Here is a 72,089-nt window from a genome sequence, read left to right on the forward strand (position 1 = left end):
GGGTGTTACTTATCACCCAGCATTAGATTGGAGCCTTCATATGAAGAACAATGCGTTTAAAGGAGAACGCGCTCTAGGCCGGCTGACAAGAATCGCCAATAAAAAGTTTGGGATGCGCCGCGACACGTTATTGCTACTATACAAAGCCAACGTAAGACCCATACTTGAATTTGGTTGCATTCTGTTCTCTGTTAGCGCAAGCTGCAAGATTCAACCCTTAATCTTACTGGAAAGGCGCGCTCTCCGCCTGTGCCTTGGTCTCCCAAAATCAGTTTCAAACGCCCTGCTTTATCTGGAAGCCCGTATCCCTGATCTAACTTCCCGTTTTCAAATACTCATGGTGCGAACTTTCCTCAGGTCGATGGGCCCAGTGACTGATGTCAGTACTCCTATTTTTGTGTCTCAGCGGCCTTATTCTTTTCTCATCATCGGCCACAGTATCAAATGCCACAAATTGTGTTCATGCAGAACCTTTTAACACCGATTGGTGTTGATCTCAGTTCTTTGCAGTGGGTTGATGACACGCCGGCAGCAGTGGAATTCCATTTCGACCACATCTTCCCATCTCATGCGAAACACATGCCAGCAAACATTTTAAACTGTATTCTCTCGGATCACATAGAGAAATACCCCATCATACGGTGCTTGCTACCGATGCCTCCGTAAAGTGCCAAAAAGCTGCAGTTGGCATCTTTTCGCAGGATTTGGCATGGAGTTATTCTGTCCGCATCCCAGATTATATTCCTATATTCTTTGCGGAATTTTTGGCTCTTGGAATGGCCCTTCACGAAATTCCATGCCATGTGTCTCATGTTATTATTCTCGCTGATTGTTTGTCAGTGTTAGTCTCCCTTGACACTTCACAAGAAGATTTTTTGAGCCGTATCCTGCGATTTTTAGTCCCATGCACTTTGAAGGTGGTCCGTTTTGTCTGGGTCCCTGGCCATGCAGGTATTCATTCAAATGAGGTGGCTGATTACTTAGCAAGGTCGGCTCTTGACGGGTCAGTGACACATCCCGTCCCGAATTTCAGCCTGCTGGCGATTTCCAGGTTTCAGCGGTTCCTACATATATCAGCCAGGTTACGAGATCCCTTACTAAATACCACTGACTATCAGCACTTAGCATATAATTGGAACGTCCGTTCGTGTAAATCCAGGCTGTGTGAGGTTACAATGACGCGGTTGCGGTGCAGGATTCGAAGTTTGAATTTATATCTATGCAGGTGTGGGTTGACACCGACGAACCTATGTGACGCATGTGGGAAAGTTGAATCTTTAGCCCATTTTCTCCTCTACTGCCCAAAGTTCGCACTTCAGAGAAAGATTTACCTGGAGGTTCCTCTCTTTAGGTTAGGGCTCCCTTATCTTTGCCAGTATTGTTATCGTTTGGGGCGAACGCCAAGGGATTTGCATTGGGTTCTATTTGTGAGTTTCTCCACGATTACATAATTGCAACTGGTAGGTTGATGTGCTAATTCATTTAAAGTTCTACGAGCTCTTATTTTTTCACCAAAATGCTGTCTGTTATTTAACTGTGAATATTGTTCTCTTGTTTTTATTCATTGATTTTTCAAAATTCACGATTGGTGCTAAATTTTTGTCATCATCTTCCATGGAAGCTTCTTTGTTTATTCAACTATACCTTGGTCAATCCCCCCGCGTGGGTATGTGCCATATACCTGGGGTGAAGAAGAAGAAGGTGCCGCTAACTCCGCTCTTCAGTCTCACACAGCGCTGACTGTTTGACACAGCCTCTTACCGTTGACAACATCTGAGGTGAGAAAAACGCCTATTCCCATTATTTGGGATTTTAGTGTTCCGTGTCTCACGCAATCAAAGGGCGAGGATGCCTTTCTACATTTTGCATAGTGTCGACTGTGGTCTGCTGTTAACTTCTCGATTTCCGTAGGATGCTTCCAAATTCTAAGGTTCCTTCTATGACCCTACTTTCTCAGTTTTTCTCACAGTCCACAAAGTGTGTGTTTCTTTTTTATAAGGGAGACTAAAACAACTTTCTACACTTACAGTGTACCAGGTCATTCTTAGCGTTGATCCTTAACATAAAGTACTGAAGGCCTTGTAATGTGGGCGGGCAAGGCCTTAACTTTTCATAACGTTAGTTTGCTCCAGGTTAAGTGAGCGGAAAACTTTCACCTATATCTTGATTACCTAGAATTCCATAGCCGCGCGATTAAGGGCCATGAGGGGGACAGCGTGAGGCTTGGCTTTGTTCAGGAAACACTGCTTTCGTCTCGAGCGCACCTCGATTCAACGTCTCTCTGTAAAGATCCCCCGCATTGAAGAACGTAATTCACGTATCGGTGACGTCCTTAATGCGCAGCGACACCATCTACTGCTTTAGCCGACCGTGTGTGGCTATCACAATAATCACAACAAAAAAAAGCCACCCTGTGGCTGCGCCGCCACGCTGTCACGTGGTTGGTCACGTGGTGAGGAGCAGCTGCCGGCTGCGCGGCGCCGTGGCTGATCACGTGGTTCGTAACGTGGATGGTCACGTGACCAAGTTCCACTCGGCCAGCTGTTGCTATCGCATCACTCCAGGTTTAACCAGAGCTAAACCACCGCCATTTTTTTTGAAGATTATTTCATGTTCTTCTAAGTATATAGGCCCCGCGCGATGGCTCAGTGGTTATGGCGCTCGGCTGCTGAGCCGAAGAAAGCGGGTTCGATCCTGGCCGCGATGCTCGAATTTCTATGGAGGTGAAATTCTAGAGGCCCGTGTAGTGTGCGATGTCAGTGCACGTTAACGAGCCCCAAGTGGTCGAAATTATCCGGAGCCCTTCACTACGGTGTCCGTCATAGTCTGAGTCGCTTTGGGATGTGAAAAACCCCATAAACTAAACCAATCTTCTATGTATGTTGTGGTTTGCAAATGTATGACATTTTATAGTAGTTTGCAGGCGGTACTAGTTACGGAAATGGGACGGTAGTTAAGTGGTGGTGAGCGGTCGCCAGATTTAAAAATTAATGTGACCTTGACTGTCCGCAAATCAATAGGAATTAGGCCTGATGACAATGACTGCGAAAAAGAGCGCACAAGATTCCCTAAATGCTTTGTGGCCTATTTTTTAAGCAATTTGTTGTTAAAACCAACAGGATGAGATGCAGATGATACGATTACTAGGCAGTTACACGTTACTTAACTCTCTAACAATTATCTTAACCATGACCTGAATGATGTGCTTATGCCTAAAAAAGAAATGATTGTTTTATATAGAAACATCCTGTGTAGTGTTGGCGTTTTCTTCCGGCATGGAATCCAACACAGTTGCTTGTTTGTGGCAGGCGGCAACGCGATGCAACTTCTTTGGTGGGAATGAAGTAGAGTGTCGTACCGGATGTTACTTCAGCAAAATTTGCTCAGCTACATGTAGCCAACCTCTCTGCTACCACGTCCAAGGTAACCTGGCATTGGACGGGTTGCGCACGGTGGTTCAAATTATTCATTCAGATTTTTCTTTAAAAAGCCGCGAAAGATAATATAGTTTGATTTAATGCGAAGCCGGATATTATGTGTGTAAAAGAGTGCAATGAAGACTAAAGATTGCCTATAATTAAGTGAATAACTTTTTTATTTTTAATTTTAGCGTGCAGGTTTGTATTGCGGCAATAAAGGCCGTCAAAATGAAAGGCGAGCACAGTTTTGGAAAATCTAGTCGCTGAGGTTGCCCAAGCGTTCTTAAAGCTTGTGTTATTTGCCATTTATAAGATTTGTACTTTTTCCTCACTAGTTAGTACGAAATATTTTTTAGGCACATTACACCCCCGTTGTTTTACACCTTTTTATGAAATCCTCCCCAAAACACTTTTCTATACCTTGAGTTGGGTGCACAATAGCCTTAGATGCTTATGCGCCACTAAGCCCAACACAACGCAAGATAACACAGTTTTTGAAATTCCAGAATCGTCCTCACTCTTCGGGATATCGGCTGTGGTTTAGCTGTGGTTAAACCTGAGGTGATGCGATAGCTACAGCTGGCAGAGTGGAACTTGGTCACGTGACCAACCACGCGACGAACCACTTGATCAGCCACCGCGCCGCGTCATCGGTAGCTGGTAGCGCCGCGGGCACAGGGTGGCAGCGCCGCCACCGCCACGGCGCCGCCACGCTGAAGGCGAGAAATGCTACCGTAATGTATCTATCGCTATAAAATGAAGAAGACAAATAAATGAAGTGAATAAAAGTGAACTATGCAGAAAACTGCTCTCCCTGCATGGCACATTACGCAGATATGGTAACTCTGTGACTTCACGTGTTATGAACGGAACACCTGCGTTTCTTATGTTCTCGTGCTCGGATCCAGTCTTTCCGGACTTTAAAGTAATTCCAGTGCAGCCTCAACAGAATGTGCTAGCTCTCCAATGTTAGTGGCGTTCTCTTGCGCTTACACTTTCCCATGAACATTGTGATTCAAGCTGTGGAATCATCGGTTAGGGCTACCTGCAAAGGAATGTGCAGTCTAGCGCGACTTGAAGGTTACCGCATTTGTTCCGACTGAAACAGACCAAGAAATGTTTCCTGGCGTGGCGTGACTGTGACTTAGTCCTCAACACACACGACGGTGCAGGATAGAGGAATCCTTCGGCTAGCTAAACTCGCGTTCTTTGCTGCTTTCTTACGAAAATAAACTGCGCTAGCGCAATTTCGTCTGGACAGGTTAAGCGTTCGACTTCACCAATAATTCTATGTGCATTTTCTTTGACAAGTACTGTCTAGTGCGGTGATAAAAGTAGGTGAGGGAAGTTGAGAGGTGGTAGATTATGAAAGAGAAGTTCAGGGTGCCGGGAAAAGCCGCTTGTTATTGTCTTATGGGAATTACGAGAAAGGCAAGCAGACAAAGTAAGTTAGAGAGGGATAGAAACGTCTGCCTCGTTCCCGCTATAGGTGCCAAGGGGGTCTCGAAGATGTGCGTGCGATACGGACACAAGCGCAAAAATGACGCAAGTTTGTCAATGCGCTGATTAATCACAAATGATAGCGAGAGGGACGGCTCGAAGGGAGGATATATGCTTATGCCGGTTAGATATGAGGTGCCACGCTGTCAGTATCGCGAAGAGCTTACAGCGCTAGCCGTTTCGATTCACTTGTTTTAAACAAGGCAGCACACCATAGCGGGGCAGAGGGGACCAGTGGCGGTAATCCTGCAATTAATGTTACGCGGCACTTTATTGGCCGCTGCACTTCACGGCGGACGTATGGTGCGCTGGATAAGCGCTCTGTGTAGTGGTAGAACCTGGTCACTTTCTTCAGTCATTCCTCAGGCTGGGTGACATCGTCGTACATACGCCATGGTAGAGTTCTTATCGCGATGCGGCAATTTAGTTCTTAAATCTTTCGGGTGGTTCTTCTGCTGTCTGCCCGGTTGTTCGCTTCTTTCTGGGAGGATCAGTACGTGATCGTAGTGTACTCTTTGTCTGAGGGCATTATTTCATATATTCAGGTTTTCCTCACGATCTTCTGTAGCATACCAACATTAGACATCCGACAAAATGTCTGGATAGGACATTTGCGTTCTTCTGACGGGTCAACGTTGTCAGGGCTGGCAGCAAAGAAAATCGGTGACGGCATGCACTTATAGAGGCTGCACACTACTAAAACTACTGGCTTGTATAAAACTAACGAAGATTCGCGCTGAATACAGGACGACCACAGTGGGTTACAACTTTGCTGCGAAAACAATACTGTCACCCCGTGGTAAAGACAGAACCGCAGCTTTCTCTCATGATAGCAAAGCAGTCGCCGTTCTCATTATCAAACTCAAACAGTACGCCGTGAACTCCGCAAGACCTCTCTGTTGTGTCATAGTTATGCTATAAACGACGTCCTTTTTGTTTGTTTCGCCGATATATATAAAAAACTTCTATTTATTTCTGAATCGCTTTCAATCCTTTTTCTCTTCGTGAACTAAGAAAGACTATTGCTGCCTATTTCTTGCCGTTCTTAGGAGACGCCACACGTAGCGTTCATCAAGATGATGAGCAGTGGCTCAACGCCGTACGCACTGTCTATATCAGGTAAGCGAGGAAGAAGGCTTACATTGGCTGCATGCGTACTTGCCTCACATAGGCAGCAATGATCGATGGTAGCCCTCTTGATACACCGGCGAGAGACTAATGTAACCTTAACGCATTCAAAATGGCTATCACTTATTTGAATTAGTTTCATTCGCTTTCAGAATCGAGCTACAACCAGCTTTTGGAGTGTAAGTAGGAGCGTTTGAGCTCTCTTCAACATTCCTCTATTTTTTAGTGTTTCTGCTCCCACCACCACGCGCGCCATCGTTTATCAATTCTTTCTGAAGCAGTTATATACGCTGGGCACTAAAGATCGGATAAGTGATCGTTCAAATAAATGCATGGGCGCAGAAGAGAGAACCAGCATGCTTTTATGCATAGCAGTCCAGAACCAGAACTGCGCTGCCACGGGATGCCTAGGCTAGAGTCAAGCCTTTCTTAAAAAGGTATTCTGTCGAGTGGCATCTCACTTTGTTTTCCTTGTATTTCAGCCAATAAGCTTCAGTAAGTACACTGACAGAATGCTTCACATCGAGCCATCAGCTGTGCAAATTTTCCTGAGCAAAGCGGGCTATTTACGGGGTTGGTTACGCCCTCACACCGCCTAACTTTATGGGTCATCGTCCGCTTTAACAGTAAATACTGGGGCTTTGAGAATGTGGCATATGGCACCGAGTAGTAATGCTGTTCTTTGCATGGCGACCGAGGAAGGGCCTTCCCACAGCAGCAAAAAAAGACAGTGGTCACTGCGCCATAGAGTATTCTTGATTTTTAGAGCCAAACAATAACTGTGTCTTTAACCAGAGATTCTTGTAGCAAATCTTACTTGACTGATAAAGCGAAGAAAGTTTTTCTCATGCATATAGCAACCCTGTAAGTAACCTCTCCTCATAACATACCTTATCAGTCGAAGCATTAGATAAACGTGCTCGAAATAGCTTTGTGTAACATCAGACACTGTAGCTTTATCTCTTAGCGATTCGTGTCTCGAGTTGAACATGCCTAACCTGCGCTTTGGAGCAAAACACTACTTGTTAAATTGCGTGTTCATGAAAAGCATTTCGACGCTTTACTGTGTACAGGCAAACGTAATATAAAAGATATGAAAAGGTGGTCGTTGTGAGTGACGCGACTGCCGCTCTGTGGTGTGAAAAGAAGTAGCTTGTGCTAGATAAACAGTGTTCAAATCCAGAAAACTTCACCAATCTGTCAATGTTTTTTGTAGCCGCCGGCCTTGTGTGGTAGTACCATGGTGTCCTTCACTACCACGGCTGGGCGCCGAGAACCAGACCTTGAAAGAGAGATGAAAGAGAGATTCTCGTCATATGAAAAGGTTTCCAATTTGGTAACGTTTCGAAGATTATGTCTTAGTTTTTAATACGCTGTGGTCTATCTTTGCTTGTATTCCAGTTTCTAATTCATTAAACTTTGAAGTACGTCCGTAGGAGATTAGCAATGAGGTAGTTTGAGACACTCGAACGTGCAGATCGTCGAGTCCGCTAAAGGGAAGCACTTCTTCCCTGCATTTCGCTTCCTTCTGAACAGCTCTTCCAATCAATCGTGGAGCATAACATGAAGCCAGCTTAAACGATCAATTCGAACAACCTCGCAGGGTCGCTGACTTCCAGGTGAAGGTGAGGGGCATCATATACTGCTCCTTCTTGGTCCTCGCTGCCGGAGCTCTTGTCTTCATCTTCGCTGCGACGATGGGGATTGGTGAGAAGGAATCACCTGTACCAGCAACGCTATATACGTGAAGTTGTCCGCAGAGTCCTACACAAAACTGCCCTAACAAGGGGGTGCAGTTATTACTGTTCATCAAAAGGGGACACCGGTATGCTTCGTTGATGTCATTTACGAATATGATCTCGTTCGTCTCATGATAGCGCTGGGCAGCAGTTTTCGGCAGCCAATTATGGGGTTTGTAATGAATCTATTGCAGTGAGGAGGTGCACCCTAATAGAGTGTCAGAAGTGAAATGTTGCAATATTAGTGCCCCCCTCCTACCTCGTCATGCTGTGCAGCTGACATACCGTAATGGCCAAAAGTAGCCAGGCCATGTGGTTTGTTTATTTTAGGCTGAATAGATCATTTTCGGCGTTTCATAAACGCTAATTCTGTATAGCTTAACATAACCCTTATTCTCAATTTTCTGGACCTATTGGCCTTAAGGGATGCCGTATACGGCTGAGCGTGTCACTTGTGCTGGCCGGCTGTCTAATATCAGTGTGCGTTAAAGAGTCTCTGGTAATGGAAAGTAGTGTGTAGTCTCATTACAACCTCTCATAACTCAGGTGCAGCTTCAACGTAACTTACGCCAGATAAGTGTTTGATTAGTAGGATATTGTCGTTTCGGGCCATGCAGATAACAAATCTGGTGACGGCGGAAACGTCGAGGTCATCGGGAGCAAAGGAATCGGCAGTGATGCTTTGGCGTCCGCTGGAGGCAAACCGCAAGGACGAGATGTACCGATCGCTCGGACGTCCTCTAGGCCGGCGACATTTTGTAAGTGAAGGCACTTTTTCTGATAGGTCTATGAAACAAAGGAGGTTTGAACCCTCTTTATGATTAGAGCTGGCAGCGCGAAGAACCTCTGGGCTGGCCTCTAAAAGAAAACCGCCGTCTAACAGTTGATTCTATATTGTTCTTAATAATAATAATAATAATAATAATAATAATAATAATAATAATAATAATAATAATAATAATAATAATAATAATAATAATAATAATAATAATAATAATAATAATAATAATAATAATAATAATAATTTATTCACTTGAATACCATAGTTCACGATGGGGACACGCAAAATCCACGAAAGAGCTTGCAGGGCGTTGTCCGGCAGCAACAACCTCTCTTTTAGAATGCAGCATTTGTGCAAAAAGAAAAAAAAGAAAAGAAAGAAGGAAAAGAAAAGAAAAAGTTTCGCATTTTTCGGAATTTTTCGCAATCTAACTGTTTTGACGTTAGGCATCTTAACATCACTTTTCCAAAAAATATCTAATTAAAGCAGTTTGTGTAAACAGGGTGTCGAAAGAAGGCAATACCAAGGAAAGAAATACACTTTGTGATTTATTTGGTGTGGAATATAAAGCACTTTTAGCCATGTTCTGAGGAGATGGTTTATCCTGTTTTTCCATGTAGTAGAACAGCCTATCCCAAACTCTGGGCTATTAGACGCCTAATTGCAAAATGGAAGTTAAGTAGTTAGAGCGTACAACATGCATGAGGGCCCTCTAAGCTTCTTGCTGAGGTAAGCCATGTGAGTATTCCAGGATAAATCACTGTCTAGGTATACACCAAGATATTTTAAAACTGGCGCAAAGGTAAGGGGATAACAAAAAAACAAACTTTGGTGCATCTTTTCGTGACCAGTTTCTGCGGGTTCCTAAAGCAGACTAGGGACGCTCAGAAAATGCGCATTCTGCTTATGAGCCCGTTGTGATCTTGGAGCGTTGCTACGATCAAGCGGAGCTATAACATCAGTTTGTGCACCTTTGACTGGATGTCCCAACTTGGATAGCTTCGCGTTGTCTGGCACTCAAGACAAGCCAAGGTTTCATGAGCCCACCCCCACTCGACGGAAAATCTATTAGCGAGGGACCGAAACCCGCCTGTCAATCCCATTGTGACCTTTTTTGTTTAAGGCGGGGTCAAATATTCATTTTTTAGGCATCATGTCCAACATTCTCGGACAAACATTTTTAAAATTAGAGAATTGTAAGACACTGCTATGAAAATATTGAAGGTAATGATCCATTATTCTGATAAGCAGCAGAATCTTTCTCTTAAAGTTTTTCCATCGATCGTATTAACAGTTAAGACTGCCTTAAAAAGCCAATGGGGAAAGCTTTTGACGATAGCAAAAAAGTTAATAGAAAAAAATACAAGGCTGCCTTCCGTTTATCAGCGGATATATTGATTACTATAGTGAAATCTTATATTATATGATAAAAAATGCGCTCATGAGCAGTTCTTCGCTCAAAAATGCTTTTGTTCGGAATTGTTGGGCATGTCCCAAAGAAGCCGTGGATCAGTCCAGGCAAACTTGTATCCGTTGTATCGCCGGTGCGTACTCGGCGGCACAGGGGTTCGAACCCCCACCTGCCACACGCGAGGCGGCACTAATGACAAAGTAAGGTTTCATGAAGCCACCACGGACGTCTTGAGCAGGCCTACTTGCCCAGTCCCGGCATCATAAGAGGCGCAGCCTCAAGTACTGACAACCATGCGTACCATCCACTGCGAATGGGTTGCAAGAAAACAGTAAGTTTTGAGACTCTAATTAAGGCAGAAAATGGTGCCAGGATGGATAGTGAGAGTGCAGCTTGTTCATGAATGGCACCTCTATGGAACCAAAGTCGGCCTGGAATTGTGAACGACATAATGCGTCGCACATCACCTGTTTGTAGATTATCATTCGGAATGTTTGTCGTCAGCCTTTTTTTGTTTTGCACAAAATCATTAATAGAGAGTCAATTTTCTCAAACAACGCATTGGTCGACGTCCACAGACATACACGGAAGCAGCGAAATGGCGGATTAGTGGCACGGCGTTCAGGCATGCCAACCAGCCTTCCTAAATCTCAAAATACGCAACGTACAAAAGCCAACTTTGTGTCACTATATCAGATTGCTGCTTCTCAGCTATTTAGGGGTGTGCCCAAACAGCATAGGCGCCAACAAGCTTTCTTTACTGCCCCATGTTTTCTGAGCTTTCGCATTTTAACCGACACGCTTTTAGCGACGGCTAAGTCAAATGATTTATATTTTTTTTATCCGCAGGGCCACACATGTTTTCTTGTCGAAACAGATCCTGCGAACTGTTCTTTTCTGTTGATTGCTGCAGCGAATTTCCAGAAGTGGCGTCTCGCTAAGTGAACTTCTAGCCCTGTGTTAAATAGGCCGGCAAACGCGGCCGGGTTTGCTTCACAAGCGCGGACATGGCACCTGCATTCCATTGTGATACTCAACCCCTATGGACGAGATTGCTAAAGCATAGTGGCAATGAAGCCGAATCTTCACTTAATCAGGAAGGAATCAGCTTTGCTTTTGCAGCTTTCTACTTGAAGAGCGTAGAAAAAAACGGCCCGTGTGCCTCTTAGGACCTGGCGAGAGCGTGCTATGCAGTGGAGTGGCAGTACGGGCCAACAATCACCGGCGGTGATGACTTTCAACTTAAACATTTTTTTAATCGCCTCGAACAAAAAAAAAAAAGGCTGCGGCGTAACTGCTTAGCCGACTTAGTCATATTAGCTATGCATTGAGCCCCATTTAGTAGCTTTACCTTGTCCACATCAGTATGTGATTGGGATGCAAATCAGTACATTTCTCAGAGACCCAACGAAATGTTTAATATTGGGCCCGATCATCACGCATGCTTTTTGAAAAAAGAAATGGCAAAAGCTGTACTTTGGGTAAAGTACAAAAGTGAAAGTAAATCAATTTTTTGGCGGGCCTCTATTGCGCAGCAGCAAAAATTTGAAAGAAAAAAGTTTTTTTTGTAATCTACTTTCTCACTCGCAACAAAATTCAGAGGGCTATCAAGTGATCAGAATATTTTTCGAGAAGTTCTGTAAACGGTGCTATAAAGAATCACGAAATTTCTGGCTAGCGGTACTAGCAGGTATCCGCTTTGCTGCGACGGTGGCAGCTTTTTTCTGACTCATGATTGATGTTTGCTCACAACTCGGTGGACAGGTTGTGTTGTCACAACATAACGTGACCCCCCTCAACCAATCAGGGTGGTCCACCATGTCAAGTTGTGATGACGTCACACGTTCACGCGCCCTCTCGATTAATTAGAGAAATTTTCGTGATAACGGGCATCGGCGCGGTTTTGTAGTGACAAGTCTAGTGATGTCGAATTATTAATAATAAGTTATGCGCTTGTCTCCACTGTCTTGAAGTTGACACAATGCGTGCTAAAATCTGCAGGGCCGGAGAAATAACTCGCGGCTTCTTGTTTCTTCGGCACAATGCGCTTGACACTGTCGGTGCCATTTCCAGACACTACACGTCGAAAGAAGGTGTGCCGTACCTCGGCGACAACATCCCCCGGTCCGGACGGCGGTCGGGTTGCGGCAGAGCTCATCAACGCTTCCCTCGATTGGAACCACGCTCCCTGCGACGATTTTTACCGATTTGTGTGCAGCAGGGTGACAGGCGCTGGCGCCGTTTCGAACGTGAGTCAGTTCTTCCACTGCCTCTCACATCGATCGCTCAAACTAATTGAATGCGCCCTATAAAATTACCCACGCAAGTAAAGTGATAGCATCGCAATTTTATTCCGATATTATCCTCATTTTACACTGATTATATTCAAATTATATTCATTGTAAGGTGGGGGCTTATTGAAAAGAGCTGGGAGGACAGGAGCAGCGGCGAGAACAGCCCGAAGGGAACCAGGTCGGGCACAGACACACTCGTGGCGAAAGCAATACGGCTGACGCGCAGGGCCATCTTCGTTGCCACGAGTCATCTGCGGTGTCTTTCTCTTCTTCTTTACAATCACCCCCTGGAAGAAAAGGAGCCATCCTGGCGACTTACGGCGACTGTAAGATGGAGGGGTTGTAGTAAGGCTTGAGACGACGGATGTGAACTGTCTCGCGGCCGCGGCGGCGGAGATCGGGAGATGGCGTGAGGGGTTCGACGGCCTAATTAACAGGAGATGTTTGCTCCAGGACACGGTAGCGGCCGTGATACTAGGCGAGAAATTTCGAGCACAGTCCAGAAGTACTTGACGGTATCCAGAGCCACACAAGCATATCAGGAGAGAAGTTCGATATGGTGTGAGCGTTATTGTCTTGGCGGAATTTCGGGCGGTACTGTGCGTCAGTCGTGAGTGACCGGGCGATTTGGCGACAATCTTCTGCGTGTAGCGCTCCTTCGGAAACAAGGGTATATTCGGAGGCGTCAGGTTGGTAAGGCAGAATGGTGTCTATGGTAGCAGATGGATGACGGCCGTAAAAAGAAAGAAGGGAGAGAAGCCAGTAGTAGACTGCTGGGCGGTGTTGTAGGCGAAAGTCACATAAGGGAGGATGAGATCCCAATTCGAGTGGTTGGATGCGACGTACATAGAGAGCATGTCCCCGAGGGTGCGGTTAAATTGCTCGGTGAGGCCGCTGGTCTGCGTATGATAGGCGGAGGTGGTTCGATGTATTATGTTGCACTGGCAGAGCAAGGTTTTGACGACCCCGGACGAAAAGGCGCGTCCGCGCTCGCTAAGCAGTTCACGAGGTGCACCCTAACGAAGGACGAAACGCTACGAAAGGAAGGTGGCAACGTCTATCGCTGTCGCAGGCGGAAGGGCGGTGGCTTCGGCATACCGCGTCAGATGATCAACCGCAACGATAGCCCAAATGGTTGCCGGCCACAGTGTACGGAAGCGGGCTGTAGAAATCAATGCCGATACGGTCGAAAGGGCGTGGTGGGCAAGGGAGTGGCTGCAACTCTCCAGCAGAACGATGAGGAGATGGCTTGCGACATTGACAGGCGAGGCAGGCGCGTACGTATTTAAGTACGAAGGTGTACATGCCGCGCCAGTAATAGCGCAGCCGGATGCGGGTGTATGTCTTGAAAACTCCCGCGTGACCGGATTGTGGGTCAGCATGGAAATAGGCGCATATGTTTGTGCGCAGGTGGCGAGGAATAACGAGTAACCACTTGCGGCCGTCGGTGCTATAGTTCCGGCGATAGAGGAGGTTATCGCGAATCTCGAAGTGGGAAGCATGGCGGCGGAGAGCACGGGATGGAGAAGCTGCCGTGGGGTTGGAGAGAAAGTCGAGAAGAGAAGCGATCCAGGGGTCAGTACGTTGCGCTGAGGGCATGTCGCTGATGTGAAGGAACGACGGGGAGCCGTCAGAGGTGGAAAGGCTGGCGATCTCGGCTGGAAGTGGGCAGCGGGACAGGGCATCAGCGTCTTGATGCTTGCGGCCGGAACGATAGACCACGCGGATGTCATATTCTTGCAGACGAAGAGCCCACCTGGCAAGGCGGCCGGATGGGCCTTTCAAAGACGAAAGCCAACAAAGCGCATGATGGTCCGTCACAACGTCAAAAGAGCGGCCATAGAGGTACGGGCGGAATTTGGCAAGGGCCCATACGATGGCCAAACACTCTTTTTCGCTTACGGAGTAATTAGTTTCAGCCTTTGTAAGTGTGCGGCTTGCGTAGGAAACAACGTACTAATCAAAACCACGGATTCGCGGGGCGAGTACGGCGCCGAGGCCGACACCACTGGCGTCCGTGTGGACCTCGGTAGGAGCGGTCGAGTCGGAATGGCGCCGTATGGGGTGCGCTGTGAGGAGGTGGCGCAAGGTGTTATAGGCGTCATCGCACGCCGGAGACAACATAGATAAGTCGGAACTGCCAGACAGTTGTGTTAAAGGTCCAGCAATCGAAGCAATGTTGTGAATAAAGCTCCGAAAGTAAGAGCACAGACCTAAGAAGCTCCGCAGGTCTTCGATGGAAGTAGGTTTGAGAAAGGCAGCGACCGCGCGAAGTTTGGCTGGGCCGGGACAAACGCCTTGCTTAGAGACAACGTGTCCTAAAATTGTCTATTGATGCGCAGCAAAACGGCATTTCTTCAAGTTGAGCTGCAGGCCAGCGTCAGAGAGGCACGTCAAAACGTGCTTGAGACAGATGGGTTTCAAAGTCGGGGGAAAAAACGACAATGTCGCCGAGGTAGCATAGACACATTTTCCACTTGAGTCCACGAAAAATGGTGTCCATCATCATTTCGAAGGTTGCAGGGGCATTACAAAGGCCGAATGGCATCCCAGTAAATTCATACAATTCGTTGGGGGTCAAAAAAATAGTTTTGGGACGATCGACCGTTTCCATGGGGACCCGGCCGCCAGTATCCAGGACGTAAATCGAGGGAGGAAAAGAGCTCCGCCTCTTGCAAACAGTCCAGAGCGTCGTCTATGCGTGGGAGCGGATAGACATCCTTGCGCGTTATCTTATTAAGGCGGCGGTAATCTACACAGAAGCGTATGGAGCCATTTTTGTTTTTCACAAGGACAAGAGGCGATGCCCAAGGGCTACTTGAGGGCTGAATGACGCCGTTTTGAAGCATTTGGTCGACTTGCTCTGTAATAGTCTGGCGCTCGGTTAGAGACACACGACAAGGGCGCTGCTGCAGCGGCGCGTGGGCATCAGTGTCGATGCGATGAGTGACGGTGGAAGTTTGGCTCAAGGAAGTCTGGTGAGCGTCGAAGGAAGGGCAATATTGATTAAGGAGAGTGAGAAGCTGTGTTTTTTGCGGCGGGGGAAGATCGGCGTCGATGGAGCGCAAGAACATTTCGGTAGAAGAGGGTTCTGGCGTAGAAGCAGGAGGGCTGAGCGCGTTCATGGCGAGGAGCGGTGTATCGTCGGTCTCCTCGCGGATGAGCAGAGATTCGATGGGCTGCACACTGCCGAGGCATTCACCAAGGCGCAGAGCAGTAGGGCAGGAAAATGGGTGAGAGACCAAAAACATCGAGAGGCCAGCGGACACAGTCAGTACGGCGTATGGCAGATGGAGATACTTGCGGTGTAGAAAAGTATGGCCTGGAGGAAAGAGGACAGTGTCGTCACCGATAGAGTCGCGCGACAGGTGTCCAAGAACGGAAGAGCACGGGGGAATGTCGATGTCTTCGGCGGCAAGGGCTTTAACACAGGCAACGGAAGGATTAGCATCCAGCAAAGGAAGGGGCAGAGAAGAGAACGCGACTTACGCTCGAGCACAGTCGGTGATAGCTTCATGGCCGGATACGAAATCCCAGCCCAGAATAACAGCATGGGAACAGGAAGGCAGCACGACGAATTCTGCCGTGTAGAGGGAGTCCTGAATAACAACTCGAGCGGTACACGCTGCGGACGGTTTGATGTGCTCAGCGGTGGCCGTAAGCAGCGACAGTCCAGCAATCAGCTTGTTTGCCTTCTTCAACGAAAGACAAAACTTTCCGTCCATAACAGAAATCGCAACACCGGTGTCCACAAGGGCCAAGAGAGAAATGCCCTCGACAGAAATTTCGATCAGATTAGCAGGGGATATGCGAGGCCTTGGAAAGTTCGACGGGGACGCAGTTCTCACCTCAGGAACTGCGGCACCTAGTCTTCCTCCTGAGTTGTATTGGGGCGACGTCGCATAGGAGAAGCGGAGAGGCGCCTCGGTGAACGTGAACGGCGTCTAGAAAGGGTCGAACGGTCAGGAGAAAAAGGACGACTGGACGGCGGCTCAGCAGATCCGGAGTACTGACTCGTGGAAGGCCAGTACGCGGGAACTGGAGGAGGTGGCGCTTAGACTGGGAGACGGCGGCGGCAAAGCCGGGCCACATGACCAGACAATCAGCAATTGTAGCAGATATAGGCCGGTTGTCGATGGTGCGCCAGGGGATGCTGACTCGCGGAGCCGGCCGAAGAGAAGGAGCCACCGCTCGCGCAGGTATTGGAGGCAAAGAATTGGTACGCGGTCGAGGTCTGGCGACGACGTCCGCGTATGTCAGCGGAGCGGCTATAGGGGGCGGCGGATGGGCAACGACGTCCGCGTATGTCAGTGGAGCGGCGACAGGTGGTGGCGGATGGGCGGGTGGAAGAGCCTCGGCAACCTGCTCTTGGATGGCGTGTCCAAGAGCTGGAGCCAAATATGGAGCTCGCTCTGTAGGGCTCGGCAGAAGAGAAAAGCTGACGCGCCGCTTCTCCCCGAACAAAGTCTTTGATTTGTTGCAGCAGCGATGAGGTGTCAGGTGCTGGCGTCAGTCCAGCAAGCGACTCAACCTGTCGGGGGTGCTGTCCAGTCAGGAGCCTCTGCTTCCGCAGCTCCTCGAAGCTTTGGCGGAGGGTGACGGCTTCAACAACGGTGCGCAAGTCACGCGCTAACATCATCTGAAAGGCGTCGTCGTCAACACCCTTCAAAATGTGTTTAATCTTGTCAGCTTCGGACATGTTGAGGTTGACACGCTTGCATAGGTCAATGACATCTTCGATGTAACTGGTGAAGCTTTCGCCGACCTGCTGAGAGCGTTCGCGCAAGCATTGTTCGGCGCGGAGTTTCCGGACAGCAGGACGACCAAGCACTTCGGAGAAGGTTGTCTTTAAAGCAGACCAAGTTCCGATGTCCACCTCGTGGTTTTGATACCGCAGGTTAGCCACGCCGGTGAGATAAAAATTACGTTATTTAGTTTTGTCGCATCGTCCCATTTGTTGTAAAGGCTCACCCTCTCGTAAGACGTGAGCCAATCTTCGACATCCTGCTCATCGGTCCTACTGAAGATGGCCGGGTCCCGTTGGCGTAGGGAGCCAGCGCAGGTAACAGCTGGGCCCACTTGCATAATTTGATGTTGAACGTCATTAGGCATCGCAGGTGGCGGGAGAGTACGGTTGTGCAATTCCAGGGCTGCTACCCAGTGCCTCCACCAAATGTAGTGAGGGGGGGGGGCGGTTATTGAAAAGAGCCGGGAGGACGGGAGCAGTGGCGAGAACATTCCGAGGGCAGCCAGGTCGGGCACAGACACTCGTGGCGATAGCAATACGGCTGACGCGCAGGGCCATCTTCGTTTTCACCAGTCATCTGCTTTGTCTTCTTCTTTACATCATATTTTATTCCAAATCCATTCTATTCTTCTGTACCTGGTGCAGTTTTTTGTACTAACACTGACTATTACTGGTTAACATTTCTTATCTTCCTGACTTTGATAACGTTACACCGTTAGGGCCACTCGTGAGTTGTGTAACGCCGCCACTTATTGTGTTACGCCTGGTTGTTTCATGTCGATGAGCCATCTAATGTTTTGGAGTCAATAATTGCCTTCTCTAATCCTGAATTCGCCATATCGTTTGTGTTGGCCAAGAACGATAAAAAAATAATCCTAAGTGCCCCGACTTGTACTCGAGCTCACGCCGGCGTGAACCCAGCAGCGTGCTCGATCGACGCCTCACTCCCGTCGGGAATTTGCCACAAGATCGAAAGCATTCTAACAGGTATTTTAACTCATGAATCGCACCTGTTGAAAAATACTTGGCCAGAGTGAATAACACTGCGCAAAAAAAAACTGTCTAACAAATAAAAGTGGTTCGTGCAGTATCGAACGCTTCCTGTCCAGGACACACCGTGCCACTTTATGAAAAACGCAGAATTATTAGGGTGCACAACTTAAGCACATATACACTACTATGCTGCTATAAAATAGCTATTCGTAGCGTTCGTTTTTCGAGCACACTACGGCCAACAGGGAATTCAGAATGCGTTACTAGCTGCACTAAACCATCTTGACTACCTGCATATTGACTTAGCAAATTTAACAAAAAGAGTTTTTTTCACGCAATAACGAAAAAAAAAACAAATCTGGTTTGTGTGAATAAGTTTTTTTTTTCATGCACCAAGATTCTATAATTTCCTTTTGGGAGGTAGTTCGATCAAATGCCCTTTTTCCTTGGTTTGTGTCTAACAAAGAATATACTAGCGCAAAGAACACAGGAGACAACAAAGTAACACATACGACAAGTACACTGTTGTGTCCTGTGTTCTTTGCGCTAGTATATTCTTTGTTAGAAATAAACCAACTCGCCCAGACAAGATGTTTAATTGATTTGTGTGTATACCCCCGGTTCGTTTGTCGTCTTATCAGCCTCTGGTGCACTTCCCCATTTCATGCTTGTTGCGATAGAGGTTGTCACCTTTAGATCATTTCATTTTCATGCTCTTAATTCCTTCTTTCTGCATAAAATATATGAACTTCATAGCTGCGCAGCGATTTCACTTTAACAGTATTGCTGTTTTCTTCCATATGTTTATATATATGTTTCCATATTTTATGTTTTATGTTTATATATTTGCATATGTTTATATCATATTCTTCATATTTTAGGACGTTTTCCTGTATTGTATGCGCATTTTATTTTCATTCGATTGACTAAGATATGGCTGGTGCGATAACTGATACATGTACCATCGTCAGCACGCTTAACGCGAACGCTCCGCAGCGTGGCCTGGACCTGGTTGTACTGACGCCAGCGCCGCGAAGTGCTGGGCGCTGTTGCCGAGGTAATGTCTCGCTATTTTCGAGGCGGCTTACGATAGCTGGAGCGCAGCTCGATTTGACTGGTCAGATTGTCTTTCGCTTGTGTCAGGCTGGCGGGCGAATGCCCTCACTGTCGCCATATTTCCCTCGTGGCTGCGGTATCCCGTGGGCCCAGAAAGTACGTTGCGGTTTCCTATTTCGACAAAGCGGCGTGGCATGCGACAGTTCGCGCGCCTTTCGAGGTTGTACTCAAAGCTGCCGCTTGAAAGAAGGGACGATTTGAAAAAGCAGAGCGAACGTGGGTTTGTGGTGGTTGTAAAGGTTGGACAACATATCTGCAAATCCGGTGGCATCGTTGTGCAGGTTCTTCATTTCTTATATCCTCCGACAGCGCGCACCGGAGAGTTCTCGCGGGTTAGTGTCTGTCTTCCTGTTTCGTTCACACTGCACTGGAGAGCCAGTGCAGAAGCGTAAGAGCTGGGCGTGTCCTGAGCAAGAAAGACACGTGGATGCAATTCAAACTAAGATTTTAATGTCTAGTTATTAGCGAGTAGTGCTAAGTGACATTCTGGCGGATAAGAATTACTGGCTTTTTAGGCAACTAGAAAGACGCTGACCATAAATACAATAAATCGAAAGGTAGCGACACATACACAGGTGGCGACACATACCGCACTGACGCGAAAGGCAAGGCGATCATTAAATATCAACGTTGTATGCCACCCCCCGCAACCGGTACGATCATCCTGTGCGTACGCGTGCTCGGCGGCTGTTGTGCAGCATGGGTTGATGGTTCTTAATTTAATACGCAGCAAACGTTTCCCAAATTTCACCGGAAGCTCCCTATTGATTGGCAACGGCCGGTTAATATGGTTCCGGTGAACGCAGGGCAGCCCAACGCATCGGTGACTATGGAGTAGAAAAGCCGAGCTATGCCGCGCAAACGCGCATAGCATCCGGTCGAAGGCGATTCACAGTGCGACTAGCTGGCGGAATCTATACGCGTCCTCGTACTGCGATGAGCCCTTATACGCTCCTTCTGCTAGGCATTTCAGGCTGCCATCATACTCTTGACGACACAATATTTTCCTTATAAACTGTTCAAGAAGAACAGTTGAGGGACTCTTCAGTACGTCATTGGATGCAAAAAAAAAACTTGCTTGAAAAGCAGAGCCTGATACACGTCAGCGATGAAGGCCCTCCGTAGTTGTTACCGGTAGACAGTTCCACAAAACCTTGCTGGCAAGACATCTTTCAATATGCCATGACCATGTCGAGGATTCTTGGAGGATGTAAATATTCGAATATTATAAGGTACTGTTATCCAAATATAAATATAGAATGCTATGATCCATTCTTCTGATGTGTAACAAAATGTTTCTTGTAAAGTTTTTCCATCGCTCGCATATAGCAGTTAAGAATCAAAAACTTTAATAGCAAAAAAAAATGCAATCCTGCCGATGTGAAATATGCGGAAGTATTGAATGTTATAGTTAAAATATATGAAAAAATTGAGTTCACGAACTCTTGAATACCGACTTTTGTGTGGGCTAGTTAGTTTTTCTTTTTAAATATGTTTTTTTTTGTACAGAATTGCTTGGTGCGAACTTCGCTTTGAGAAACGGAAATGGTTTCTACCCTATAAAAAGAAACCTATATTTCAAATTTTTCGGCGGACCTTATTTTTATTCCCTTGCTTTTGCCCCTGTCAGAGCGCTTACTAAACCTGGCCTTCTGCGTCGCCATAGATAAAACGACCGGATGCACTGGTAAAAAAAAGATACCTGATGAAAATTCTCGATGGCGTTGTCAAGAAAACCTTCTCGGGATCGGGCTCACTGAAAAGTAATTTCTTTGCCGGATCATAAAAATCTGCGTCCACAAATTTCTCCTTTTCAGGCTTTTGAATCTAAGACCTGCTCGTCTATGCACGCAATCTAAAACACGCCTATTTCTTCCGGCAGTTGGCTTCGGATACACGCAGTGCCATCTTAGACATGCTAGCCACCATCGATGTGCCACCAAGCGGTCAAAAGGCCACGGAGAAGGCGGCCGGGTTGTTCTGGGCGTGCATCCGTCACGGGTCCGACGATGAGAGCTCCGAGGTGAGGGACTATTTATATGGCCGAAACATACTACTGAATTTCTTCAGAAATACATGTGCTGGCAGATTTGGCAGGAGAAGAGTGCGAAATGACCTGAACTTAGTTTTAGATTAGGTTAGGGTCATTTGCCAGTCTGAATACCAGGTATTTAATGCGTTATCTGATTGCAGCGCCTGGTGGTCAGTGTGGGTTGTAATTTTAGGGTAAATAACGCAATCATAGGTGAACAGTCTCACTGGGGATGACATGCAGGTAGGCAGACAATTAATGTAGAAAACTTTCTCCACCTCAAGTTATTGATCAATTCGCTATCGGTCTACCCTATACTAGCCTTCCCGGTTAGCTCAGTTGGTAGAGCGACTGCTGCGGTGAAGCGATGGTCCCGGGTTCGAGCCCCTGACCAGGACGAACTTTTCTTTAACTACGAAGTTTCTGAGAAAGCTGTGTGGCTTTCCTTTGTAGCCGTATGGCTGCGCTCGGGTGGATGTCAATGAGTAATTACTCCCTTATTACAAAGAGAAAAGGACCATGCAGCATGTTTACTTGTGGAGTGCCGGACGTAACTGGAATAAAAAGGGGTTCTAGTTATTATTATTTGCGAATCGGGTACGAAATGAGATGAAATCTTTCATCCGTGCAATGACTTGTGCGTGATTGTTAAGACCCTTTAGTTTCTGTAGCAACCTGTGGTGCGGAACGCGGTCAAGAGCGTTTGAAAAAATCTAACAAGGTGGAATCAATCAATGAAAGCAGGTCATTAGTAAATCCAGCTAGCTTCCCATCGCATGAATATCGCTTGCGAAAGCTGTGCTGATGTCTGAAGATTATTTCATGTTCTAAGTACGTAGGCCGCCGCGGTGGCTCAGTGGTTATGGTGCTCGGCTGCTGAACCGAAAGAAGCGGGTTCGATTCCGGCCAGCGGTGCTCGAATTTCGATGGAGGAGAAATTCTAGATGCCCGTGCACTGTGCGATGTCGGTGCACGTTAAAGAACCCTAAGTGGTCGAAATTGCAGAGCCCTTTACTACGGCAACCCTAGTAGTCTGAGTCGCTTTGGGACGTGAAAAACCCCATAAACCAAACGAATCTTCTATGTATGTTGTGGTTTGCGAATGAATGTATGACATTTTGTAGTAGTTTGCAGAAGGTTCTAGTTACGGAAATGGGACGGTAGTTAAGTGGTGATGAGCGGTCGCCAGATTTAAAAGTTACTGTGACCTTGACTGTCCGCAAATCAAAAGGAATTAGGCCTGATAACAATGACTGCGAGAAAGAACGCACAAGATTCCCGAAATGCTTTGTGACCTATTTTTAAGCAACTTGTTGTTGAAACCAACAGGATGAGATGCAGATGATACGATTACTAGGGAGTATATGTTACTGAACTCTCTAACAATTATCTTAATGATGACCTGAATGATGTGCTTGTGCCTAAAAATTGAAATAGTTGTTATATAAAGAGACATCCTGTGTAGTGTTGGCGTTTTCTTCCGGCATGGAATTCAACACAGTTGCTTTTTTGTAGAAGGTGAGAACACGACGCAACTTCTTTGGTGAGAATGAAGTAGAGTGTCGTACCGGATGTTAATTCAGCAAAATTTGCTCAGCTACATGTAGCCAACCTCTCTGCTACCACGTCCAAAGTAACTTGGCATTGGACAGGTTGCATAGGGTGGTTCAAATTATTTAATTCAGATTTTTCTTTAAACAGCCGTGAAAGACATATTTATGTGAAAGAGCGTAATGAAAAGACTAATAATTGCCTAAAATTAACTCAATAAGTTTTTATTTTCAATTTTAGGGTACAAATTTATATTGCGGCAATAAAGGCCGCGAAATCAAAGGCGAGCACAGTTTTTGAACTAACGTTACCCAAACTTTCGTAAAGCTTGTGCCATTTGCCATTTCTAAGATTTGCACTTTTTCCTCACTGGTTAGCACGAAATAATTCCTATAGGCTCTTTACACCAACGTTGTTTTACACCTTTTTATGAAATCCTGCACAAAGCAATTTTCTACACCTTGAGTTCGGCGCACTGTAACCTTAGATGCTTATGCGCCACTAAACCCAACCCAACACAACACAAGGCAACACAATTTTCAAAATTCTAGAATCGTCATCACTCTTCGAGACAACGAACGTGAAAGAAAAAGAACACTTTTGAGAACTCTTCAAGCTGGCTTTCTCACGTTGTATATTGATAAAATGGATGTTATTTAATTGAATGAAATGCAGACGAAGTTTACGTCTGCTAGTCCGCAGATGATGTCGACGTGGTCGCCATTGCTATTAGACATGCAGCACCGCTATTTTACGATAATGTAGCGAGGTAAAGCCAACTTAACGAGCTCTAAAACACCTATTTTCTACGCTGCATATCCCGAAGCACGAGGCTGATTCAGAAATTTTATATACTGAGTTTGCCTTTTATGTCGAAGGCCTTCAATTTCTGAAAATAATCTTGTGCCGTAAAACCAATATTAAAAATTGATTAGTAAATTTTATGCAATGCTGCAAAGGCGGCTAGTTGGTTTTTCACCCTTGAGGTGTTATAGTGGCCTGTGGTTTAGGGCGGTTTTATAGTTGTCTGTAGGCGATGTCTGTTGTTGCACCTTATATACACAAGGCATCGCATCAGCTTAACAGGATTGCAGCGAAGCATGAAACACTCGTTTTTTCAGCCCTTTAAAAGCTAATTTCAATGAGCAGAAAAGTTAACTTAGGGAATAGAAAGAAGAGAGTCAGCATGAGGAACCGAAGTTCATGAAACGTGATAGTGCGTTGGATACAACACCCCCTTCTCTTGGGGCAAAAGATACGAGTGTCACACCGAAAGATGCATAACATAACAATGGGAGAGCACCGAGGAAACTGCAACAATATCAACCACCCCAGTAATCTCGCGAAGCATGCAACTCATTGCAAAAAATGATTGCCAAGATTCTGGGACACCACTATAATCGGGCTGGTCATAGCCCGGACTGAAAGATTAATCTTCGAAGTATACGCAATGGCCCCAGCCTGTTCCACGGTAGCGCTGACGCAGAGTGAGATTGCATTGTTGACAAGCAGCGCGATGGGAAGCGGTGATTCACGGGTTTCGGTGTCATGAATTGCACTTCTCATCTTGTTTTGTTTTTCATTCGTTTTATATATTTGTTTTTTGTTATGTGCACGTATAAAAAGAGCAGCACCGCTAATAAACATATGAAAGCTCACGCATGTTACCTGTCCTGTCTTCCCGTTCTTTGTATTAAGCCCTCGTGTTTAAGTACCGCGCGGCAACAACTTAAAGCTTATTTCAGTTAACACTCTTCTTTTAGTTGCACTCTATGACGTAAACAATGCCCGCCATGCCTTATAATCACCCTGCACAGGCTGCACAGCTGTATCTTTCACGGCTTCTCATAAAAAAACCGTATCTAATATATTGAAACACCCTGTATGTGGTACTTGCCTGCGCCGTCGCAGGTTCAGGCTTGGACGCATTAAATGAGACCGGCTTCAGGAAGCTGTCCGTCCTTATTTCCTCAGATCGAGCTAAAATTTTTTTGCTACAAAACGCGGAGCATTTCAGGCTTTGAATAAAATATCCCATACATTTAACAGAACGCTTGAAAGCTTCAAATTGGGAAAGAAGAGATGCGGGTGTCTTCCTAAGCATTAATATAGTGACGCCATTCTTTCCCGCATCTGCGTGCATAAGCTAATGCTTGCGTAGATGGGAATCTAGAGATAACTTGTTTGTATACCAACCGAATGTCTGCGCGCATCTGCTGCTTTACGCACAGGTTGAATCACTGAAAGGTTTCCTCTCCAAGCTTGGCCTCGACGTATCCAACATGACTTCAGACCCAAACTTCGACATCCCGGACCGGATCACGCAGTTGTCTCTCGAATACGGCTTCCCAACTCTCGTCAAGTTTGGCTACTTCATGAGTCCTGGATCCTCTAAAAAAGTCTTGGACGTAAGTTTTCTTATGTCCTCTGATATATTGATAGAAGAAGGGGCGCGATTCAAAATAGGCCATTCAATCTTCGACTGGTACGAACCCTCCAGCGCTCTTAAAAAACAGTGAGGTCGGATGCAAGTGACTGTAAGAAACAACTCTAAAGGATATAAAGGAGATGTACGTTCATGAGTAGGCGCTGTAGGATAATAAAAAGGGTCCCTTTCGGTAGGGAGAGCGTATAAAAGTTTGTGGAAACCTGTTTCCCCCTCCATTTCGACGCGGCCTATCTTCATCGTAGGCAGTCAGGAGAACTCCGGTTGGGCAAGGAGGGAAGTCTCCCTCATGGGGGAAAGAGAACGGCGACGGGAGCGCCACCTCGTAGGTTATGGCCGATTCACACGACGGTCCGTTAACCCGCGGCCCGCGCATCACGTGTTAATTCGCCACTAAAAACTGGCCTGCGATCCGATGACGTCAAGCGGATGCGACGGACCAAAAAAGCAGACGACGCGCTGGGTGTACCACTGTTGCCAGATTATTTTAAAGCGTTTGGCAACGCTGGTCAAACTGGTTTATCTTCCTGACCCATGGCTGCGATTTAATGGTGCAAGTGCGGCCCTTTGTCAAATTCTTCAATGGCCTGGGCCGTCTTGCTAGCCCAGTCGATCAATTTGTCATGGTTGCGAATGAAGTGCAGCTTGTCAAAACAGCGCGCCAGCTCAACGCCACTCAGCGAAATGCGGCAGCCGAAATACTGGCAAGAGCGGTGGTTGCCAGAGCTGGCGCGCGCATCTTCGCGGGCCGCCGCTAATTCCCGCGAGGGGAGAGACACTTGAACTTAGAGTCTCTTCGGCATCCGGCCAGCGTTACAAGCGGTTGGAGCTGCACGCTTTCGTCACCTTCCGCGGCAGGCGCACGGGGATCCATTGTTCCTTGCCACTGGACCTCTGGTTCCAGGCAGCGAAATAGCGCAGCAAACGCGCGTTCTGGTCGCCTTCCCCAGCAAATGCTAGGGAATGGCTTTGCCCCAAGAATGCGGCGCGCACGGGAAAACCCGGCCGCCATTGTCGGCGCATACAAATGTTCGCCGCCGATACTTTCCAAGTCGTGCCCCTGCACCGGCCGGTAAGTCGGAAGTCCTTCATACGTTGCCTTCTACTTCCGAGGAATGCCTCGTTGATGTTTTGTAGCTAGCTGGCCCGCTCTGTGTATTAATCGCAAGTGTAATAAATAGCATATGAGTGCTCACGCTGTGCCGCCCCTTCCCTTTGTCTCTCGAGCACGAACCCCATCCGCGGTTAGCGAGCAGGAACGCTGCATCCGCGGAGTAGGAGTGCGGCAGGGGCGGAAGGCTGGTCCGCCCCGTATTTCTACAAGTTACCTATATATAGAGCGCAACAAAAACCAACTCATGCACTACTGCGCACTGTTGAATGAGGTTATGAGGACAATGTCCAATTTAGTTCATCATGGCGGTTTTGATAAAGGCTGATTAGACTTGAATTGAACATTATGATTGCAGTCGCTAACATAACATTGGGGCAAACTTTACCACTGGCTGCAGTCGCAGGGGGAATTTGTGCCTGTAGGCGAGGAACTTTGATATCCATCTCGAAATGCGTTTTTTAAACGCAGTAGTGACGGAAGGGTGCAGGGGGGCAATGGGAAGTAATGATATGATATCTGATTTTGGTGGCGCCCCCATGACCTCTAGGAAAATGCCTAATTGATACTGTCACGTGCTGCGCATGGGCTCTGAGGAATAAAGAAGACGTGCGGCGGCTGGAAGTAGAAGAGAAAGTCAAGTGTCCTGCCGCCGGCGCACCAGGCTCCTCTCGACCTGCCTTGTAAATATTATTTGTAAATAGAACCTGTAACAGTGTGGTGGAGGTGCTGGGTCGATCACCACGGATCCCTCTCGCAACCGCTGCAGCCGAAGAATCGCTGGATTGCCACCGTTGCCCGTGCAAATGCCCAAGGAAGCCGACGCACGTCCGACCGGCGCCGCAACGCCCGCTTGGCAGCACTACCGTGAGCCGCGGACGTTTTCCGGGAAGGCTGGCGAAGACGTGGATGATTGGCTCACCAATTACAAGCGGGTGAGCAAATACAACGGCTGGGATGCCACTCTTCAGCTGGCCAATGTCGTCTTCTTTCTCGATGGCACCGCGCTAACTTGGTTCGAAAACCATGAGGCATCAATAACAAGTTGGGACCGCTTCATGGAAGAGCTCCGCAGCTGCTTCGGGGATACTGTTGCCAAACGAAAATGCGCTGAGCAGTCTTTGCTTCAGAGAGCGCAAGTGCCTGGAGAGACCTGCACGGCTTACATAGAAGAGGTCTTGAAGCTGTGCAAAGTCGTTAATCCCAGTATGTCCGACGAAGATCGCGTTGTTCATCTCCTCAAGGGCATCGCAGAGGACGTCTACAGCTTTCTTATTAGTAAAGAAAATTAAGACTCGCCCACGGATATCATCAAGAACTGCCGCACCTTTGAAGCTCTAAAACTGCGTCGAATCACTCCCAAGTTCGGTCGCCTGCCTAACGTCACCACCGTCGCCAGCGTGGATTTCCACGAGCCTGTGAATGCGGCGACTCTCCCTGACGTCATTCGTCAAATCGTGCGTGACGAACTCTCCCGGCATCAAGATCTTGCGCGCCGCAGTGAGGTCCCGTATGGGAGCTGTTCTCTTCAGGCGGCTCCCGCCTACCGCTCCTCCCCTTGGAGTTTGTCTGCCCAGGCCCCTACCAGTGCTACTCGCATTGATTACAGCGACGCTCCCCCCAGTGCTACTCGCATTGATTACAGCGACGCTCCCCGGATCACCCGCCCCGGCCCCAGGGCGCCAGCTCATCTGCAACGCCACCTGCGGCAGCCGGAGTACGATGGTCGTTTCGACACTGGCTACGAGGAGTGTTATCCCGAGTGCCCCCCCGACCCACCACTTTGTTACCGCTGTGGTATGATCGGTCACATCTCTAGATTCTGCCGTCGCCGGGGCCAGTTTTCCCGCTCCCAGCGCCAATGGTCGAACCCTCGCCTGAGTTTCAATGCGCCTGTTCATGACCGTGTCTTCACATCGTCTCAGCGCCCATCCAGTTACGCGCCACCACGGAACGACTCCCCTGCCTCTGACCGAAGTCTGACTCCACCTCCGCACCGCTCTCGCCGCTCGCCTTCCCCCCAACGTCGTTCCTCACCGTCCCCGGGAAACTAGCGTGTGCGGCCGATGGAGGTGCGGTCGCCGGATCATCGATAGTGCCAATTCCTCTGCCCATTGTTATGTTAAGGAACCGCCTTGAAGTTTTAGTGGACGGTATTTGCGTCATGGCCTTAGTGGACACTGGTGCCACGGTGTCAGTAATGAGTTCAACTTTCAAGAACCGTCTGGGTCGTAAAATAATGTTCCCTTGGGATCGTGCTGTTATATTCCGGGGTGTAGGGGGAGAATCATTGGTTCCGATTGGTATTTGTTTTGTGAATGTAGTGATCGCTGGCCACATGTTCCGAACTGAATTCACGGTGCTCCCTCGTTCTACGCATGACATCATCCTCGGTATTGACTTTTTGCACCAGTGCGGCGCTACTCTCGACTTCCGCAGTGGTGGCATATCGTTAAGTCCTGGCCTTCGGTCAGCTCTCATAGAAGACTCGACAGTGGTTGCCCAAGTGTTTTCTGTCTCTGAAGATACCGTCGTTCCAGCAATGTCTGCCATATTCGTTCCCGTTGTGTCCTCGAGCACGATTTCTGATGCCTTCGATGCTGTGGTGGAACCTTGCTCCCTTAACTGTGCAAAGAAAAGTGTGCTAGTACCACGCAGCGTCGTCCATGTGACCAAGGGCCATGCCACTCTTTGGACTGTCAATCATTCCAACGAACCTGCAGTATTGCCATGTGGTTTAAAACTTGCTGGCTTTGAAGAACGTTTTTCTGTACCAGTTGCCGCGATCACTGACAACGTGTCTCGTCCAACTAGACGCCGCGATCTGAGCGACTCTCAATTCCTAGCCATGGTCAACAAATCCCTACCCACTAGCGACCGCCAGGTACTAGTGGCCGTTCTTATGAAGCATGCGGACGTGTTTGACTTTGCTCGCGACCAACCACCGCCGATTCCAGCTTCCCGTACCCATCACATGATCAATACTGGATCTGCACAGCCGATTCGCCAGAAGCCATACCGCGTCTCGCCTTCCGAACGTCAGATAATCGATGAACAAGTCCGTGACATGTTGCACCGCGGCATCATTCAGGAATCTTCAAGCCCGTGGGCTGCTCCAGTGATCCTTGTCAAAAAGAAAGATGGCACTTGGCGATTTTGTGTCGACTACCGCCGGCTTAACACTGTCACAAAGAAGGAGGTTTACCCGCTCCCGCGCGTTGATGATGCCATTGACTGCCTCCACTCAGCCTCCTACTTTTCCTCGGTGAATCTACGGTCCGGGTACTGGCAGATCCCGATGCACCCGCAAGACAAAGAGAAGACAGCATTCGTGACACCTGACGGGTTGTATGAATTTAATGTTATGCCTTTCGGCCTTTGCAACGCTCCTGCCACTTATGAACGATTTATGGATACGCTTTTACGTGGCCTGAAGTGGCAAGTTTGCATGTGTTATCTGGACGATGTTGTTATTTTTGGTAGGACCTTCGCCGAAGATAACAGCCGCTTAGCCATTGTCCTAGACTGCATAGAGAGAGCGGGCCTCGTGCTGAACTCGAAGAAGTGTCGCTTCGGTGAACACCAAATTACTGTGCTTGGTCATCTCGTTTACAAGGATGGCCTCAGACCCGACCCGCAGAAGGTTGAAGCTGTAAGCAGTGTCAAAGAACCCAAATCAGTGAAAGAGCTCAGGAGTTTCCTAGGACTTTGCTCATATTTTCGGCGTTTCGTTCCCAAGTTTTCTGATTTAGCCTACCCGCTTACAAGTCTCCTGCAGAAAGACACCCCTTTCCACTGGACTCCCGAATGCGACTCCGCGTTCCGGCAGCTCAAGTTTCTCCTCACCTCGCGGCCAATATTGCGTCATTTCTGCCCGACAGCACCGACTGAACTCCACACTGATGCCAGCGGCATCGGCGTGGGTGCTGTGCTTATCCAACGCCATGAGGGCAATCAACACGTTGTCGCTTATGCAAGTCGCACCCTCAGCAAGTCGGAACGCAATTACACTGTAACAGAGCAAGAGTGTCTCGCCGTTGTTTTCGGCGTACAACGGTTTCGTTCGTACCTTTATGGACGTGCTTTTACAGTCGTCACAGACCATCACTCTCTGTGCTGGCTGGTCAATCTACGCGACCCCTGCGGTCGGTTGGCCCGCTGGGCGTTACGCCTCCAAGAGTTTAACTTCAAAGTGTCTTACAAAAGTGGCCGCCAACACGCCGACGCAGATTGCCTCTCGCGGCTGCCGCTCCCGGTTACTACTTCCGATGATGAAAACTTCGATGACTATCTCGCTGCCGTTTCCCAAGAGTTTCCAGATCTTGGCACTTTCCAGATGGAACAACGCAAGGATCAGCACTTGGCGCCGCTTTTTGCCGAAGCCCGTGACCCGACATCCGCAAGCCCTTTCTGCGTTCGCGACGGTTTACTCTACAGAACGAATTACTCGCCTGGTGGTGCGCGCTTTCTCCTCGTCGTTCCGGCTGCTCTGTACTCCTCTGTTCTGCAGGCAATGCACGATGACGTCACGGCTGGGCACTTGGGGTTTGCCAGGACCCTTAACCGCATCAAAGAACGTTTTTACTGACCAAAAATGCGTCACATGGTTCAGCGCTACGTGGCCACCTGCGTGCAGTGTCAGCGGTTCAAGCTTCCCACGACTTCTCCGCCTGGACGCCTGCATACTTTGCCACCTCCAAGCACGCCATATGAACAAGTTGGACTCGATCTGCTCGGCCCGTTTCCCCGCTCGTCCAACGGTAACCGCTGGATTATAGTGTGCGTTGATCACGACACCCGTTACTGTGAGACCGCCGCCCTACCTTGCGCCACCGCTGCTGAGGTCTCGCTCTTCCTTCTTCGTGCTGTCATCCTCCGGCATGGACCTCCTCGAGTTGTTATCAGTGACCGCGGTCGCCAGTTTACGGCAGACGTTGTGGAAGAGCTTCTGCGTCTTAGTTCATGCCATTTTCGCCACTCGACGCCGTACCCCCCCCCAGACTAATGGACTGGTTGAACGTACCAATCGGACACTCACGACCATGCTGGCCATGTATGTCGATTCCCGCCATAAGAACTGGGACGACGTGCTCCCCTTCATTACATACGCCTATAACACGTCGAGGCATGAAATAACTGGTTACAGCCCATTCTTCCTTCTTTATGCCCGTCCGCCTCGAAGCTCCCTCGACAGCATCTTACCTTTCTCTCTCGACACCGAGCCTTCTATTGCCAACACTCTATGTCGCGCTGAAGAAGCCCGTCGGATTGCCCGGATACGCACCTTGGCATCACAGCATCGCTCTAAGCAGCGTTATGACCGCCGGCGCAAGGATGTCTCCTACCTGCCCGGTGACGTTGTATGGTTGTGGACGCCCCTACGCAAGCGTGGCTTATCAGAAAACCTGCTATCCCACTACACAGGCCCGTTCATCGTTGTTGCTCGCCTCAATGACCTCAACTATGTCATCTCTCCCCAATCAACGCAAGGATGCCGCTCAAGGACAACCCAGGTCGTGCATGTCGCACGGCTGAAGCCATTCCACTCTCGGGACCCCGATTGATTGACTGGCCCAGAGGGCTTCGTCTGCGAACGGGGAAATGTCACGTGCTGCGCATGGGCTTTGAGGAATAAAGAAGACGTGCGGCGGCTGGAAGTAGAAGAGAAAGTCAAGTGTCCTGCCACCGGTGCACCAGGCTCCTCTCGACCTGCCTTGTAAATATTATTTGTAAATAGAACCTGTAACAATACGAAAGAAGATGGTTTACACGACTTGCATACAAGCTATAGTCCCTGATGTTCGAGAAACTCGATGTATTCTGGTTATTAGGTAGTTTATTTATCTTACCGATGTAGGTTGTGCTTCGTTAAGCTATAGCGCGGCAAGATGTTAGAGGAACTGTAGTGGTATAAATGGGTTGTACTTGGGCCGAAGTCAAGCTGTCGTAGAATACAACATAAAAAAATAGCAGTTGATAACACTGGGCCACAGTCCGCGTCATAGTATATTACTCCGCCAGCCAGTCACAAATAAACGAAATCAACTTTTTAGCGTTTTAATTTATTAAACGAGGCAGGAGTCAAAATTCTGGAGTTCTTTCTTTTGCTTAGCTTGTTTAGGTGACAAGAGAAGTTTTAGCAACGCACTACTTTCTTGTTGTGGAGGAATTCTGTGCTCCGTTCTTGAATGCGGGCGCAACATCACCGCAGACTTAAGTTGTGTCTGAATTTAGGCGAACAGATAACGCATCAAGGTTTTTATAAAGTGGCTACGTATTCTGATGTTGCAATTTACCGGTGACATGAGAGCAGGACATCAAGGATTACGAATATTCAAGGATAAATATGGAAAAGCCGAACTCTTCGCGAAGAATAACTAGAGATTGGCAGATTCCATAACTCACCATAATGAGAGGTACCAAATTCGACGTTGCACAGGTTTACGCACCAGCCTCCCGTAATGATGATAAGGTGGCTGAAATATTGCCCGAAGACATAGAATCGGTATGAATTGGAGTGAATACATGCATGATACTCTACTCTTGCGTGACCTGAAAGTCAAGGTAAACACAAATCAGGCAAGGCGGCGTAGAACTAGAGGAGTATGGCAGACGTTCCAGAAAGAGCCCGAGAGAGATGTTAGTTTATGTTAGATGTTAGTATGTGGAGGGGCTCGAAGAGGTGAGATGCAGCGATCACAGAATGGTGAGGCCCCAGATTAGCTTGGATATCAACAGAGAATGGAGTGGACTTGTAAGAAAGAAGCACGTAAACGAGTTGGTAGTAAAACAGAAAATATTGGAATTTGGGACTGCGACGTTGTCGGCGTACAGTTATTTTCTCGCGGATATAACTACCGATTGTAAAATGTAGTTAAGGGACAGGAAGCCTAGGTAGGACACTAGCACACTGTCGCACGAGACGAAACGTGTGATTAAGAAACACTGGAGGATGAAAGATTTCCAGCTGACGCATGGAGCAGAACTTTTCAAAACTGTGATAGCTTGTCACAAAGCCTTCGACAACATAATGAAGTGTAATACGGAGAGGTATAAGAATGCTCTAGAAACCCGTGGTAACTAACGTTGTAAAATGTCAATTAGGCGTGGGTAAAAATCACATGTTTGCAATAGGAGTAAAGCAGGACAATAATGTTACTAAAGTGGACAAAGATGCGTAACATAGAAAAGGAATTATGCACAGGTTGTTAGTGTGGCCAACTCAATGATGATGTTAGCAACAGACACAGCAGTGCCGAGAAATTGAATATTCCAGCGCAAAGAAAAGATGTAGAAAACAAAGCACCCTCTGTGGATATGTGCCATTTCTCCAGATGCCCTCAACAGCGCTAATAGAAAAAAGCTACAGGTGTAAAACATGTATGTTCAATCACGGTAGGGGTATTAAGTTTGTGAAGTTGCTACCCTCTGTACTGAATTGCTCACTACCTCGAGCGTACCGGAAGGTTCGAAGAGGGCTACATCATATTAATCCCCAAGGAAGTGTATGTAAGCACATGAAGAACTACTGACTGATCGTTTTACTATCCATTTCTCGCAAATTTAAAACCGTAATCTCCAAAAGCATTGCATTAACCTTTAAGAATAATCATCTAAAGAAGCAGACTGCCTTTAAAAACAATACTCGACAATTGAGCATACTGACTTCAGGAATTGGTTGAAACAGATAGCGAAGAATATAAGTTACCCTTACTGCATATAGCCATCAGAGATTACCACAAAAGAGCAGCTTAGTTTAAAACAGCAGCAGTCATGCACTTATAGGGTAGATAGGGCGCAGAAGAGGTCTAAATAGAAGTGTTCGGAATGTATTCTCCGGGGTTTAAACGGCGGGTAGGTCACATGAGGGAAAGTGACAAAATTCAGTTCAGTTTCGGTGGCGTGCAAAGAGATATTACCTCTCTAGTATTTTTCGCAGCGTGTTTACACAGGGTATAGCGACATATGGATTGAGAAGCTTTGGGTATAAAATTACGCCTAATTTACTGATTGAGTTCACCTTCAAAGTACTAAGTAAGAAAACTTCGTCATTAAATGTTGAGGAGTCTACAATGCGCGACTAGTGTACTTCTGCTGTAATCCGGAGCATGTGATTTTAAACGCTTCTAGGAGAATAAAACTGCAGTTGAGCAAATTTGCAAGGTACCGTCAGGTCTTGAATAGCACATTACCAGCATTCCTCATGCCTGTATCTTGCCAGCACTCGCAGATGGTAGAGAAACTTAGAGGCTGAAGTAATGGCTTGTAAATACATTAAGGACAGCGCAGCGGGCTATGCATCGAAAGACGACGCGAATAACATTAGGAACCAGGAAGAGAGCAGTGCGGGTCTGGCAACAAACCTGAGTTAATATATCCCAGCTGAACCTTGTACCTTTAAGGCGCCAAAACCACACACACACACACACACACACACACACACACACACACACACACACACACACACACACACACACACACACACACACACACACACACACACACACACACACACACACACACACACACACACACACACACACACACACACACACACACACACACACACACACACACACACACACACACACACACACACACACACACACACACACACACACACACACACACACACACACACACACACACACACACACACACACACACACACACACACACACACACACACACACACACACACACACACACACACACACACACACACACACACACACACACACACACACACACACACACACACACACACACACACACACACACACACACACACACACACACACACACACACACACACACACACACACACACACACACACACACACACACACACACACACACACACACACACACACACACACACACACACACACACACACACACACACACACACACACACACACACACACACACACACACACACACACACACACACACACACACACACACACACACACACACACACACACACACACACACACACACACACACACACACACACACACACACACACACACACACACACGCACGCACACGCACACGCACACGCACACGCGCGCACACACACACACACACACACACACACACACACACACACACACACACACACACACACACACACACACACACACACACACACACACACACACACACACACACACACACACACACACACACACACACACACACACTTTACTGAAATATCTATACACATGCAGTAAATAGCGTTTGCCCGCAGAAGCGCAAGACCTTGTGGGCGGGCCACGGCAGTTACAAAAATGCGCGGTCATTACAAAATGCTGAATTTACACAATTTTCATTCAATGGAAAAGGAAAAAAAAGTAAAACAAAGTTGATACAGTGCAATAGTTCAGTCATCCAACCACCAATTGATAATAATGTAAAGCAAAGGAAATCTACAAGCAAAGCACGGAACACAAGTTTCAATAACAAGATAAAATTACAAAGCAACTCAGTATTTTCTTTCATTCTAACTTTCAATTTACGCTTTCAGGCCAGATTTCACAGCCCTCATAAAATCACAATCCAACACCTTTGCAGGTAGTTTGTTAAAATGGTAAGGTATATGGAATTGTCGTTTCCTTTTTCCATAGATGCTCTGAAGCCTTGGAACTTTATAACGCGCTATTTTCTTAAACGTTGAGCGCCACCAGTGTCGTTTAAGCACGAAGCAGTATTTGCCTCGATGCGGAAGACTAGATTGGTGTGACCGACCGGGATGCATACAAAGGTGTTTTTTTCTGCATTACATTTGTCTTATATAATGTGCTGGTGAATACGGTATTACAATATGGACTTTTGTAGTTGCTGCGAAATTTACCGCGAACTTTTCTAAATGATTTGGTTTAAAGAAACAAACATTTTTTAGAATACTGTGTTCCGTTCTTTTTGTGAATTTTTTAATTATTCACTTCAAGGCAACAGAATCCGATTGACCCGGCGGGCACCCTGCTGTATACAGCACTAGCAACTGCATGTGTCTAGACCGACATGGCTTGGCTGCACGCTTGCGCGAGGCTCCAGCCATTCTATTCACTCTCTCTCTCTATTCACCTACACTTGATAAGCTAGGCCGTTTTACATTGAGCAAGAGGTTCAACGCTAGTTCGCGGCAGGAGTTTCCCACGAGTCAGATGAATAGATCGTATGTGATCGCTATTCAGATCAGTTTTTTTAAAAGAGCAGAACCCGTGTAGTTGTCAAAAGTTTTCTGTTTTCTCAATTGTGTAAATAAATCAGAGCTACTCATTTTGTTCCGCTCATCCTACATCATCTTGTAAGCCTCAGCGGGGAGAATATCTTGTTTACAAATGTTCGCTTACCTGCTTCTGTAAATAAGAAAATGCTGCAACAGGAATGTTTGCATACGCTCTAGCAGGAACTCGGGACCAGCGGTTCTTGTTCCCTTGGGTGCCACCATGTGGCGCACGACTTTGCACATTAAAAAATAGCGAGTTGACATTATCTGTGACGTGAGAAGGATAATGACCGAGTGACTGCATAACAGAACGGGAAAGTCCGCTAGGCTTAGCGGCACTGGCTGCGAGCTTTCCCGAAGTCCAGGTAATGGTTTGGAAATAATGTCAAATTCAAGGCTTGATCAGGGTCTATGTTTCTTCCAGCAAGAACGGTTTTCTGTTGCTGTATGATTTTGCTCATAATACTTGCATGAAGTTGGTTGTGAATGAAATTAGTTGCATTTTAAAATGCGTTCTGATGTGCAAAGTCAATTAAAAATTGCAATTAAAAATAACATTCACGACCCGCAGTTGGTGCTGAAGTAGAGTGACATCGGAAAAGATTATTCTCACGGTTACTAACCCTTTAAGAAATTTTTGATTATCACAGCCAATCAGTCTGTTCAATGGAGACAAAATCGGCACTCAGAATACTCTGCAAAGGCGGTGACCTCGTTTATGTTCAAAAACATTTGCCGTCATGCTAAGGATTCAGCATTTTCAAGTTCTGACCTTAAGTCTTGCTAAGAAAATTTTCATCAGGCCATGCAAAACTTCTTGTCGTCCTGAAAGAAAGTATGTGCCACTGGACAGGTTTACAGGACTTTGTTAGGTTTTTGGTTGGGAGGAAACTGACGCCAACCAGTATCTTTAACTTCACCCAACGTTTCGGGACCAACTCGGTCTCTTCAAAGGTGACTAAAGTGTGCCAGCAGCAGCGGATTGCTGCCTTCGCACTCCCTTTGTTAGCACGTGGCGCAGTCCACTAACGTACGCGGAGGGGAGCGTTCCTGGAGTCCTATTCATCGCCGCCTTTGTGAGCCGGATGTGCCATGAATCCACATGTCGCCTCTTGAACACGTTTGGCTCCACGGCCAAGACGCTCACCTCCTCGAAGGCTTTCCGGTGGTCGACGCGCTCGCAGTGTTCGGCGAGGGGGTTGGATTCAGAATTCATTAGCTTGACGTCATTTTTGAGTTGCCTTATTCTTTGGGAGTTGCCGGACAGGCCGCCATTTTAATCTGAACCTCTCAACGTTTAACGCTAGAACTTTAGCTAGTGACGCTAGCCGAGCAGTGCTGTTTGAGGAACTAGCCGGAATGAAATGGGATGTGATAGGGCTTAGCGAAGTTAGGAGGACAGGTGAGGTGTATACAGTACTAAAGGACGGACACATACTGTGCTATCGCGGGTTAGAGGATAGACGAGAACTAGGTGTGGGATTCCTCATTATTAAGGATATAGCTGGCAACGTAGAGGAGTTCTACAGTATTAACGAGAGGGTAACAGCTATAGTAATTAGGCTGAATAGGAGGTACAAGCTGAAAGTGGTGCAGTCCTACGCACCCACATCCAGCCATGATGACCAGACCGTTGAAAGTTTCTATGAGGACGTAGAATCGGCAATGAATAAAGTAAAATCGCAGTACACTGTATTGATGGGCGACTTCAATGCGAAGGTGGGCAAGAAGCAGGCTGACGACCACGCGGTAGGTGAATATGGGATAGGCTCTAGAAATAGCCGGGGAGAGTTATTAGTCGAATTCGCGGATAGAAATAATTTACGGATCATGAATACCATCTTCCGCAAACGAGAAAACAGGAAGTGGACCTGGAAGAGCCCCAATGGTGAGAATAAAAATGGAATCGACTTCATACTATGCGCTAAGCCTGGCATCATTCAGTATGTGGCCGTCCTCGGAAAGGTGCGTTGTAGCGACCACAGAATGGTAAGGTCTAGAATTAGCTTAGACTTGAATAGGGAACGGAAGAAGCTAGTGAAGAAGAAGACCATTAACGAGTTAGCCGTAAGAGGGAAAGCACAGGAGTTTAGGATAGCGCTGCAAAACAGATATTCAGCTGTAACTGAGGAAGACGATCTTGATGTTCTTTCAATGCACGATAATCTGACATCAATAATTACGGAGTGCGCAGTGAAAGTACGCGGTAGGACAGTTCGAAAAGATACCGGGAAGCTATCTCAGGTGACGAAAGATCTGATTAAGAAGCGCCAAAACATGAGGGCATCTAACCCTACCGATATAATAGAACTAACGGAGCTATCAAAGTTAATAAATAAGCGCAAGGTAGCCGACATAAGAAAGTTTAATATGGAGAGAATCGAGCATGCTATAAAGAACGGAGGTAGCCTAAAAACAGTGAAGAGGAACCTAGGCATAGGTAAAAACCAGATGTATGCATTAAGAGACAAGCAGGGCAATGTCATTAGCAATATGGATAAGATAGTTAATGTAGCCGAAGAGTTCTACACAGACCTGTACAGTAGCCAATGTAATCAGAGCGTTAATGAGAAAGACAGCAGTGCACAGCAATGCGTCATCCCGCCAGTAACGAAAGATGAAGTAAAGAAAGCCTTAGAAGCAATGAAAAGGGGAAAAGCCGCTGGGGAGGATCAGGTAACAGCAGATCTGTTGAAGGATGGAGGGGACATCGTGCTAGAAAAACTAGCCACCCTGTATACGCAATGCCTTATGACCTCGACTGTACCAGAAGCTTGGAAGAATGCAAACATTATCTTAATTCATACGAAGGGAGACGCCAAGGACTTGAAAAATTACAGGCTGATCAGCTTACTGTCCGTTGCCTACAAAGTATTTACTAAGGTAATCGCTAATAGAGTCAGGGCAACGTTAGACTTTAATCAACCAAATGATCAGGCAGGCTTTCGTAACGGATATTCCACAATAGATCATACTCACAATATGGATCAGGTGACAGAGAAATGTGCAGAATATAACCAACCTCTATATATAGCTTTCATTGATTACGAGAAAGCATTCGACTTAGTGAAACCTCAGCAGTCATACAGGCATTGCGTAATCAGGGGGTAGAAGAGCCTTATGTCAAAATACTGGAAGATATATATAGCAACTGCACAGCTGCTATAGTCCTCCATAAAGTCAGCAATAAAATTCCAATAAGGAAGGGCGTCAGGCAAGGAGACACGATCTCGCCAATGCTGTTCACCGCATGTTTACAGGAGGTATTTCGAGGACTGAATTGGGAATAAGAATAAATGGAGAATACCTAAATAATCCGCGATTTGCTGATGATATTGCCTTGCTGAGTCACTCAGGAGGTGAACTGCAAATCATGATCTATGAGTTAGACAGGCAGAGCAGATCGATGGTTCTAAAAATTAACATTCAGAAAACCAGGGTAATGTTCAACAGCCTAGCAAGGGAACAACAGTTCACAATTGGCAGCGAGAGCCTAGAAATTGTGACGGAATACGTCTACTTAGGGCAGGTAGTGACAGCTGATCCGGATCATGAGAGGGAGATAACTAGAAGGATAAGAATGGGGTGGAGCGCATATGGCAAATTCTCGCAGATCATGAGTGGCAGTTTACCAATTTCCCTCAAGAGGAAAGTGCTCAACAGCATGATCTTACCGGTACTCACCTACGGGACAGAAACGTGGAGGCTAACGAAAAGAGTTCAGCTTAAGTTAAGGACAACGCAGCGAGCCATGGAAAGAAAAATGATAGGTGTAACGTTAAGAGATCGGAAGCGGGCAGAGTGGGTGAGGGAACAAACACGGGTTAATGACATCCTAGTCGAAATCAAGAGAAAGAAATGGGCTTGGGCAGGGCATGTAATGCGAAGGCAAGATAACCGCTGGTCCTTAAGGGTAACGGAGTGGATTCCAAGAGAAAGTAAGCGTAGCAGGGGGCGGCAGAAGGTTAGGTGGGCGGATGAGATTAAGAAGTTTGCAGGCAAAGGGTAGATGCAGCTTTCAAAGGATAGGGTTAATTGGAGAGACATGGGAGAGGCCTTTGCCCTGCAATGGGTGTAGTAAGGCTGATGATGATGATGATGATTCTTTGGGAGAGGTTTTTTGTTTCGCCAATGTATGAAGCCGGGCACTTTGAGTATAGCATTTTCTCAACGACACCAAGACGTTTTCTCTGGGGATGCGGTCTTTCGGTCGTGGTGAGGAGCGGCGTATTGTCGAAACAGGTTTGTGAGCTATGTAGATTCCATGTTTTCCGAGAATGGGTGTGAGTGCCTCGCTGGTTCTCCTCACATATGGAAGGACAACGTGCGCGAGTTTCGTTGTTTCATTGTTGGCTGGTCTCCCTGTCCTCCGAGCTTGACGGCGACCATCGCGTTGAATGAAGCCACGTGTGTAGCCATTCTTCTGTAGGTCGGCGAAGACGGTGGCTTCTGCTTTTTTTCTCCCCTTCGAAGGAGCAGATTGACTTTGCTCTTCTCATGAGAGAGGGGAGGACGGATCCCTTGTGGCTGGTAGGGTGGCTATAATTAAAATTTAGGTAGTGGCCGGTATGGTTTGGTTTCCTATAGACATCGAACTTTGGATCTTCCCCTTTTCTTTTTATCAAGACGTCCGGGAATGGCAATTTGTTGTCCACTTCTCGTTACATTGTGAACTGAATAGAAGGCTCGACTGAGCTGAGGTGTGCAAGGAAATTTTCGACCTGCGATGTCTTCAGAATGCAGAAACAGTCGTCGATTTTAAGATTGAAAACTTTCGGTTTTTCTTGGAACGACATCAGTGCTTACTCTTCGATGGCCTCCATCGTCAGGTTGGCAGCGGACACCAATATCGCGGCACCCATGGCAGTGCTGCTGGTCTGCTTATAAAATTCTTATTTGAAAGAAAAAGCTGTGCTGCTTAGGCAAAACTCCAAAAGCCGGCAGAGTTCTTCTGGGTTCAGGCTCGTCCTGGTACTTAGGTCAGCGTGCGCTTCGAGGGCTTGCTTCGCTGTGGACACGGCAAAGGGCACAGGAACGCTGGTAAAGAGCGAGACCACGCCGAATGAAACCATGCACTCGTCCGCTTGGCCGTGTGCCAAACCTGTTCAAGAGGCGACATGTGGAGTCATGGCACATCTGGCTCACAAAGGCGGCGATGAATAGGACTCCAGGAACGCTCCCCTTCGCGTACGTTAGTGGACTGCGCCACGTGCTAACAAAGGGAGAGCGAAGGCAGCAACCCGCTGCTGCTGGCACACTTTAGTCGCCCCTGAAGAAGGGACCGAGTTGGTCCCGCACTTGGGCCGTGGTCAAACCGTGGCTTCGAGCCGTTGCCTAGTAACCGCAACAGCTGGCAGCCGTCGCTCGCTCCGCTAGCTGTGCGCATGCGCGTGACGTCACAGCAGGTGCCGCCGCCGCAGCGCGTCGCTGAAACCGAGTTGCAACAGCCGTGCATATGCGCCGTAGGAGAGAGAGGGGGCTGGCGCCGCAGTATGTATAGAAGGCGCTCAGTGCAGCCGTCGATAATGAAACCAAGAGGCCGAAGAAGCCAAGGAAGAGCGCGCTAAGCATCTCGATAAGCGGCGCAAGGAAGACTCGGCTAGACGGGCCCGCTTAGCCTCCGACAGTGGATCCACAACGGCCCGGGACGACGAATCGAGTTCTGCGTCTCTGGAAGAAGCTAGACTTACGAGGCGAAAGGAAAAAACAAGCTTTCGCTACTTAACCAGGTTTAACCAGAGCTAAACCGCCGCTAATTTTTAAATTCTTTATTTATCGTTTTATCTGTATCATCGCTTTTCGTGCCGTTGAGTGTTCATTTATTACGAAGGTTTTAGGAAATAAAGCCTTTAGCTGCAAGTCTGTTTTTGTCCTGTGTCTTTCATTCTCTGGTCCCTTGTCTTTTGCGCTGTTTTACAATGAACCTGTACCAACTATCACAACTGAACGTTTTGCTCCCGGAACTCCGACGCGGTGTCCCCCTGTGCCCGGTGTATATAGGACATCGGGCTAAGCTATAGGCGGCATCGTTTCCGCGGTTCTCCGAGTGCGCAGGCATCCAGAGCAGCTCCACGTGGCTGGACGGGTGGGCACCGGACGAGGTCAGCATGCAGAGAGCGGACATGAAATCGTCTGCGTGCGAAATTTAGCAACACAGTTTTTTAATCGGTCAGAATGTGAGGCACTTCCTTATGGTCAACTGCCAGGGCGATGGCTGCTTCCTCAGCCATTTCTGAGGAGATGACCGAAGGGTGGGGGAGAGTAGCAAGATATTGAAGGGTATGGTTCACCTCTGCTGCCGCCGCTTCCTCGCCCGAGCATGCGGCGTCCATCCACACAGCATAGGCTCGGAGCCGTAATATCTGTGGGGCACCTTTGCCCAGGCTCGGAGGCGTGGCCCGTGGTGTTGCGGGTGGGTGTTTCCCGGAAGGAAGTTGACGAGGAGGCTGGAGTGTATAGGGCGTCGGATGGAGATGAGTGTATGTCATTATCTGGCAATTGAACTCCGAGAGTGTTGAGGATTTGGCGCCAGGTGGTAGTCATTGTTAATTGGGTGTACTGGGTCTGTCTATGGGCCTCCCCAACAGTATTGTTGAGACCCAGCTGTAGTAGTTGCTAGCCATTTATTTGAAAACGGTTATGTCCGAAAAATTCAATTTATTCTGGATCTGCCACGCTGCCGCAGATGAGCATCAGCAAGGACGACAAAGAGAGGATGTTCAACCAGCACGGGAATAACAGCCGCTCCAATTTGGTCCAAGCATACGCAAGCGACCTGGGGCTTTATGATTCGAAACTGGAGCCTGCGGTTCTCGCCGAGCGCATCGTCAGCGCGGAGGTCATCGGTGGGTACACAGCGATGCCACTGGCGACGTACTCGGAAGAAAGTTGGCGCAGCTTTTAGTTAAATCTGCAAACATGATTAGGAATAAAAAACGTGTGAACCAGCTCGAGCAACTAGACGGGCGCAGGCTGCGAATGTTCGCGATTTTGGCTGGTAAAGATAAAAATGTTTTCTCAGAATTGTTCGAAGGATTCTGCCTGTCTTGTGCATTGACTGTGCAGTTGAGTATTGCTCATAAATTTATGTTTTAGACACACATACCCTAAAGGAGGGCCTTTAAGGGTATGTTTAAATAAATAAATATAAAAGGTTCCCTGTGCAATGTAGGTTTTCAGGACAGCCGCAAACATATTTATCCATCAGCCTTATTTTCTGCTCGCCACCTATTTCCCTAGCCCTCTTCTTGTTGTGATAAGAGTTAGGTCATATTGTGATGGTGTGGTGACGGAAGACTGGCAAAATATTGTGGAGCAAGCTTCATCATCATCATCATCATCAGTCTTACAGGGTGCGCACAGGTCCTTGAAACCCTTGAAAACCCTTGAATTTGGAAATTGCGTTTTCAAGGCCCTTGAAAGTGCTTAATTTTTTTTAACCCTTGAAAGTCCTTGAAATTTCCTGTGCGGGATGGAAATCGCGATATACACAAAAAAAAAATCGATGCGAAACCCGTGCATAAAGTGGAAAAATGATTATTTTCTCAGCGCATAGTTTTTCTACTGACCGTTACTCGAAATTTCTTTAAAGTTTGACAAGTTTGGTGGAGCCCTTTAGACAGCTGGCCACATTGAGGTGGCGTGATCGCCCGTTCAAAAGTGTACGGCCGTATCGCCATCGACATCACCGGCCGCTGGTTCGGCGTCTCGTGGTTTTGCGTTGCACGTGCGTACGCTGACGTTTACTGTCTGCAGCCGTGTGTTCAGACAGTTCTCTGCGTGTGACTGCAGCAATCCCGCGATGCGCAGAAATGCCCGGAAAGTGTACATTTCAAAGCGCGTGGCTCAGTAACAGCGCCTACAAGGATTGGGTGGCACCGGATGCTACGAATCCACATCGAGCAAAATGCAAACCTTGCGGGAAGTGCTTCGACCTTGTTGCTATGGGCGAGTCTGCACTGAAAAGCCACATGAAGAGTGCAAAGCACAGCGCCTGTATGAAGAGAGCAGCGGCAGGTTCGGTGCGCGAGTATTTTTCCGCTAGCGCGAGCGCGCGACCCGTAGATACTCCATCGCAGTCGTCTGACGTCAACATCGCGTGCAAGGTAAACGAGCTGGTGACAGATGCGGAAATTTTATGGACGCTGAAGTTAGTCGCAGCCCACTGCTCCTACAGATCGTCGTCGGAAGCAGGCGAGTTGTTTAAACGCATGTTTCCTGATAGCGAGATCGCTAAAGGCTTCTCATGTGGTGAGAAGAAATGTGCTTACATAACCTGCCACGGCCTCAGACCTTTTTTTCTGTCATCGCTGCAACGAGATATAGAACGGTGCGAGAACTATGTCGTACTTTTTGATGAGTCTGCTAACGAATGCCTTCAAGAGAAGCAAATGGACGTGCACATAAGATTTTGGGACTCGTCCAGAAAGGTGGTTACGAAGTACTACACTTCTGTTTTCATGGGGCACGCAACGGCTGAGGACATTAAAGACCAACTTCTGAGTGCACTAGAACCGTTGCCACTGGCGAAGATTCTTCAATCTTAATGGACGGACCCAACGTGAACCTGAAGTTCTTCAAGATGCTGCAATCTCACCTGCAGCAGAACTTTCAAGTCCACTGTCTTGACTTGGGTACTTGCAGCCTCCACACTGTGCACAATACCTATAAGGCAGGCGTCATAGCGAGCAAGTGGGGACTCGACACCCTTTTGTCCAGTCTGAGTGCACTGTTTGAGGATGCCCCTGCAAGGAGGCATGATTTTTCAGCACTCACTGGGAAGGCAGTATTTCCTCGGAAATATGTTGCCCATCGCTGGGTTGAGAATGTGCCGTCATCGAAAGAGCTCTGGAACTCTGGAGTGATGTGGAGAAGTTTGTGGAATCCGCAAGGAAGAAGCAAGTGAGTCTGCCAAAGTGTGTGTCTTTTCAGAACATTGTTGAATTCATTCAGGACACATTAGTAGTGGCAAAGCTGAATTTTGCTCTTAGTGTTGCTGCCACACTGAAGCCATTCCTAATGGAATTCCAAACAGACAAACCGATGTTATTTCTTCTGGCGAGAGACTTGGAGACGATAGTCAGAAAGTTAATGACAAAATTTATCAAGTGTTCTACATTGTCTTCAGCAACGGGGATCACTGGCATGCTGCAAATTGATATAGAGGACCCAAAGAATCATACACCACTGGAAAAAGTGGATGTTGGTCACACAGTCGAACAAATCCTGAAGAAGTGCAATGCAAGTGCAAAAGATATATTTCAGTTCAAGATGGAGTGTAAGCAGTTCCTAGTCGCAGTGACGAAGAAGGTCCTTGAGAAGAGCCCCTTGAGGTTCACAGTGGTTAGAGGCCTTTCCTCGCTTGACCCTCGACAAATGTGCTGCAGGCCTAATGAGTGCCTGGCAGGCCTCAAGAGAGTGTTGGAAGCACTCATTGCGGCAGGGAGGCTGACAGATCAGCGTCGAGACTCTGTACTTGCAGAGTACACGAAGCTGTTGCAAGAAAAACATCAACTGCGACTTTTCGAGAAAGCCACCAGTCTGGACACCTTTTTTAGTGAACTTCTGCAGTTCAATGCTTCTTATGCAGAGCTGTGGAAAGTTGTAAAATCTTTGCTTGTGCTAAGCCATGGTCAGGCAACTGTTGAGAGAGGCTTTAGCATAAACCGACAGATCTCTGTAGAGAACTTGAAAGGCCTCTCTTACATCTCACAACGAATTGTGTGCGATGCAGTGGAAAAAGCAGGTGGTATCTTTAACATTGTCATCACAAAAGATTTGAGGAAGGCGGTATCAGCTGCAAGGCATCATTATAGTGCTTACTTGGAAGCCCAGAAAAGGCTGGAACAAGAATGTGTCAAGCAGTCAAAAAAGCGCGGCGCTGAGGACCAGCTTGACAGCCTCAATAAAAAAAAGGAAGATACTGGAAGCAGCTGTTCGCGATCTGACTGCATCAGCAGACGACTATGCTGAAAAGGCGGAAGCAGCCAATGACCTCACTTACATAATCAAATCAAATTCTATGAGAAAAGCAGCAAAGGCTAAGGATGAGAAATTGTTAAACCTCAACAAAGAGATTGAGGCAAAGCTTCAGGAGGTATCTTGAACTTTCCTTGGTGCGTCTTGACAGATATGTTATCCTACATTGAGTGCAATAAAGATATTTATTTTTTGAAAATACTTTTGTGTTGCGAAACTACGAAATACAGCTTCGTAGCAAGTCCTTGAAAACCTTCTAGAAGGGCCTTGAAAGTCCTTGAATATCCTTGAATTTTTTTTCTGTATAGCTTGTACGAACCCTGGTCTTACTACACCCACAGCAGGGAAAAGGCCTCTCCCATGTCTCTCCAATTAACCTTGTCCTTTGCCAGCTGCATCCACCTTTTCCTGCAAACTTCTTAATCTCCTCCGCCCACCTAACCTTCTGCCGCCCCCTGCTACGCTTACTTTCAATTGGAATCCACTCCGTTACCCTTAAGGACCAGCGATTATCTTGCCTTCGCATTACATGCTCTGCCCAAGCCCATTTCTTCCTCTTGATTTCGACTAGGAGGTCATTAACCCGCGTTTGTTCCCTCACCCACTCTGCCCGCTTCCGGTATCTTAACGTTACACCTATTATTTTTCTTTTCATATCTCGCTGCGTTGTTTTTAACTTAAGCTTAACTCTTTTCGTTAGCCTCCATGTTTCTGCCCCGTAGCTGAATACCGGTAAGATACAGTTGTTGTACACTTTTCTCTTGAGGGAAATTGGTAAACTGCCACTCATGATATGAGTGAACCTGCCAAATGCGGTCCACCCCATTCTTATCCTTCTAGTTATTTTCCTCTCATGATCCGGATCAGCTGTCACTACCTGCCCTAAGTAGACATATTCCTTTACAACTTCCAGGCTATCGCTGCTAATTGTGAACTGCTGTTCCCTTGCTAGACTGTTGAACATTACCATGGTTTTCTGCATGTTGAGCAAGCTTGTGCCGGTCGAACTCGAAAACTTCGGCCCTGCTGACGTTTCGTATGGGACCACTTCGTAGGCGAATTCTCCTATGCGTCCAATGACTTTGTGTTGGTCGAAGCAATGGCGCGCAAGTTTTTCGTATGTGTGCAGAGGTCAGTCAGTGGCTGCAACTATACACATGGTCAGCTGGCTTGTCTTCCATTTTGTTTCGTCAGAAATTGGTGTGTCGGGCGTTACTCTTCTTTTGGGCATAGCAGCGTACCGGGCAAGGCGTCGTATGGCAACGTTGAGGTCGTCACCGTCGGTAATATTTTGCAGCGTGATGTCGAGGGTCGCCGCGGCTTCTGTGCCATGCGTGACCTTTAAAGAGGTCATCTGGATCTCATCCAGTGTCTAGCGGGTTGCTCTTCGATGGGGTGAGCGTGTGTAGATAGAAGCCGTTACGGCACAGTAGGTTGATATCGACGAAAGCTTGGCGTGTGTTGAACCGAGCTACTTAATGTGGTGGCTCTATGTACAAACGTTAGCGCAAAATAAGATACATTCTCAAGAACGGTGGACAGGACAACGTGCTACTGACAGCACGAGTTGACAGTAGCGCGTTGTCCGGTCCATCGTTCTTGTGAATGTCTCTTACGTCAGTTGTCATTAGCGCGTTATCCTGCCCACCTTTCTTGTGAATGTCTCATATTTTGCGCTAACGTTTTTGCATAGAATTATGCACCGACTAGCCCAGCAACAAGAGTTGCCTAATGTAGTAGTGCAGCTCACTGCCCGTGTTTCTTGTGCTGCGGCTGTCGATGTAAGCGAGCAAAACGCCATCTGCATGTCGCGTTCGACATCTGCGAGTGTCTCTTGAAGATACAAAGTTCTCCTCCAGCGACTTCGCGGATAACCTACCGAAAGTTATCTTTCCTGGTGGCATAGACCACTCCTTCAGGAGGCTGATGGTGCTGTCGGGATCAGAACTTTACGGGACGCGACTGTGCGAAAAAGGCTATTTCCGTCGCCGCAGTCACGTAATTCAGTTTCCTGAAATGTGCCAAGGTATTAGGGGACGGGCATTATCTATCCGCTGGTAGAAATACCGCGCGCCTGGGCACGAGGTAGAGGTGCTATATCCTTTTTCTCTGAGAACACGCGTACGGTAATATTTTGATCGCTCTTGTACTTGTCGGTCATGTTGGCGAACCAGGGTGTCCAGGCTCTTTTTTGAAGTCAATGCTTGGGTAGTGATATCTGCCGCTGTCTTCGGAGCATTTCCCAATGGACCGGGAAAAAGTTCCGTCTTGGCACCTCGAATCAAGCAGGTCATATTGTTCTCCTCGAAGATGTTAGGCTAAGTGCACCAATAAGACCTCTTATTCTAAGCATAAGGTTTCAGCGTCTTTTAGAGTGCTAGATTCGTGACAGGAAAAGCTCGACACTACGCATAAATATTCCACACGGGGTGTGGTAGCCCAGCTTTGAGGAGACGGGACTGTGTGACCTGCTTCTTCGAAACCTGCGATGGCCCAACCTTCAAAAGTCAAAGCCATTCCAGGAGAACGCCGCAAGGGTTCTCTTGGGAAGCAGGGACTTCATGGCCTGTGCACAGACTGTATCTTGGAAGACGTCGGCTTTCTGGCTTCCAGCTCATCGAATGCCCTCTTGCAGTCGGTTGTCTCTGCATCGATCGTTCTGCCGCTGTCCTCATCTGAGGCACTCACACCTCGTCTTGCGAAGGGAACCTCCAACCAGACATCGTAGGTAGTCGCCGCAGAGCTAGGGCTGTTCGAAAGCAACCATGGAATGAACACGAGGATGCTGAGACGAGTGACGACCTTCACGGTAGCTTGTTGGCGCCCCCAAGGAACGAGCCGAGACCACTACAGAGCGTAGCTGTTGGCTGGCCGACAGATCCAGTATGCCACGGCGACGCAGTTAGGCGCACGTCACTGCTCGATCACGCGCTGTGCTCTTTGTACGCAGCGTCGCTTCTTAGCCGTGGTCTTTTTTCGGCGCATTTCGCAATAGACTAGGAAAACGTTCCTTCTTGACACCTCGAATGAAACAGGTGAACTTTCCCTCCTCGGAGATGTTAGGGTAAACGCGTCCCATGACCTCTTATTCTAAGCGTAACGTTTCAGGGTCTGTCGGGGTACTAGATTCGTGACAGGAGAAACTCAGCTGTTCGTTTCGGAACAAGCTTTGTGAATGTCTTTAGCAGCCTCGTATTGAATCCGTCCTATGCAGTTATGCTAGGATCTTGGTTTGCGTTCGATGTTACTACTGGACGACTAAAAGTGATGAAGTCATATATCTAAGTTTTCTCCCGTCACCCACCTGTTCAAGGTAGACGTATGCTTATATTGCTCCAAGCATTCTTTAGTGCAACCTTGTCGTAGGTCATAGAATGTTGGCGCCTCAGGATTTTGCTAGAAAGAGATGGAGGCCGCGCAGAAGATTACAACTTCGAAGATACGGTGAGGGGATGCTCAAGAGCCACCGCCAATTTTCCAGTAATGGTGACGGTAGGCAGACCAGAACGCATCGAAGCCGGCTTACGTCGACACGACCGCTCTTCATTCAGGCCAGGCTCTGGCCTCGCGCACAAATATGGTTGGCGGTAAGGTTAGTAACACCTGCAGTTCGCGGCCGTCCAGAAAAGAATGGCTATTGCTCACTGCCTCGCACAATTTAAAGACGGCAGGGGAGTTTCAATATAAGTCGCTTGAAGAATCGCAAATATTATTGAACATCGTGAAAATCTGGACAGTTACAGCGAGCTGGTGGCGTTCTTATTAGCAAACAAGGTGATAACGTAGTCGTTTGGGGATGATAGACTATCTAGACAAAAAAAAACACAAGAAGGCGCTACACCATAATCTTTTCCTCTCAATTCCCCCAGTCCAGCAGGCCATCCGAGAAATCCAGCGAACCGCACTCGTCAGCCCTTGGACAGCTGTTGGAGAACTTGGAATCTTCACGACAGGCAAGGTTTCACGAGGTTAGTTGAAATTTTTTATGTGCGTTTTGTTTTATAAAAACATGGTACCCACTCAGTAGTCGCTCTATGCACTCCTCGCTGGTACATAATCTGTGAATGCCTCTATATTTAAAACCGTTGGTAGGTAATAAAATCTACTGTATGTTTTGTATGTTCTCCTAACAAGACTAGTTTGCTCTGTGGTTCTATGTACCACACATGCCACAGCCTCAGGTAGGTCATCACGCATGTTGAAGACAGGAAACCGCGATTTCGGACAGGACACAAGGAATGTTGCCGATGGGATGTGGGCTGCTGGCAACTTTAGGTTGATAAATTTGACACGCCACGGCGAAAAGATGTCCCCTTGCGCACGGCCTGACAACGACTGCTTTTGTTGAGTAATTGAGCCTACCTTTTAGCATAGATTTGGTTTCTGTTGCAACAGCAGTATCTTGGATATGACGTGAAAGGTGTCCCCAAGTCACATAAGACAAAAATTGGCGATATAATCTCGGCTTCGTCATTAAGTTGCCGCCAGCTAGACCAGCGTTCACCAGAGAACTGGTATGAAAGCGAAACATTACGGGTTTGTATTGCAGTTTTTTTTTCTCAGATGACCTCAGGTGCGTTTTGTCGTCACAACAACTAATCTGCTCTGGCAAGAAAAACCAGTATATAAGAACAAAAATTCAATTCAAATTCTTTAAAGGAACACTAAGGGGAGATGAAACTAATCACGACGACTAAATATTACCTCTCGCGAACACTATCGACGTTTTTATTTTATAGCTGAAATGGTGGCTCCGTTGATGTGAAAATCGGAAATGAGTCTTGAAACTCGTCTAAATAAAGATAAAGATTTTAGGTAAAAGCAAAGGTACAAGGGCAAGAGAACTATTGGAGGCATTTCATATAAGAAAGAGAGATGTATTTTGTGTTAGCGATACGTCTGTGAACCTCTTCAAATCGGAAATCGCATATCTTGAACGGTTCTGTTGATAGTGTTGTGTGTGCAGTGATATCTGCGCGTGTCCTGGTTTTTCCTTATATTTGCTGCGCTGTCAGTGAATAAACTTAGGCAAAGTTTAGCACTAGTCCTATGTGGTCCTTTCTTGTGTTCGTCTTATTTGCGCTACAGTTATTTTATTACAACATGCACTATCTAGCCCAACAAAAAGTTCATTTGAATCGGATGTATGATGAGCTGCGCTGGGAAACTAGTATTTAAGGCGTAAGCCTTTCTTGGATCATGAGTGGCGTGGGCGGAAGTTCTAGACGGACGCTTGTGGACGGAATTTGTCCGCACTAACTGTGAATCATAAGTTGTATGGTAAATGGAATGTAAAATTTGATCAACCAACAGTTGATAAGCAACATATATGTAATAGAATAAAAATACAGAAATAATAAAAACAGAAAACGAAAACTATAAGAATAAAATAAAAATTTAAATAGGAACAAAAACAAAAACGAGGAAACAGAAATTATAAAAATTAAAAATGGAGGGAGAAAGAGGGGAAAGGGGAAGGCTTTACCTTGCAATCCTGTAATTTTTTTTCTATCGAGTCAAACCAGAGGTGATGGACTGTGCCTGTGGTACTTGTAAGACATTTTTCAGGATGTGTCAATGCATATCGACCTTTCCAGTGCTTCGAAAACATGGATGATTACGCGCTAGCGTAGCGTTTCGTACGTTGACGACGTGCTTGCATACGCGTGTCTATAATACGGCGTACTAAAAAAACAAAAAACACACTTTGCAATTTGAAAACACCCGCACTATGCACAAACCAGCCGGTTCGACGGCCGAATTTATATAGAACGAAACCCCATCACGTGCCGCCGAGCAAGCACGACAGAGCATGAATGCATTGAGAACTCCTGGTTATGAACATGCTGCGTACGACGACGTAAAAAAAACAGCCCGACTACACAGAATGCGAGGCGAAAGTTTATGTGCTCGTGTTAGCGTCTTGTCTTTCGCTCCCTCGTCTCTTTTGCGCTGTTTTAATCGTGATGATATTAGCGTTCTTGTCTACTCTGCAACGTGCCAAGGAATACGACGCTTACAGCCACATGGCCGGTGCAGGAAAGAACCCAGGTTTATTGAGAGCGCGGCTTATAAAGCCATGAACGCAGCGCGCTGTACACATTGCGCATCACTGATGCGCATCCGCGCTGATATAATCAGTACACGTGTCCGATACATCCTCCCTCGGGCAACACACAAAAGAGACTTAGATACATATACACATTTGCCAAAACTTATGACACTTGCTGAAAATGTTCATCATAATGAAGCTTCTGGGGAAGCCGGACGACACGAGTCGACCTTCTAGTAGCCTGCGTCGGATAGATGGCAGGCGAAGGATCGCCGTCACTTGCTGGTAGCATTGATCCTACGGCTTATTCTAGATATGACGCCTCGGTGGCTTGCGCTGTTGGTTCAGCTGGTGCTGCAGGCGCCGGCGCACGGGAGCTTTCACAAGGTGGAATTTCCTCGCAGTCGTCATCACTTTCGCCGCTATACTGTTCACCCGTCCTAAGTAGATGTCGGCGGTTTCGCCGCAGAACCCGGTGATCTTGCGTTCGTGCCAAATAGGAACGTGGAGCAGTTTCACCAACGACCTTTGCTTTTGGGGACCACGCAGTCGCATCCTGAAGCCTCACCTTCGTGTCTCTGCGCAGTATTGGCAAAGGCTTCCCGGCCCTGGCTTGGTGGTGCTTCCTCACAGGGGTCCGGGACACCCTACCGAAGTCAGGAAGGTTAGAACGAAGTCGCCTTCTTTGCAGCAGCTCACCCGGAGAATGGCCATCTTACAGTGGTGTTGAGCGATAGGCTAGTAAACCCAGCCAGAAGTCCTCCCTCGCCTCTCGAGTCTTTTTCAGGATGCGCTTTACGATTTGGACACCTTTCTCAGCCAAGCCGTTCGACTGCGGATAACGGGGGCTGGAGGTTACATGGTTGAAGTCGTATGTTTTGGCAAATCTGGCAAATTCATGGCATGAAAACTGGGGTCTGTTATCCGTGCAAACTTCTACAGGTACGCCGTACCTGGCGAACATGGCGCTAAGGGCTGCGATCGTAGTTGCTGCAGTTGTGTCGTCAAGTTTCTCTACCTCAGGGAAATTTGAAAAGGCGTCATAAGCAACCACGTGCGAATTTCCAGCATAAGAAAAGATATCTACGCCGACCCTATACCAAGCACATTTTGGAACTGGCCGCATTAAAAGTGGTTCATGTGGTTGCCTGTACGCGTACTTTCGGCAGGTTGCGCAGCTTTCTACTAGCGCAGCTATTTCGCCGTTCAGACCGGGCCAAAATACAAGAGTTCGGGCACTCTCTTTGCACTTGTGCAATCCGAGGTGGCCAGCAGGTATTCTGTTCAGAATGCTTCGTCGCATCTCTTTGGTATTACAACTTTCGAGCCCTTCAGCACTATTCTATTAACGACTGACAGCTCTTTCGCAAAAGGCTTAAGTTCCCCGTTCACCGGCTGCCCGCTTGTTAAGCTCTTCCTCACGGCCTGTAGGTATACGTCACGAGACGTTTCTTGCTGCAGTAACCGCTGCGTTTCGGAAGTCACCAGGTAGCCCAAGGACTGTACCGCATGGATTTCCACGTCGTCGGTGGTATCACAAGTAGTGCCAACTTGAGCTTTGCCCTGGTCAGCCGTTGAGCGTGACAACATGTCAGCGAGAACCAGCTGTTTCCCGGGAATGTACTGCAAGACAAAGTTGTATTTTAGTAGCCGCAAAAAGAATCGTTGCACTCGCGGTGGCATGTCGCCGATTTCCTTTTGCGCGATCGCTATAAGCGGCTTATGGTCTGTTTCGATAAGCACTTTTCTTCCGTACACCAACTCGTGAAACCTCTCACAGCCAAAACAAATTCCGAGTGCCTCCTTTTCAATTTGTGCATAGCTTTGCTCGGCTCGGGTTAATACTCGAGATGCATACGCTACCGGTCGCCAATCACCATTGTAGCCTTGCAATAATGCTGCACCGACACCTTCCTTTGATGCGTCGCACGTTATCTTAGTTTCCCGTTGCGGATCGAAGATTGCAAGTAGGGGGCGGTAGTCAAAACTTGCGTCAAGATTTTCCACTCTTTCGCGTGGTTTTCTGTCCATTGGAACTCTGCGCGGGACTTGATAAGCTCTCGTAAAAGCGTCGTTCGCTCGGACAACCGTGGCACGAATTTGCTGAAATAGTTCAGCACTACCAGCATCCGCTGGACGTCAGTCTTGGACGTTGCTGTCGGCATGTTCGCCAGGCTTTCGATAAGCTTTGAGTCAGGCGATATGCCCGTTCGGCTTATGACGTCACCAAGGAATTTGACTGATTGCACACCGAACTTGCATTTCTGCGCGTTGAAAGTCAACCCTGCTTTCTCGGCAGCCTTAAGCACTTCCGTCAACCGTTCATCGTGTTCTTTTTTGCTGGCGCCCCAAACTAAAATGTTGATGTATACCAGCACCCCAGGTAGGCGCTCGAATAGTTGACTCATAGTTTGTTGAAATACCTCCGGTGTGGACGAAATGCCGAAGGGCAGACGCAAAAAACGGTATCTCCCACACGGTGAAGAGAAAGCGCAGATCTTAGATGTGCGCTCGTCAAGCGGTATCTGATGATAGCCGGAGTTCGCGTCAAGACAGCTGAAGTACGCGGCATTGGTTAAACAGGCTTCCAAATCTTCGCGCCTAGAAGCGAGAAATGCTGCCGGTTTATGTACTTGTTAACAGCTCTGGGGTCCATGCACACCCGTAGCGTGCCATCTTTCTTTTTTGCCAGAACTAACGGACTGGCCCAGTCGGTAGGCTCGGTCACTAACAATTATGCCAGCATGTACCATTCTTTCAGGTTCCTTCTTTAGAGGTTCTTCCAGTGCCAAAGGGACTCGTTGAGCTGGTTGCACGACTGGCACCGCTTCAGGTTGCAGGACCATGCTGTATGCCTGCTGCAAACAACCTAGGCCCTCGAAGACATGCCTGAATTTCTTGAGAAATCCGTCGTAGGAAATCTTGTCTGTGGCGTCTACTTTACGCTGGACCAGCCCCAAAGCCTCACTAGCTTCCAGCCCGAGTATGGCCTGACGGCCATTTTTCACAACAAAAAATGTGACCGTAGCAGAAGTATTACGAAGCCTTACTTCCTGCGTAGACGTTCCATAGCACGCTATGGTACCGCCGTTATACGCCCTCAGCACCGAATTTGTTGGCTTCAACTCTTCAGCTCCCCTCAGTTGGCGGTAAATTGACATGGGAAACAGGCTTGCTTGCGACCCCGTGTCCACTTTAAAGCTTATCTCGCGATTGCGAACTTGGGATTTAACCGTCCAATTCCTTTCCCGAATAGATGTCGTGATCTCGAGAATGTCGAAGTCCTCGTCTTGCCGTCTTTTGACTTCGCTGACTACCGCTGACGCGTAACTACTTGCAAAGTGGTTCAGCTTGTGGCACAAACGACACCTCTTTCCAAACGCTGGGCATTTCTTCGGTTTATGCCAGCGGTTGCACTAACGACACTAACGGTTGCCTAGCGAGAAGAGCAAACAGTTTTGGGTAGTACTATTAGTACTTTTCCGCGCCACCTTCAGGCGCTTATTGACGTGAGCCTCCGCGCTCTGTCGAAGGCGCACGTGCCGTGCGTCAGCTATCTGGGCTACGCCGAGGGACGGTAGGCAATGATTGCTGTCAGCCAAACGAGGGTATCTAATCGCGCAGAATGTGTTCCCACGTTTGGAGCGGCCCAAGCGGCCGACAAAAGCAGTTTTGAGTCACCGAATGGAACAATTGCAGTGCCACCTTGGCAGCGCAGGTTCCCCATAGCCATAGAAGTCACCGTTAGTGCCTTTTTAACCAGAGGGCGGGGATTCCACGCAGTGGTTTACGTTTGCCAGTATATTGTGCACAGTGAAGATGAACGACCAAACAACCGAAATTAGATGCCTGTACCCTAACACGTGGCTCTTCCAGCACCAGCACACTTGACAAGTTTTAAACGCGTCTTTTCTAGATCGCTGGGTGGGGCTCATCACGCACTACACGGAATCCGCTTTCAATGCGATGGACAGCGTATATCTTTGGGACAACGCCACGGCACTCGTGATGCTGCTCTTGGACGACGCTCGGCTAACACGCGACGACTCTCGGCTACTGATGGCTTTCAGCCTACTTCAGAAGCTGCTGCCTCTTGCCAACGGACGGAAGATGAACTCGGTGGCTGACAGTAAACATGAAACCGTAACATATTTCTGCTACGACGCCGTCTCCACTGTCATGTCACTGGCTGTTTCACATCGTTACTTCAGTAGAGGTACGTGATAGGCGTTGCTCTTGCGTAGACATCTCGAGTCTGGAACCATTGAATGTTTTTTTTAGCGTGGGCTTAGAGCAGTATGATGGCACGTCTGCACCCCATCGGCTGTGTTTTGATGGGCCAGTCAGCCAATAGTGCTGTCGAAAGACGCTAGTTTATCATAATACTTTGGTGGAATGAGGTGGATTACTTGGTCGAGTTAGTATAAGCCCATCATCGTCATCATCATCATCAGCCATACTACGCCCACTGCAGGCCAAAGACCTCTACCGTGTGTCTCCAATCAACCCTGTCCTTTTCCACCGTTATCGCCCACCGTATGCCTGCAAACTTATTAATCCCATCCGCCCACCTAACATTCTGCCGCCCCCGGCTACGCTTGCCTTCTTTTGGAATCTCTTTGTTATCTTGCCTTCGCATTGCATGCCCTACCCAAGCCCATTTCTTCCTCTTGATTTCGACTAGGATGTCATTAACCCGTGTTTGTTCTATCACCCATCCTGCCACACGATAATCCAATAAAAGGTATTCAAATATTCTAGCTGGTGATGACTCGTGCATACCATATAAGGGCACTGGAACGGGTTACAACCGAAGTTTAGGCGGGAAAATTGCTAGCAGAACATCAAGCACTCAGTGTAAACACCATAGAAGGCAACCTAAATGTTATCGAATTTTCTTCTTTAAAAACTTGGCTAAGAAGACCCCCAAGATTTTTGTTACGTTGTGTGTATTTTTCCTTTTTTTAGGGAGTATATTGTGAATTTCTGAATTCCTGCATATAATAATAATAATGTTTACTGTCACCAACAAGTACACTACAGCACGAAAAGCCTGGTCTAGCTAGCCCTTAAATTGGCTCGTATGACCGTGCCTCATGGTACCGTTCAGTATAGAATATATTCAATGTTCCCAATGTATCCGGTGCAGTATTAATTGTACTTCGAGTGCTGTTGCTGCATTTATCAGTTTTTCATTTTTTTCTGTTTAACGGATGCCTTCTCCTGTATGTTCGTGCCGGCCTTCTTCATGTAATGCCCTCGCACGATGGCCCTTAGGGGTACTGTAAATGAATAATACGCGCGCATATTGGGCTGATGCGGCCTGAAGGCGAAACAGACTAATACCCCAGCGTGCCCCCCCCCCCCCCCCCCCGTAAGCATTAGGCCTTGTATGCAGAGTTTCACACGTGGGTGAATTCCGCCTTCGAAGCGGTTACATAAGAATTTCAGTTGGAAATGCATCGAGTAAAAATCGATAGATGCTGTGCCATATCAAAGGGCTAAAATATGGTGACGATCATTTTTCCAGCTGGTAACTGCAATTCCCGTTCTCCCTACTCTATCGTTTAGGCGCTGAATTGTAGTACTAAGCAATCCACATGTGATGTTACCAGGGGTGATTTTACCTCGTAAGAAGAAAAATTTTAGCCGGTTCTTGCACAGTTAGGCCAGTCTAATCTTGTTTACCAATTGACCAGAGGTTGAGGCTTGTCGTTGACGATGTTCAACACAGCGACGGAATAGAAACATGCTGCATTGATATGGAGCCTTCTAAAGTTCTCTTCCTTAGGAGCACTCGTTTTGCGATACAATGATGCCTTAGCATTACAAGCCCCACCGTGCAAAAAAGGCGGCGTCCTTCGGCGTGATATTGGCATATTTTTGCGTACACCTTTGCTAATCACCTTCCACGTGCCAGGGTTGGCAGGTGGTGAAGTGGAAAGCGTAGAATCTTCCTCTCCACTTGTAAAGGAGAGGCTGGAAGGTGGCTGTCACGGGAAGAACACAGAGGGTGGTGACCGTGGACGGAGAAGCTCTAACGCGAGCGAGGAAGGCGCAACCTTAAGTTTTTTTGCCACGAGAACAACCCGACGGGTAGCTACTGTGGAAGGTGGTGGACCAATCAGCCACTCCCAATCAGCTTTCATTGATTATTGCGCCAAGCCGGCAACCTTAGCTCTTCAGGCAAGGTGAGGACGTAATGCTAACGCACTGTCATTCTAATTATGATAGTTAAGAATTCCCGTATAGTTTTGTGGGGCCGTCGTTGCATTTCTGGCACCGCTGCCCTGAATTGCGCGTCTTCATAGATTAGTCTCGGTGGTTGTTGCCGACATCAGTGTCACGTTGCACTTTTCGGTCGCGCGTGGAACGGTTGCGTCCGGACGTTCAGTCTTTGGAAGCAGACAAGTGCGATGACTCAGCGTTCGGTACGGTAGCCGGGGGAGAGAACGCTATCTCCATCTAGAGTGTCTTTCATGTGATATACTTTGCAAAAAAGGTAGAGAGGACACCTCGTTCACTGGGTTTCCGTGAAGATGCGCGCTTCGGCGGGCCCCCCGCGTTGTAATGTCCTTCAAATGCATCTCGTTGGAAAAAAAAGTTGCATATAAGGAGGAGAACTGCAGCAAATACCCCTGGTACGTGAATGTCTTTTCAGTATATGCCCAAATAAAAACGTTTGGCATTGGACACAAGATGTTTAACGTAGAACGCCTTTATCCATAGATTTAAACGTTGTAATGTGCAAAACAGAAGCCTAAGCCAGTAAAGACCACACGCATGATGGCTGTCGTAATGGTGTGTGCATGCGTCATGGCTAATTAAAAATGGGTCACAATTAACCGCAATTTAGACGGCGATCTGTACTGCACGTAGTATTCCGAAGTTCGGAACATCAAGCCGAGCATCTGTGAGGTGTTTGAATAATTTGTAAATTGTGTCGCTTCACTTCACGAAGAGACACAGGGCAACAATGAAATTTGCTTGTTGCTATATGCTTCATAAGGGCACATGGTTAACGGTGGCGGCGCTGTATCTCTCTTTCTCTAGTCCTCCCGCCGAGTGCTCGGGCATCCGTCGAACTAATAAACAATAATGTGACGAAAGCAATGAAGAAGAAGATTAACGAGACAGACTGGATAGAGGGCGATGCATGGCGCGTAATGTATGATAAGGCCAAATACATACGCATTATCTCAGGCTTTCCCGAAGGCCTGGGCAACGAATCTCTTGTGGAAGCTTTCTACGGTGAGTTTTGTCCTAGTCGTCACCACCAGTGGCGTTTTGTGCTTACATGGATATTGACCCTTTCGAAATGCCCATATATAAATACCGATGCCCACAGACTAATTTATTCAAAGAAAGGTTTTGAGATCAACTTCCATCTCAGTTATAGAGAGACGGCAGGTAGGTGTGTTTCTTGACAGCGCAAAGAAAGTGATCAAGAGACGCTAGAGCTTAAGGGTGCTTAGCCAACGTTTTCACAAGAGGAGTTGTCTTCGCTCTGACGAAGGAAAGTCCTCTTGCCGAAACGTTGGCTAAGCACAGTTAGGCTGCAGCGTCCCTTGTTAAATTAGTGTGTGTTACTCTCTCCGTTAGATAATTTACTCAAACTGCTAATATGCTAGCGTAATCGCAGATTGCTAAGCGTTAGCCAAGCGCCGTTGTAAACAATATAGATTGCCTGGTTTAGTTCATGGTTCATGAGGGTTCAACACCCAAAAGCGACTCAGGCTATGAGGGACGCCATAGTGAAGGGCTCCGGAAATTTCGACCCCCTGGGGAAATTTCGAACACATGCACTGACATCGCACAGTGCACGGGCCTCTAGAATTTCGCCTCCATCGAAATTTCACCGCCGCGACCGGGATACTACCCACGTCTTTCGGGACAGCATTATAGAGCCATAACCAATGAGCCACCACGGCGGCGCAACATAGCTTGCATGATTCTGTAGTGATTTCTTTTGCTTGTGATTGCAAAGTGCTTTCTATTACCACGCACAACCAACATACCTACTTATATGCCTTGAAACAGATCGGCATCTCCACTTTATTTTCTTGTGCACATCTAATATCTGGTTGCTTGCTCGAGACACGCTAGCAGAAGAATGATCACTGGTTAAAGACAGCACTTTTATTCCTAGAAATAATGACACGAAATTTAAACGCACACTGAACTCACTTTTGTCCGACTTTGGCGCAGAGGGATTTCCAGACGTTGTGTCCAGTTTCTTCGATCCTTACTTAGAGTCGCACCGTCTGGTGACGATTCGCAACTTGAGGAGCAACATCGACACCAGGTTCAGTGCTACCGAAGTCAACGCTCACTACGTTGGAAACAAGAACACGGTGCTGGTCCGTGCCGGTGTCCTGCAGCCGCCATTCTTCATTAACAACGCTCCTGCTGCGATAAACTACGGCGGCTATGGACAGGCACGTTTTGCGGATTGTATACGGCCTTCTTAGCATAGGGAACACCGAGAAGGACAACAGATGGTAGGGAAAGGGTCATGTGGATGGTAACGTTTTATAAGGAAACAGTTTGCACGGGAGAGAAAAGAAACCACAAGAGCGTTGCGGGCTTTCTAAATTACTGATGCGCTCGACCCGGTGACCCGTGCTCAGCATCGAAACGTTAAGCCCTTCGTACCATAAAATTAGAAATGACTGTTATTAATAACGAGAGTTTTTTCTGTCTAGGCTTCTGCGAGGACGTTGGAAAGCGTTAACTGTTAAACAGCTGTTCGGATTCCGTAGATATTTTCGGGGTTTACCATAGCCAGAAATTTTGGCCGAGCGCATTTTTAAACAGGAACCTTTTCATGAGCGCAGTTTTTTCTTTATCATAAAAGTCCAAAATAACAATCAATATATCCGCATGTCTCCCCTCGACAGGCTTACATATTTTGCTATCAATGTTGCTAAAGCCAAAAAGGTTGCCCATTTGTTTCCTACGCTAATTTTGACTACTCGATGCAAGCGATGGACAAACTTTATAAGAAAAATTTGCTACGCATAAGAAGAGTAGACCAATACCCTCGATATTTTCATAACGGCGCTTTACAATATTGCATAGTTGTCCTACAATTAAAATTGACGTGCTATAATCCTGAACTTGGCATTGTTATTCCTGAAAATATAATCAAAATTATAAAAGTTGTGTGTTATGAGGTAGAACTGCTGTGCTTGCAAAAACGTGCTAATGTTAAAGTTTAAAACAGATTTTATGCTTAAAATATCAATCGATAATTCACTTTTCGCAATGCCCATGGGTAAAAAAAAGCCTAATTGCAAGCCGAGGGGAAGAACTTGCATGTTATGGGCCGTATGTTTTCTAGTCGAACCACAGAAAACTTTCTGCTTTTGCTTTCTTTGTTATTGTACGTGCAATAAAAATCTAGGTCTTTTTCTTAATGAGATTTGCTTAGAGAGTAAAAGAAGAGCATATTGAAGGTGGCATGAAATTCGATACGCAAGAATGAGAGCATTATGGCGGGAAACGCCGGTAGTGTTAGTCAGGGAGACCCCGTTAGAAAAAAATGTTAACCGTTTCATCAGCGATCCTTCTGTGTTCTTCTTGGGTCGTGAATTTGGCTACCTGGACGAACGGCTGCACTCGGCCCTTGCTTATTATGACGTGCACAGTTGTTAATGGTTATGTATATTTATGTGCCGTTTTTTTTCCTTAAAACTTCAGTTAGCGCTTGTGGTCTCCCCCTCTTGTCTTTGTGATTCGTTTTTCTTTTGCGCTGTTTTCCATCATGATCTAGTGGCTGACATGCACAGCATGACATGTTGTGGGTCGTCCCGAAGGTGAAGTTTTCCTAATCCTAGTCTTACATTAAGTGATGGCGCTGTTTGAGTCGCAAGCAAATGTCAAGGTAAATAATGAGATAAGGAGATACCTGAATATTTATATTAGTAAACAAAGTCAAGTGGGACATTAGAAACTGTGTACTGAAAAACAAAAAGGTTACAGCGGCGATGAAAAGGCATTTTGGTTACGGTATTACATTATTACATTTTGTTACTGTATCCGCAGTCAGAACTCGGCATGTGGCCATCCTATTTTATGACCAGAGAAGTTCGTAAAAGAGCGATAAATACCGCAATCGTCACCAAACAAGCGCATATGGTTAGACACATGCCGAGGTAAGTCGTTAATTAATGTAAATAAGAAATAACAAATTATCCAGGACGTAGCCATGTGGGGCGCCAGAGATGGCCAAAGGTTTGATTATTAGGGACAGAACAAGATGCAAGAGGAATTCGTTATTCGACTGGGGTTGTTTGGATGTGGGGTCAGTTGGGGTGCTTTTAGAAGTAAATTTGCTTGAGGTAGCCTGCGGAATGCCTTATAGGAGTCTAGACGAATTACGTCTGTTCGCAGAATAAAACTGAGGTTGGTGTAGAAATAATACGTTTCCTAATATGCAGGGTGGTCCAAATATGCACGCTGAGGTATACAATGTCAAGGATTTTAAAAGCTTCAATTTTGATGTTGCTGACAAAAATTCTTGGTATGCTCTGACACCTACAAAAGCCGTAATAAACATAGCAAAATTAAGTAACACTGCCTTATACCTTTCGCAGAATTAAAAACTGTTGGCTTTTTTGTAAGTGCGTAATATTATAACACAAACTTAAGATTGAGTACCTGTAAAGTTTCCAGCCTTCCCTCAAAGAGGTTTTCTTGCTGACAAAAATGAAAGTTTAAACGTTTTAAAAGAGCATTTGTGCCAAAGAACCTGGCATAAAACTAATGAAATGTAATGTTTTGGAGTCCCGTGACCGCATTTTGTTCCCAATGGAATTCTTGAAGGTAATATACTAATGTTTCGAATGAAAGCAATGAAATTTAGTTTTCAAATAAACGCTTCAGTTTGCTTGCAAAAAAGCAGGACATAACGCGACGTGATAACCGATACTTTTGCGATTCTTCAAAATTTCAAGTTTGGATCGGCAAACAACCAAGCAAAAAAGTTTGTGAAATCTGATTTATTTTTAGTAATGATATTAAAAATTTTCTGTATTAAGCAGCTAAAGAAATTTTGGCTCTTGCAGTTTCACCGGAAAAAATAAGTATTGTACAAAGAGTTTGGTATTTTAAAAGGGGCACCTATCAGGACGATAATGGGACAAGAAGGATTAAAAGCGCGAAGATGAAACTTTTCTTCGGTGCTTTTCAGTGCTTGTACTACTGTAAGGAAAATTTTATTTTCAGAACGAAATTTTTTTAGTTGTGTGTTCAAATGTTGTGAAGCTAAAAAAACTGGAAAAAGAGTAAAATTTTATTCGCGTTTATTAGAATCTGTCCTCGAAAATTTTGTTTCAAATTTTGCTGAAGACCCTCTAGTAAATGGTAATTATGAAGGAAGAAAAAAATGTTTTACCATCATCCTTAAAGGGTAAAGTACTCGTAAATGCACAGTGCAGATCATATTTCATTCAGTTATTATTACTGCATATCATCCGGAACAATCATTCATGAATGCGATTTGAAACCATGTGCATGTGGTTGCATTTTAGAAAGCACAAAGCTAGGATCTCAGAAAACACTTTGAAACTATATTTTTGTCGACTTGACTCGTTAAAAGGTCATATCATGAAAAAGCCCGCTTCTTCGCACGGACTCTGTAAGCCAGAATATTGCTGCACATCTCTTTTATTTCAAAGCAATTTATCTTAAGATCAGCTTCATTAAACGCTGAGGTCTAACTTTCGCACAATTTTCCTCAAGCATTGATTGTGCGTAATTATAGTGTTGTGCTCTGGCTGTGCATGCAGAACTCCAAATTCGCCATGAAAGCCACTTAATACCGGGAATGCGAAAATTCTCTGCACATGCCGGCAAGGTACTGCCTCCTGTGTCCTCGGTAATTGCAAGCATATTCGAAGAGATGTCGTTTTCAGAGCCAAAAAAACTTTTTTTAGGTAAAACGAAGAGTTAATGGCAACTTGGAAAAATCGAATGACACATTTACAACCTCTGGCCTCATTGTTATTGCAATAACTTTGATGGAAGGTGACATATTTACTCCCCTGGACAGAAGTGCACGCGAACTATACCCGGAGGTTGTGTTTAAAAAGGAAGATAGAGCTAGCAGAAAGCATTGTTTTCATTTTTGTTCAGTACTCAGTAGTTAGGTTTCCAAGCACAGCAGGACGGTAGATCGAATTAAAAAAAAATCGTTTTTACGTGCGTTGCCATGTCAAAAAGCTCAACATGCAGGTGTGCCATTATTTCTGGCGACTTCTCTGCAGCGTCGGCACATGCGTGCCTAGCTCTCTAAATTAAGTCTCACCATCAATACAACGAGTCCATCGGTGTGCCAAGGCAACTTATACCAGTGGAAGTGCTTTCATTAAGTTTAAAAGCGAATTTAGTATTTGACGAGCTCCACCACAAGGAATATTCAGACCGAGATGCCTTATATATGTGAAGCGCGTACACACAAAAGCAATTGAGGACGGAACCAGCTGTTTGCACAAAATGGCTAATTTTCTGGTTATTTCTTTACTAAATTTGAGAATTGTCTCCAGATTTTATAAAGTAAGATGAAAACTTATTAGGAACTGTGGTTGTTACTCATAATTTAGAGTAATCAATAAAATGTTCAAAGTTTGTTCCCTTTAATATTGCTCACGACGGTACATCACTGTATGAAATGTCATTCAGGCGCATGATTCAGTTTCTGTAAACTGCATTACTAAATAAAGGGGAAGCGTTCATGTCGCTACGCCCCGAGCGAATGCCTCCGCACAAGATCGTAAATTATTCGAAAACTTATTCCACCTAGAAACTCTGATACAATCGATAGAAGCATTGCTCACACAGGATTTAACATCTTTACGAGCGGAACATCCGGTTATCATGTACTTCGTGGCTCTTTTTCACTCTTCTCTCCGGTCCTCAAACTCAGCAAGCAGACCGCGCAGAAGGCCTTAAAGGATGATACTCTTTACCTTTCTTTTGAGCACGCCTACGAAACCACTGGCTGTATTTATGAGCACAATTGAAATCAAGAGAAACTTGTCCAGTGTTCGTAAATCTGCCTCCTGTCGCCGTTACACGAAATGATGCAACCACCAGTGACCAGATACACAGATTTTTAAAATATAATATTCCTTGCGCTGGAGCTGTGAAACTGATATTTGCTCTTACAGTGAACTTTGCATCGGCAACAGTTGCTTTTCTTATAGATGGACAAGTTGTGTTGGTGGGGCGCATTGCTTTCAGCAGAGCCAGGCACGAATTTGTCGGCTAGTCAGAAAAGTAATCGGAAATAACGGCGAATCTCCGGGAATAGATTTTGACATGACAACGCACGTGAATAGCGGTATTCTTTTTATTTGCGCAGCTGTGCACTTTATTGAATCTGAAAACCGAATTGTCTTCTGAAAAAAGTTCAAATGCGAAGCAATATCGTCTGTCCATAGCTTTGCCGTTCTTTACGCTTAGATCTTGCTGGGGTAGATCTCTTCTTATTATTCGGCTTTCCTTCAAAGTTAATTAGAAACGAGCTGGTTAAGATTCGACTTTCAAGTTAACGTCAGAGTTGGACTGGTCTGAATTTTTTTGTGCCGAAAATATTCAGCAACGTTTGCACTTACCCATGGCGCAGGCAGCACTTGGTTGCGTACAGATGCAGAGAATCTTAATATTGCCTGAATTAAGTGGCTTTGCTGATGCACTTTGGAGTACCAGAAACATAAAGCACAATAACTTTTCCGCACACTTTTGATCCAAGGATGTCCAAGATTCTTGGACAAAAATTTTGTATAATGAAAAACTGTAAGATACTGTTGTGCAAATATTGAACGTAATAGTATTAAGAGCGTTTTCTTATTTTAAAGCAACATAATGCAAGACAGTATTGTTCGTAGAGAATTACCGCGTATGAAGTGTCTTTCAGAGAAATACTGAAGAAAATCACGCATTTTATGAAATTTTGGAATTCTACAAGATTTAAGTACCTAATTAAAAGAAACTACCTGTCTAGAAGCACAAATTTTTGCGGGCGGGAGATGAAAAACCGCTGAATACCGAGAGAAAAATTCCAGCCTCAAGTTCTCACTGCATTTGTCCCATTAACATCCTAAAAAGTGTCCATATTAGCGCGCACAATTTTAGAACCACGCTTGCCATTTTTCGCTGGGAAATTCCAGGATAAAAAAATGGTTTTGCACGGCTTCCTGTAGATAGGTTTTTATTTAAAACAAAAATGTTTACGTCTTCAACTTTGTATGACATATATATTTTTACCAAAACAGTAAAACCTTTCTTGCGACAGTAAGTTCATTCCTTTGTTTCGACACATTTGCCCAACTTATATAACATTGCAATTGAAAACAAAAAAAAAGATCATGGGAAATATATTGCTGTGCTTACTTTAACATACCAATATAACTACTTCCTTTGTTGATTCATCTTGATGTAACCTAGCCGGACCCAGATAGTCAAACATCGCACATGTTAGTCGGTGCGAGACGAGTAGAGCAGACAATATCGCAGTCGGTGACACTTCCCAGTTTATATTGCGCCAGCTGCATTCCCCTATATATCGCTTGGTTGTAAACTGTATCTTCTTTTTTTTTTGCTACATAACCGCCGTTTCTCTACTCCTGTGAGGTTATAACATAACTCTCTTACTGATGTCTGCAGGTATTCGCCCATGAATTTTCGCACGCCTACGATGTCAACGGCTTCACTAGGGACCACACGTATCACTCAGTCGACTTGAACGGATCACAGACTATGTTGCTTCACACAGAAAAGATTCTGTGCCTTCGGGCATCGTATCAAAAGGTGAGTACACCTCCTGGAAGCTGTAACTGCACAAAACTTGTGTATATATATATATATATATATATATATATATATATATATATATATATATATATATATATATATATATATATATATATATATATATATATATATATATATATATATATATATATATATATATAAGCATCCTTTCGCGAGTGCAGCACTTGACAGGAAAGCACTTTTTCCTGCTGCACTTCCACATATATTAATGTTTTCGAAGGTAAACCAACTGAACGCCTATCCCCTAACGCAGTACGGCTTGGCGCTGTTTGTGACTGCGTCGTTGGCAGGGACAAAGCTGAAAGCATGGTGTCACGTGCCAACATGCATTTCCTCTGCAGCGACAGCGTCCACGCGCACCTCGGATCAGCATTCGCTCTTTCGAGACGTCCAGGCTGTACAGCTGACGCGTCAAATGCCAGGGCCGCCTTGCCGATAGAAAAGGAATTGCTTAACCTTACTGGACATTGCCGGCTCGCTCATTTGTTTCATCCCCTATTCGCCCTACCCCAAAAACTTTACTCGGGAAATGAGCGACTGTGAAATCATGCTGGAGCTTTCAACTCCTCGCGTCATCATTTAGGCTGCCTGCCATGGAGTGCCGCATATCACGCGAACATGCCGGAAATTGTGTACTCTAAGCCCAAGCATGCCAAAATGAAGAGTTGAAAGGATAAGCTATCCTCTAGTGCACTCTCTTTTAGGGACAGGGTATGCTGACTCAAATTCCGGAGTATATTGCGATCACTAAATATACGGAATGCTTACTCTTGGCAACGGACTCATATTCCCACTGCAAAGCATAGTGCCTTGGTGACAGTTAGCAAAGGAAGGAGGCTTCTAAATGCGGCATGTTCTACCTTGCTATAACCAAATCGAGAGGGTTGAAATATCGGTTGAAATCTTCGTAACTGTAAGTTTTGAAGAGAGAATTTCTGCTGACAGCCGTAAGCATTTCGTATTTTTAGTGATGGAAGTCGTCTACAGAGCTACGCTCTGCTGTCGAAGGAAGTGCGATAGAGGACATTTTACTTCATTTTTACTCCTTTGGTGTTTAGGGTGAACGGATGTTCGTTGCTGCTGTTGTGTCTGAATACTTGCGCCGCTTTTAAATTTCGATAAGAAATGAAAGATGCCGAGTAGCAATGTTGGACAGTTTCGAGCCTCAAACATGCTATTTTCCGCACAGGTATTTTGGTGCCATTAAATCGGTCCTGTTTACAAAATGCGGCCAGCTTTTGTGTTTCGGTCATGTTTGGTAAACGGGAAGGAAGCCGCGTCTGCACTGAATGATTATTTTCTGAGTAGCTGTGAGAACATCAGCACGAATGTAGATCACGTGGAAGAACTTGTCCTATAGGAGCCTGGTGCTATAGACTCTGTATATTTTATCCCAGTTACTCCACTTGAAGTAGAACGATTGATAAGCAAAAGCAAAACAAAGAACAACGTTGCTGCTCGTTTCGACGACATAAAACCTGTTCCTATATAATATGTTTCAGATATAATATCCCCAATTTTAGCCAATATTATCAAGAGAATGTTCGAAATTGGAGTTTTTTCTGATTATTTAAAAATAGCACGCGTATGTCCGATTTTTAAAGGTGGTAATGAACAAGCATTCAATAACCACAGACCTATATCGGTATTGCCGGTTCTTTCCAAAATATTTTAAAGTGCTTTGAACACTAGCTGTAAAAATTTTTCAATAAATATAATGTAGTAAATGACATGCAATACGGGTTTCGAAAGAAACAATCGTCGGAACTAGCATTACTAGACATCAATAACTTCGAGCGTAGACTGTATACGCTTGGCTTATTTCTTGACTTGAAGAAAGCATTCGATTCTGTGTCTCACACCGTTCTCTTATCTGAATTAAATATGTACTGCGTGCGAGTAATCACTACAGATTTAATACGCAGATACTTATCCAACCGGTATCAGTTCGTCAGCGTTAATAAAGAATCTTCTTCGTATGCTAAAATAAAGAACGCTGTTCCCCAGGAGTATATTCTCGAACCGCTATTGTTTTTAATCTATGGGAATAATCTTTGCAGCATACCAACCTCACCGAAAATAATTATGTACGCAGATGACACTAGCGTTTTTTTCGTGAGTGATTCACTTATTCAAATTCAATATGATGTTATTTGTTACTTGGAACTTCTTTCGGGCTGGCTTAACAAGAATAACTTGCAGCTGAATGCCAGAAAGACAAATTATATGATATTCACACTGATAAACAGCCAATTATCTCTAATATTGAGCTCAATTTTCATGCTGTTAATCTAGAGCGGGTTAAGGTTCGAAAAGTTTCGGGCGTGTGAATTCAAGTCACCTTGTCATGGAATGTTCACGTGTCGAAACTGGCGGCCGAGTTAAGCAAGGCAGTAGGTTGCATTTATAAACTAAGCCCATTGGTACCACAATGGCTCAGAACCTCACTGTATTATATGCTTTTCTACTCCAGAATGTCTTATTGCTCGCTAATCTGGGGAACAACCACGTAGGACAATTTTCATAAGCATATTACTCCCCAGAAGCGAGTCTTGCACATATTTGAAAAAGACCATGACCACCCACAATATATCCCGACAGATACATTATTGAGAAAGAATTCACTGATAAAGGCTAACCAATTATGACGTTATAGGCTCTTACAACAGAACTAGAAACTTCACAGCGCAGCAAACTCCGCTGGAGAGTGTTGCTTCCGCATACACAGCAGAAAAATTCCTTTAGTCAGGAGAAACTACGCTGGGCAACACGTACAGTTTCAAATACCGTCTCTACTCAATCGCACTGAAAAACGACTTGATTTCAGCAAGGCAATTACCAAAAAATTATTTTATTATTTTATTCAGCATACCCCTAAAGGCCCTCCTTCGAGGGTATTACATAAGGGGGGTTCAGTGTAAAAACATGTCAAAGAACAGCATTAACGCGCAAAAGAAAAATAAACAGGCTAGGTATAACATATAATACATAATTAAGCACCAGAGATTAAATAAAAAGCAGGCGATAAAAACAATATAATACAAATTATAGGTTTAAAGGAAAAGATTAGGCATAACGGAGATGTAAAGTACTACAGTACATATTAGGCACGAAAAGAAGTAATCACAAAAGTACACCAAATGGGGAAAAAAAAACCTTGAAAACTTTCGAACACAACAAACGTTACAAATGCCAACGTCTCTGCGGATGAGAGCAAGAAATGTGGAGGCATTAGTTTCAATGGCTATGCGCGCTGGTAAACTGTTCCACTCAATGACGGTGCGTGGTATGAATGACTTCGCAAATGCAGATGAATGACACGAGATGCGTTTAACTTTGTGCGGATGGTCAAGCCGCGGAAAGAAGGCTGATGGTGATTGGAAAAAATCGTTGTGAAGCGAAGGATGATGATACAGTTTGTGGAAAAGTGCTAGTCGTGATAGTTTACGGCAGTAAGATAAGTCTTCTAATTCGGCGCGATTCTTTAAGGCAGCTGACGCTGGTAGTATGTGAGTAGCCTGAAAAAACAAAACGCGCAGCATGGTTCTGCAAGGACTCAATGTTAGCTATGAGATAGGCTTGATCAGGATCCCGCATGGCTGACGCATATTCAATCTTTGGACGAATAAGTGTGATGAACGCGAGTTTTTTCAGGTGCGGGGGAGCCAGTCTGAGATTATGGTTTAGTAGGCCGAGGGAGCGGTTGGCAGATGCTAAAGTTAGATTAATGTGGTTAAGACATGTTAAGTCTGATTGCAGGTGAACTCCGAGGTACTTGTAAGAAGTTTTAAGTTCGACAGTTTCGTTATTTAGGAAATAAGCTGTTGGAATGCGAGAACTGCGAGTGAAAGACAAAAGCTTAGTTTTAGAGGAATTAAGTGTCAAAAGCCAAGATGTGCACCATGCGGTTGCTGCATCCAGGTCACTTTGCAAACATTGTTGGTCAGTGATAGAATCAATATTAAGGTACATTACGCAGTCATCGGCAAAGAGCCCAAGTCGAGAAGACACAGCGTTTGATAAATCATTAATATATATTAGAAAGAGGAGGGGCCCAAGAGCGCTCCCCTGTGGTACCCCAGAAGTGACTTTAGAATACGAGGAGTTGTAGTTGTTAATGGAAGTGAACTGAATTCTAGCGTTGAGAAAGTTCCTTGAGAATGTAATATTGCAAGAAAGCATTGAATTTTTTCTTGTGCTTTGTTAGCATTTATGGCCTTTCAGTGCTGCTTGTTTTATCTTTTTTGTCCCCTAAAAAGGGAAGCTATATATAGACCGTCATTGTGCTTTTATATGTTTCTGATGCCTGCCTGCTGAGCTGCATAGGAAGCAGAGGCCTTTGTCAGGCTTCTTGCCTTTTGTCTTTGCTTCGGTTTCCGTAAATCAGAATATCACAAACTAAAGTCAACACAACCTGCCCACTATGACAATAGGCAACCTGGTTTGGTTTATGGAGGTTTAACGTCCCAATACGACTCAGGCTATGTGAGACGCCGTAGTGAAGAGCTCCGGAAATTTCGACCACCCGGTGTTCTTTAACGGGCACTGACATCGCACAGTACACGGTCTCTAGAATTTCGCCTCCATCGAAATTCGACCGCCACGGCCGGGATCGAACCCGCGTCTTTCGGGCCGGCAGCCGAGCGCCATAATCACTCAGCCACCGCGGCAGTAAGTGGTAGCCTGTCCACGGGGTACTGACTAAAGTTCCCACCA

General features: G+C 46.3%; 1 protein-coding gene and 1 pseudogene across 1 annotated transcript; both read left to right on the top strand.

Moving 5' to 3' along the window:
* The first annotated feature begins 12,057 nt into the window (after positions 1-12,057).
* LOC144133891 (uncharacterized) lies at positions 12,058-56,759 on the top strand. Its single transcript, XM_077666955.1, has 6 exons — positions 12,058-12,227; positions 21,011-21,151; positions 24,943-25,119; positions 43,191-43,350; positions 50,353-50,451; positions 56,452-56,759. Exons 2-6 carry the CDS (start codon positions 21,044-21,046, stop codon positions 56,757-56,759), a joined length of 852 nt encoding a protein of 283 aa, XP_077523081.1. The 5' UTR covers positions 12,058-12,227; positions 21,011-21,043.
* On the top strand, positions 44,261-46,610 carry LOC144133622 (uncharacterized; annotated as a pseudogene).
* Positions 56,760-72,089: the final 15,330 nt, after the last annotated feature.

The sequence above is a fragment of the Amblyomma americanum genome, chromosome 5 (assembly GCF_052857255.1).
Source record: "Amblyomma americanum isolate KBUSLIRL-KWMA chromosome 5, ASM5285725v1, whole genome shotgun sequence".
Taxonomy (NCBI): Eukaryota; Metazoa; Arthropoda; class Arachnida; order Ixodida; family Ixodidae; genus Amblyomma; species Amblyomma americanum.

What these genes read in the sequence shown, in the direction of transcription:
- LOC144133891 (XM_077666955.1), top strand. Translation starts at nt 21,044, where the DNA reads ATGCTAGCCACCATCGATGTGCCACCAAGCGGTCAAAAGGCCACGGAG. An exon ending in CCTCTAAAAAAGTCTTGGAC is followed by an intron (nt 25,120 to 43,190) that starts GTAAGTTTTCTT and finishes ACGCTGCCGCAG; the next exon opens with ATGAGCATCAGCAAGGACGA. An exon ending in GACAGGCAAGGTTTCACGAG is followed by an intron (nt 50,452 to 56,451) that starts GTTAGTTGAAAT and finishes CGTCTTTTCTAG; the next exon opens with ATCGCTGGGTGGGGCTCATC.